This window comes from Glycine soja, chromosome 6 (assembly GCF_004193775.1).
Source record: "Glycine soja cultivar W05 chromosome 6, ASM419377v2, whole genome shotgun sequence".
NCBI classification, from domain to species: Eukaryota; Viridiplantae; Streptophyta; class Magnoliopsida; order Fabales; family Fabaceae; genus Glycine; species Glycine soja.
The window spans coordinates 22,388,736-22,460,824 of NC_041007.1; the positions used below are offsets into that span (position 1 = coordinate 22,388,736).

The following is a 72,089-nucleotide window of genomic DNA, read 5'->3' on the forward strand; positions in this document are numbered from 1 at the left end:
AAAAAATATGGGAAATTAATTTCAAATTTTCACCAATATTTGTTAACAAACACGGTTGGAGTTTTGTTCATCTTCCATGACCTCTTTGATTCCCATGCACCTACTTGCAAAACAAAACACAATGAATTTTAAAGAATGAAAATGCATTAGAGAAAAGAGAGAAGAGGAAACAAAAATGATATTAGAAAATGGAAGGTAAAATTGAAATTGAAACTGAAAGGTAGAATAGAAAACAACCGAGCTAGCCAAACACAAGAAAAAGAAAAAGAAAAAGAAAAAGAAAAAGAAAGCATGAAATGGAGAGAAGGAACAGAACATCTTCTTCAATAGGCTTTCGACGACGTGGCCTCGTAGGTTTGGAGGTGCAGAGCTAGCCATGAAGTCAAATTGGAATTTTAAAGAAAGCCACAGGAAATGGTCACAAAGTCCGGAAATGAGCGGAAGGAAGCGCAGAGTGAAGCTGAAGCCTTCGTAGCTTGAAGAGAAGGATTATTATAATAAAAAAAGCGAGGAAGCGACACGTGTGCAGAGGTGGTGGTTGTTTTATTACTAAAGATTAGATTTAAAAAACCAACAACAAATGTTGGCAGGCCTAAAGCTCAAGTTTTAATTCTTTTATCTTTAAAACGGGCTTGAAGACCTAGCAAATACAATTAAAGAAAATAAATAAATGATCAAATAATACAATTTACTTATCAAAGTACATTTCAGCTTACACATTCGAAAGAAACAAGTAATCATATGAGCCAGAATGGAAATAACATCAGGGGAATCAAATAAATTATAAACAGTAATGCTGTTCCTGCTTAAAATTCTTGTAACACTTCTTTTTACAATAACAGAGAAATATAAAATAAAATGCATTAAGAGAATAAAGAAAAGAAAAAAAAAACAATGTAATGAAAAAATGTCATGAAATTTCTAGTAGAAACAAATACTCAATTTTGCTATCTCTATCTTCCTGACATAATGGTGGTAGCAAACGAGTAGGTAGAAGAAGACTCCACATTGCTTTGTGTTCTTTGATTCGACACAAAGTCCAACCTTGGCATGCTATTACTATCAGTTGCACTTTCTTCATCCACACATAGAAAATCAACAACAACCATTCTGGTATCAGGTGGCATCTCCACCCTTACACGCCCTTCAAGCATATCAACAACTTGAGGCATGCTAGGCCTCAATCGTGGCTTCTCTTGCACACACCACAAAGCAACATAAACCAATGTCCTAACTTGCGTCTCATCAACAACACCCCCACATTCCAACAACCTAGGATCAACAATTTCCATCAATTTCCCTTCCCTCACTTTCTCATTCACAATCTTAGGAAAATACTGCCATTTTCTCTTGGACTTATTGGCCCTTTCATCAATTTCCACCGAGCACACGTTTTTCCTTCCTCCAACAATCTCCAAGAGAACCATCCCATAACTATATATATCAGTCTTGTCCGAAATACCCTTCTCTAAGAGCCACTCAGGAGCCAAGTACCCTCTTGTTCCTCTAATAGCAGACACTTCCTTGTGGCTCTCTTCCTTACCAATTAGCTTTGCTAGACCAAAATCCGAAACAAGTGCTCTAAAATTCTCATCCAAAAGTATATTCTCTGGCTTCACATCAAGGTGCAAGATCCTTGACCTGCAATCATGGTGAAGATAAGCAAGTCCCTTGGCAACATCAATAGCAACATTGTACCTCAAATTCCATGACAAGCACCCTCCACGGCGCCTCTGAGATACCCTTTTGGAAAAAATCCACCAATCCAAAGACCCATTCGAGACATATTCATAAACAAGGTACCTTGGTGCTGTAGGAGCATTGCAATAGCCCAATAGCCTCACAAGGTTCACATGATGCACACTAGCTATGGCTGCAACTTCTGATCTGAACTCCTTCTCCCCTCTTTCCTCTGCATCGATTCGTTTCACAGCGACCGAAGTTCCATCGTTGAGAATTCCTTTGAAGACTGAAGCAGATGCACCTTTTCCTATCAGTGCTTGAAACCCATCAGTGGCTTCCTCAAGCTCCTTGTATCTGAACTTCATAGGAACCCCTGCAACTTTCCTTAAGAAACTGTACTCTATTCGAAGTTCTTGGCTTTCGGATTTAAACTGTGACTCCAATAGCCTCCTTCTGCGGTTGTAACTTATGCTCACAAGTACATAAGCGAAGACTGCAAGAATCACAGCAACACCAGCACCAAAAATCAGGAAAAAGGCCTTTGAGAGCTTCAACGTGACACGAGCAACAACTATGAGAATAATCAGTGTAATCACTGATATAGCAGCGATTATATTCACTCTCCTTTCATCCATCTAAACTTAGCTTTTTGTTGAGATAGAAGAGAAGCTAAATGGTGTCTATGCTCTTCCACCTTTGTAATCTGAAAAACCGAAGAGAGTTGAGTGGTTCAGCGGTTTTGCTTGTGGGTGCAGAAAAAGAAATGCAACTTTCTTTAGCAAAGAAAAGGGCCAAGAGGCGACCATTTCCATCTTCAAAACAGCCAAAAAATTAAAATATTGGTAGGTTTTTACAATATTCTAATTGATTAGAAACAATCAAGATGTTGAATTGAAAGTCATTCATTGCTGTCTCACTTGCTTTAAGGGCAAATAAGTCCCTGACAGTTGTATGTTCGTCCAAAGAACTCTGATGAATCGATACAATTTGGAATTCACTTTGGTCAACTATTGAGTTCCTCTTCCTCGCTATTCCGGAGAGAGGGAAGTACTCACTATTTTTTTTTATCCGTTGGAAGTTAGACCCCTGATGGGAAGTACCTGCTATTGATGTTACACTTGTAATCTGAGATATCTTCCATTCATGGAATATTTTTACTTTATATAACGTGTTTTTCCGTTTTATTCTTTTTAAAATTTTCTTGTATGTACGTGACTTTATTAAAATATTTTTTTTTCTAAAGTTACACCCAGTTCTTTCATTTTATTATTTTAGTCCCTATTAAATTATAAAATTTTAATATAAATTTCTATTATATTAAAAAAACATTTTAATTCTCATTATTTAGAGTATATCTGTATAAGATATTTTTAATAAAGATTAATTATATTTTTAGTTCTTGAATTTTTTTGAGTTTTCATTTTTAGTTTTTGGACAAAAAATTGATTAGTCTCGGTCCCTGATTTTTTATTTTGTCAATATTTATAGTTTTTGTCATCAATTCTCCTCGTTAAGTAATGCTAGTTTTATTATTATTTAATTATATTTACGGCAACTCAATTTATGGGGAAACAAATTTTGTAAGAATTGACGATAAGTACAAAAAATGTTGACGGAATAAAAGATTAATGATTAAGACGGATTAATTTTTTATTCAAAAATTAAAAGTGAAAACTCAAAAAAGTTCAAGGACTAAATCCATAATTAACTCTTTCTAGTAACTATTTGCCATTATTACTTGATAGGAAATTCTTATATCATGAAATAATAATAATAATAATAATAATAATAATAATAATAATAATAATAATAATGATAAAGATACAAAACAAACATAAAATCTCTTAGAAGATTAAAACAAAAAAAATAATATAGTGAATAGAGTTTTAAAAGATATCAAAGCTTATTCAAAAGTTTCAAATTTAAGTCATATATATATATATATATATATATATATATATATATATATATATATATATAATTATGTTAAATTCTTACTAAAAAAATTTTGTCGCACATAATTATCTTATCCAACTTAAACAAAGTTGCCATCCACTTAATCAATTAGTCCTCAATAATCAATACTCTTTCGAGAGCTAAATAACAAATATATTTCTCAATCATCTCAATTCTTCTTCTTTTATATTTATCCATATATTTTATTTCCTTAACTGCCTACCCATTTCAATTTAAAAATAATCTTTTTTTATACCAAAAAATAACTTTATACAAAAATTCAAATTTTCTATTAAAATTCTAAATATAGTTCACATATTTAAAATTATTTATTTATTATGAGTTTTAATTATAATATAATTAATAAATTAAAAATATTTATTTATTATGAGTTATAATTATATAAAAATAGCTGTTATATTGTGTAAAACACATGCAAAATATTATTTTTTATATTAAATATCACTAAATTAAAGAGGTAATATTTTTATTTTAAAATATAAATTTATGGATATAAATTATTAAAATTAAGACCTATCATTATTGATGTGATGTGTCAAAATTCAATTTTTTTTGTTATTCAAAATTAAAATTTTAAAAATCAAATTTAAATTAAGATGGATTAAGATTACAATAATATTAAAACTTTAGTTTATATAAAAATGAGCGAATCAATAATTAAATAACAAAAATTGTAATATTTGATCAAATTGATAACTGAAATTTTAAATCATCAATTAGTTTAGTCCATCAGTTATTAATTGTTGTTATCTAACATTGTTAGAAATATTGAGCTGGCATGTTGATTAAGGGCCTTTGGCCAGCTAAATGTGATTGTGACGAAAATGAGCAAACCATTCGTGGAATAACAATAGTTTTTTTCTCTTCCTTATGTTGTTTTTCTTCCTCCGTCCATTAATTTTGCATTAGTCTTTTGATTTATTCATTTATGAAAAACCACCATAATAATGGCTAAAATCAAGTTATGTAAATTCAAATTATATTGTACGGGTATTTGGTTAGGTCGAATATCCAAATACATCCCCATAATCTTTAAAATATTGAAGCATGACCCATCTTTAAAAATACTTAGCTACTCAGTCAAGTCGAATACTGGAGCACTAATGATATTGGCATGATAAAATGCCCTATTCTTAAAAGTGTTCAACCAAATACCCAAGTACTCATGATCTTGGCATGATAAAATGTCCTACTCTTGAAAGTATTCAAGAGCTTGGTCAAGTTAAAAGTACTCATGCTCAAATATGTGTCACCTTCTAAGGTATTGGAGTATTCGACCAAATAAATACTATAATACTCCTTAGGTGACTTAATCACCATCATTAAAACAAGTATAATAATAAGAATGACTTAAATATCCTTAAACGATGATTAATAATGCATTACTTGAAGTGGTAATGATATATAAGGGTCTAGATGTCCAAGGCCCGCTAAGATATACACAAATAATTACGAGATTATATTAAGGTAAAATATTGTTTATATGCATTTAATACTGATTTATTGTTCTCGTCCAAGATATGACTTGAGTGTCGGAATACCTTTTGTAGGTATCTTACCCTTCGGACTACTAAGTACCGAATAGTGAAAAAACAAGACCTTAAAGCTCAATGGATTCAACACCTTATTTCTTTCATGATTGTATCACTCACTCTTTTCCATGATGGAAAAGTTGAAGTTGGGTCAAAGCTTTAATATTGTTGGAGGCCTTATATTGTTCTTGCAACTTTGGATCATTTGATACTTCTTAGAGTTTATTACTCTTACTATTGAAGCTATCGAGGTAGCTTCCAAGTACTTCTCCATTCCTATTTTGGGTAACTTTTTTCGCTTGAGTCCTACGTAGTCCATTCTAATCCTAAATTTTAATGTTTTATTTTAATCCCTCCTAAATCTAACATATTCATTTTGGGTACTATAAAAACAATTTACTTAATTATAAAAAATTAAAAATAAACAATATGAAAAATTGAGATAAAATTAAAACTGTAGATTTTTTTAAATGTGAGACTAAAATCGTGAACAAAAATTAAGAAGGCAAAAATCTCGTGTATAAAAAATTAAAAGGACTAAAATTATAATTAAAAATTTATTGTTAAGGTTATTAAAAATATCTTTTTATTAATTTTTTTTTCTTTTAAGAAAAAAAATTGCTCATATTTTGGTGTAGAAGTCTGAGTTTTTGAACAAAAAAAATACAAAAATAAATAAATTTTTACCCAAATAATACAACTCAAAAAATATTTACATGAATGATATAAATTACTATTTATGGTGAAAAATCGACTCTTCCAAATCAATTCTTACCTTTTTTTTAAGTTAAGAAATTAGTTTCCCAAAAATCAATTTCTTAACTACCTTTTTTTAGAACACGTTAAGAAATCAATTCCTTAGGAACTAATTTCTTAATGTGTCTTTTTTCTTTTTTCCATAAGATAGTTATGAAATTGGTGCCATTTTCATAATTGTTTTTTTTTATTTTTTAATTTTTTTTATTTGTTTTAATTTCATATTTTATTAATTTATACATTAATTTATAAAAACAAAATTTTATTTTGTATATGTTGTTAGTTAATTAGATACTAATTTTTTCTTTAAAATTCTTGGAAACCTTTCTTTTAAATTAATTTATTTTAAAGAAAACACTTGTAATCCATTTTTATCAAATAATATTTAAAAAAACAATTAATCCTTAAATAAAATTTTTAGAATAGATGACATAATTTGAAACTCAACATAGCTAAAAAAGAAGAAGATGAAATCAAGTTTATCTAGATTGAAGAAGATGAAAAAAGAAAAGAAAACTTAGATAAATAAAGAAATTTTATCTAGTATAGGTGACTTTTTGCACTAGATTGAAGAAGATGAAAAAAAACGATTATTCATGTGTATGATGTTTTATCGATCGGATGATAGTGTAGTCCACTAAATATAAATTGTGGGTTAAATACAAATTTTACTAACAATAAATTAGTTTTAATTTTTTATAGAAATATTAAAATATTTTTTTAAAAAATTGAAATGAAAAGAACATGAAAATCTACTCTAGAAAAATATATTTCAATCATATAATAGTTTTGATTTTTTTCATTTAAAAAATTGTGGATGAAGTGCTATTTTGCATGATTGAAGAAGAAGAAGAAAAAGCTTAGGTAAACACATAATTAAAGTAGAGAATCTTTAAAAAAAAGTAAGCACATAATATCAATAATGAATTGCAAGTTTATTCTAAAAAAATAACAACAAGTAGTTTACGCAATGACCACACAGATTCATCACGCATTAGTGCAATGATCTCAACAGTCGTTCTTGGTTTCCTTGGTTTGTGCAGCAGGACAAATATTTTATCTAGAGAATGCCCAAAAGTTGCATTCAACTCAATTAGACCTTTGTTACTAAATTATGAATAGATGGAAAACATTTTTGCTACGTCATTGTTGCATTTGAGCTCCATACAGTCGCATTCAACACAACCATCACCTACGTAGATTAGTTGACGGTAAAAAAGATCAAGTAAATTTATACAAGCTCTGTTGGCGTCATATTTTTTTCCTTAAGGCATTAAGTGACATGTCCTCACTTATTATGATGACTTTATGATCACTAGGACATTCAAACACTATCCCTTCATATGATGAAATTATGTAACCATCATAATACACAAGAGCGGATACACTCTTCATGTATTAAGCAATATGGTGAATATCATACATAGGTGCTGAGTTGCATCTTACTCCTACTGCTATATATATTAGGTGATCAAGTGTTCTCCCATGACTCATACTAACAGTTGAGATATTATCGATAATATAAACAATTTAGATTGTGTCTTAATTAATTATGATTGGTTTGCACAATTTGAAAAAATAGTATTTAGTCAAATCATCTCCTAAAAAGCATTGTATAGTCACATCATCTTGAAACAAGCAATGTGAGGTCAAATCATCTAAAAAAAATCAATGTTCAGTCAATTTGTCTTAGAAAAATGTAGTGCTCAGTTAATTAAATGCATTGTTCAGTGTTCATTCAATTAACGATGGAAAATTGATAATCATCATAATATGACATAATTAACAAGGACAATTAATGTCATTTGTGTCCACCGGTTTCACATCTAGGAGGTTGCCTATTTCTTACTGTCTATCGACGTACTCGTTCATGTTCTTGTGGTTGAAGTTTTTCATTAGGAACAACAAATTGCTATTCCTGGACGATGTCATTAATGGAAGAACTGTCGATAATAGTTCGGTGAAAGGATGAAAATGAAGGTATGAATATACTTTCCATGTACGCATAAGCAGATTCCGATATTTGAAGATTTGTATGAGGTTGCCCATAAAGTATTCTTCACTAGCATTGAAAAACTGTAGATTGTACCTATATTCTTGATGATGATGATGTTGTGCCATGAATTCATATGATTGAAGATGTAGTTGTAGTTCTTCATCATACATGTGGGCAACAATTGGTGGGCTTTGTGGTGAAGGATGTTGTTCAAGATGTCCTTGAATAAGTTGACTGGTTAACATATATTTGTGTTTTTTCTTCCAAATTGAAATCCATTGTTGATGGTCCTCTACCCAATTTGTGTCACTGTGTCCTCTCATGTCAATATGGTGAAGTTTGTCAAGATTATGCAGTGAATTTGATATGTCTTGACAAAGTACAAATTGGAGGATGACCCTTTCAGTTTACTACCATAATACCACTGAGAAACAAAATAAAGCGACACAAGTAGTCCATATTTTGGAATCCTTGTATGGATGTTTTTGCAGAAATGACTCAAACCTTCTGTAAGTCATCCAATGGAACTGAAAAAATAATTTGCTTTAATAACTTTAAAAATAATGTAATTGACATTTGAATAATTAAAACAAAAACCAAATGGTTCAACCTCTCCGTTGCGCATGTTATCAAATCTTGATCTATAGCCTATAACATCACCGTGTTGGGTTTCAGAAAATCATAGTCCTCTACCACTCCATCTAGGGAAATGTAATATGTTAGTGTCAATTGCATTACCAAAATGGTCTTTGTTTGAGTGAGATATTTTTGTTTACCTAGTTGTAAGTGGATATGACGACTACCGCTTGACCCTTGGTTGAATGAATGATATGCGATAGCATGCCCAAGACTACAACAACACTCTACATTCTCCCATTTGTTTGGATATGGGATAAATTGTCTGACACATTTCTCTATACAAATGTGCTAAACATGTCAAACCCCGGTTGTATCACTATCGGTCAATCCGATCAAGATATCCTAACAGAGGTAGATACATAAGGTGATCTATGTTCCCTGATTTGTCTGGCATCAACATCCCATCAAACAACCCTAAAATGTATACTTGACAACGGGTTGCTAATTGTTGTAGTGTGGGTTCTACTGGGAGAGTTAACATGCTTTCTTTTAACCATTTTAGTTTCAGTGTTAATCCTACTAGTGCATTCTTTGGAGGAACAACACCTATATATTCTATGCATATTTGTTTCCAATCATAATATGTTGGGCCAGTAACTAGTTTTCCATCAACGCATAAACCTAATTGAAGAGCAACATCTTCCAAAGTGATTATGCATTCATCAACAGGAAGATGAAACGTGTGTGATTCAAGTCTTCACCTTTCAACCAAAGCAGTCACTAAAACATTGTCAATTTTAATCTGTCTGAGCTTTGCAACATATGAAAACCTTGCCTGAACCAACAAAGATTAATTATGGGATCTGGAGAAGGCATAACTTGAGCATATGACTAGATTACATCATCTATTACCTACAAAAATCACAATAATAACAACATCAATATTTGTAAATCATAACATAATTAACATTCAATTAAACAAAATGTATTATATACTTCTCCAGATCTATGAAGGTTTTGTTTCCAAAAAAGAGGAGCAGCTGTAGATTCCATGGTTTAGGCTGTGGTACTAATGTCAAGAAGAAGTTAAAGAGGGATATATGAGAACGAGAGAAAATGAGTTTGTGAGTAAGTGTATATAATGACAATACATGCATTGTATTTATAGAAAAATTTAATAGTAACACAATTTATTTAGTGAGATCTTGATTGTTGATTTTGTCGGTGAGGTCTTGGGTGTTCAACGTGCGTTGCTCTAATCGATGATATCTAGGTCGTTGATTTTGTTGGTGGGATCTTGGTCATTCATTTTGAAGTGTATGTGACAAGTCATTAAGCATTATAAATATAGTCTGCATTGAAGTAGTGTGATACATCACCTCAATCAGAAATTTTATTGTTACCCTAAACCCTAAACATGACTTCATCACCAATCACTACGATTGTGTATTACAATGGCACCCTCACAACAACTAACATGGTTTGGCATTTGTAAGCGGTTCACCAAAGATCGTTCAACTTGACAACATAATGTCACTTGATACCTTGAAATAAGTTATTGAAAACAAGATTAGTTTACCAAATGGTAAAGTGGTCAAGGATATACATTTTCGATTGCTTGTATCATTTGTTGGTGATTGTGGCTGGTACAGGGCATGCGTATTGCAAGATGATGATGACATAATTACTATGTTTTCTATATTAAAACAACTCTCTAACCTCACATGCCTTGAGTTATATATTACCACTGCAAACACACTTACACAAATATGTGCACAACCACCATTAATTGTTGGACAAATGTGGCCTCAGTTATCTTAAGAAGGGGTGAATTAATTTCCCACTAACAAACTTTTAACCCCCTTCTAAATGAGATAAGCTCAGAATGCAGAAGAAACATCAATCAATTTAATAATGTTCTTTAAACATGCAAGAAAAAATTAATTGCAACAAAATAAATGAGATAAGGGAAGAGAGAATGCAAACACAATTTTATATTGGTTCGACAAAGTCCGTGCCTACTTCCAATACTCAAGCAACCCACTTGAGATTTTCCATTCTCTTTGTAAAATCCTTTTACAAAGTCTGAACCACACAGGGAAAACCCATCCCTTGTGTTCAGGAATCCTTACAACTTAAGAGACCCTCGGTCCCTTAATCAATCTCTTTGATAAAGAAGAAGAAGAAGAAGAAGAAGAAGAAGAAGAAGAAGAAGAAGAATTCTCTCTTTAAGAGAAGAATATTACAATTGAAGTTCATGGATAAACTCTTAATGAATTTGCAAGTGTTTGCCCAAGAGTTGTTGAGAGAGCATTTGGCAATGAAGTTCTCTTGGAATATCTCTCTCATTGCTTTTTGAAGTCAAACACACACACATATATAAGCCCTAAGTGCCTTTTCAAAATGGTTTGAAGAGATGTGTCTTTTCAAAAAGCTTTTCTGAAGTTTTCTCAATGGTAATCGATTACAGGTTTCTGGTAATCGATTACACAATTATATTTTGAAGGGTTATGACTTTTGAATTTGAATTTCTAGAGTTGCGTTACTGGTAATCGATTACAAACATATGATAATCGATTACATGTTGAAAATTCAAATTCAAAACCCTTTTCAACATCTATTTTTCAAACTTCCCTTTCTGGTAATCGATTACATTGTCTGGTAATCGGTTACCAGAGCCTTGCATGACTTTGAAACCCTTTGTTTTTAGACAAGACTTGATCTTGAAGAAATCTTGAAGCAAAGCTTTGTTTGTTGAAGAAATCTTGTATTAATCTTGTAGCAAATGTAGCAGCCTTGTTTGATTCTTCTTTGGCATCATCAAAATCTATGTTGTTAATAGCGGCCGTCGCGGCGCCCTACCGCGACGAAGACAAGCGAAGCTGGGCGGTTCAGAGTAGCGGCCGTCGCGGCCGCTAAAGCGGTGGAGCGGCACGACGCGGGGAGGTATATGGACAACAATTTCGCGTGCTACAGTGACGCCCAAAAATGCCCTCACTTAATGTGAGAAAGTGAGGCTATTTTTGGTTTTTTTGATTTTGTATTACCTGGCTCAGTTCTCCCTCCCTCCCGATCGTGTTGTTTGGCTCGACAAACCCTTGTCTCCATCGAAGCTGCGACTCCGAAGACCCCGACGACGACTCTGCATCCGGCGAAGTTGCGATCCGACACCTGAGGCCCAGGAGCACACGAGTCTGCGTCCTACGACTGTGTCGCGCCGTCGCCCCCTTGCTTGAGGTGAGGAAGACATGCGATGAAGATTTTTTTGATCTTATGTTGCTGTTGGATCTTGGGTGTCTCTGCGCTGTGATTTTTTTGGTGTGACTCTGATTCTTTTTTATATGAATTTGATTCATTTTTCTGGTAGCTAGTGCCTAGTATATGAATTTGATTCATTTTTCTAGTGTGTGACTGTGATTTTTTTTTTGTTTTTTTGAAAAATTTTATATGAATTATGAATGAAAAATTGCATGCCAATGTGCTAGTTGACACCTAAACAGAAAAAGAAAAATGAGTAATGTAATTTTTTTTGGACTTTTTGGGATTTTTGAGTGCATGAAAGAGAATGTAATTTTTTATTTGGTTGCAGTGCTTTAGTCTCCTTATTGTGCTTTAGACTTTAATCTACTGAAATGTTAAATTCAGAGGGGTCTTCAATGTTCAAGCCTACCAGTGATAGGGTAGATTCCTTTTGGAAATGGAACAGTTTAAAGGATAAAAATAATAGGAAGAGTGTAACCTGTGATTTTTGTCACAAAACGACTACGGGAGGAATTTCTAGAGCAAAAAGACATCAACTTCAAATAAAAGGAGATGTGGGTTTTTGTAAAAAAGTACCGGAGGATGTTAAATTAGAAATGATTGCTGCTTATGAGAAGAAAATAGCTGAAACTGCAGCATACATGGAGGCAATGCAAGAAGAAGACGAGGAAGAGGAAGATGGGATCCTAGAGATTGCAAGACTTAAAAGTGGAAAAAAGCGTCTAACAACATCAAATAAAGCCTCCTTAATTGCTTACAATAAGAGGATCACAAATAAAAAAGGCCCTCTTGATTTTTTGTTCTCCAAAGCACTTGAAGAAAGTATCAAATTAGGAAAAACCATGAGGCAATCAAGTGTAAATGAATCTTATAACAATGCTGCAAGAGACAGGGCAGTTCAGTACATTGCTCATTTCTTTTTTAGGAATGGAATACCATTCAATGTTGCTAAATCAAAAAGTTTCAAGTTGATGATTGAGGCGATTGGAACCTATGGTCCTCATTTAAAGCCTCCAAGCTATCATGAATTGAGAGTTCCACTCCTTAAAAAAGAGTTGGAATACACGAAGGGCTTATTGAGGGGTCGTGAGGAGGAGTGAATCAAATATGGGTGTTCAATTATGTCAGTTGGTTGGACGGATTGGAAGAATAGAACTTTGATTAACTTTTTGGTAAATTGTTCGTTGGGAACACAATTTGTGAGGAGTGTGGATGCTTCTGAATACATGAAGACTGGTCAGAAGATCTTTGAGCTTTTGGATAGCTTTGTTGAGGAGATTGGAGAAAAGAATGTTATTCAAGTGGTGACGGACAATGGAAGTAATTATGTGTTGGCGGGTGAGAATTCAATCATGCTTAATGAAGTTTTTTTTATAGTTATAACTTTTAATTGTTACACTACTCATACAAGTTTATTGATTTTGGTCTTTCTAGGTAAAATTTTACAAGTCACGAGACCAAAAATATTTTGGACTCCATGTGTTGCACATTGTCTTGACTTGATGCTAGAAGATATTGGAAAGATCCCAAAAGTAAAAAGGGTTATACAAAGAGGCATCAAGCTTGTAGGCTACATTTACAACCATACATTGGCTTTGAACACCATGAGGAAATTCACACAAAAAAGCTGAATTGGTGAGACATGGAGTTACAAGATTTGCTACCACTTTCTTAACTTTGCAAAGATTGCATAAGCAAAAGGCCAATCTTAGAAGGATGTTTACTTCAGATGAATGGTTGAAGTCTAAGGCAGCTAAAGAGCCCAAGGGGAAGCAAGCCACATATGTATTCTTACGCCATCATTTTGGAATGATGTTGTTTATGCTTTAAAGGCTATGGGGCCTCTTGTAAGTGTGTTGAGGTTGGTGGATAATGAAAAAAAAACCTGCAATGGGTTTCATTTATGAAGCAATGGATAGGGCCAAAGAATCAATTCAAAGAGCTTTCAATAACAATGAAGGGAAGTATAAGGATATCCTTGCAATCATTGATAAAAGATAGGATTGCCAACTTCACCACCCTTTACATGCAGTGGGTTATTATCTAAATCCGAAGTTCTTTTACACAAATCCAAACATTGACAGTGATAATGAAGTGGTGGATGACCTCTACAAATGTATTGATAAGCTTAGTGAAGATGATGATTTTGTAGTTGAAGTTCACAAACAATTGTTAGTGTATAAAAGGGCTAGAGAGAGGTTTGGTATGACTGCAGCAATGAAAGCAAGGACTGAAATATCTCCTGGTAAGTGGAAAAATCCACTTATAAATTCTAATGATTAATTAATAATCTGTGTAAATGCTAATGCATATGAATTGCATTTTACAGCTGAGTGGTGGAAATTGTATGGAGGAAAAACACCACACTTGCAAACCATTGCCATTAAAGTTTTAAGTTTGACTTGTAGCTCATCAGGATGTGAGCGTAATTGGAGTACCTTTGAGCATGTAAGTAAGTAACATTCATGTTTTTTTAAATTATGAAACTTTAGAAGCTGAAATTGAAACTAAGTAACTAATATTCATGTTTTTTAAATTATTATAGATTCACTCAAAGAAGAGAAGTAGGCTTGAGCACCAAAAGCTTCAAGATTTGGTTTATGTTAAGTATAACCAAGCTCTTCTAGATCGCTTTGAGTGTCATGATGTGATTGACCCTATTGCTTTAAATGATATTAATGATAACAATGAGTGGTTATTGGGAGAATTGGAAGGAGAAGAAGCGGGTAATGATTTGGTTTTTGATGATGATGACTTGAATTGGTTAGATGTTGCTGAGGCAACTGGGGCTGGTGAACCTTTACAAAACACAAGGAGTCAAACACATATAAACAAGGCAGTAGCTGCACTTGCACCTACAAATGAAAAAGGAAAAAAGGTGGTGGAAGTGGAAGAAGAGAATGAAGATGAGGGGGAAGAAGAGTACAATTCTAATGCTAGTGAGAGTGATGGATTTCAACAACACAATGACTTGGATCTTGAAGAGGATGAAGATTCTGATTAGTAATTTAGTATTAAGAAACTTGCATTTGTCTATTTGAATTTTAATGTCTAATTGTCTATTATTATAGTTACTTTAGGCTTTATGTTAGAGGGACTAAGGCTTTAAACCCTTTATTTTCTTGACTTTCTACTAACTTTTGTTTAAGTAACTATGTATTCAATTATTTTTCTGTTTTTGAACTTATATACATACATATTATTAATTATTTAACATATATAAAAAGACATTACAATAGCGGTCATCCCGCTATCCGCTATCCCAATTTTAGGGTTGGCCGCTCCGCTCAGCTACGCCGGTCTTGACAACTATGATCAAAATCATGTATACATACATTCACATCAATTTCTACAAGCTCTTTGGATTTGGAGGGTTTGGATGAATACCTTGATGAAGCAATGATCCTTGAATCAAGTTTGGAAGAAATACCCCCCAATTTATTTGATTTTTATTTTATTATTTAATGATTTGTAGTTGTCATGTGTGTTTTTCATTGCTATATTACTGAGTTGTTGTCATATGTGTTTTAATGCCAAAAGTTTGAAGTATGGAATAAAATCTTGAGGTTATAGTAAATTTTTCTGGTTTTTGACCACTTTGTTAATGCGTTTTAGGGCCAAATCAAGACCCAAAAGTATTCTTAATGGCTTCATTGATATGAAAAATATGAGAGTGAAATATTATTTTAACCAAAATAACTTGTATAAATAACAATCTAATTGTCAAAAGTTGCCCTCATGGATTGAAATCTTCAAGTTTTAGTAATTTTCCTTGTTTTGGTCACTTTGTTGATGTGTTTTAAGGCTGAATTGAGACCCATTATTTATCTTAATGACTTCATTGACATGAAAAATATGGTAATAAAACAATATTTTAAGCAAAATGACCGATACACATAACAGTCTAACTGCCAAAAGTTGCCCAAACAAATTGGAATCTTGGAGTTTTAGTAATTTTTTCTTGTTTTTGGCCACTTCGTTAATGCGTTTTAAGGCCAAATCGAAACCCAAAAGTTGTCTTAATGGATTCATTGATATGAAAAATATGAGAATGAAACATTATTTTAGCCAAAATAACTAATACATGTAACAGTTTAACTGCCAAAAGTTGCCTACATGGATTGAAATCTTTAAGTTTTAGTAATTTTTTCTTATTTTTGGTCACTTCGTTAATGCATTTGAAGGACGAATTGAGACCCAAAATGTTTCTTAATGGCTTCATTAACATGGAAAATATGGGAATAAAACATTATTTTAACCAAAATAGCTGATACACATAACAGTCTAACTGCCAAAAGTTACCCTCATGGATTAAAATAATTTTAGTAATTTTTTCTTCTTTTTGGCCACTTCTTTAATGCGTTTTAGGGATGAATTGAAACCCAAAAATTATCTTAATGGCTTCATTGACATGAAAATATGGGAATGAAACATTATTAATTTGAACCAAAATAACTAATACACATATCAGTCTAACTACCAAAAGTTGCCCTCATGGATTGAAATCTTCAACTTTTAATATTTTTTCTTGTTTTTATTACTTTGTTAATGTGTTTTAGGGCCGAATTGAGGTCCGAAATTTGTCTTAATGACTTCATCGATATGAAAACTATGAGAATGAAACATTATTTTAACCAAAATAATTGATACACATAACAATCTAACTGCCAAAAGTTGCCCTCATGGATTGAAATCTTCAAGTTTTAATAATTTTTTCTTGTTTTTGGCCATTTCATTAATGTGTTTTAGGGTATAATCGAGACCCTAAAGTTGTTTTAATGACTTTATTGACATGAAAACAACAAGAATGAAACATTATTTTAACCAAAATAATGGATACATATAATAGTCTAACGACCAAAATTTGCCCTTAGAGACACTTTTTCTTTACGCCAGTGCGTCAGAAACACTTTTACTTTATGTCATGGCATTAGAGAATCCAATGCTTCAAACCCTAAACCTAACATTAGGTCATAAACCCTGCATTTGGACCTTGAACTCTAACCCTACACCGTAAAGACTAACCCTAATCTAATAGTTGAACATAGGCCTCTAAACCCTAACCTTAACCCTAGCTCTATGTCAGGAAATTCAATGTTTTACGCCAGTGCATCGAAGACACTTTTGTTTTACGTTAGTGCGTTAGGGAATCCAATGCTTCAAACCCTAACCCTTAACTTAACCATAGGTCATAAGCCCTAATTCTTGACCCAGAACCCCAAACCTACATTGTAAAACCTAACACTAATATAATAACTGAACCTACACTCTAATCCCTAAACACTAACCCTAACCCTAACCCTAGGTCCCTAAACAATGACCACTAAACCTAATCTAACCCAAGGTTAGAGACACTTTTTTTTTATGTCAGTGCGTCAGAGATACTTTTGCTTTATGTCAGTGTGTTAGACACACTTTTGCTTTACGTCAGTGCATCAAAGACACTTTTGTTTTACGCTAGGGAATCCAATGCTTCAAACCCTAACTCTAAACCTAACCCTATGTCATAAATCATGAAGCTTGACCCCTATATATAGAAGTCATATTCACCTTCATTACATTCGCACAACACTTTCTTTTTCTATTACTTTCTTCCAACTTTACAACACACAATACACAACATGTCTTCCTCATCTCTTAATTGGTTAGTACACTACAATGGTCAAATAATCAAAAATAGATGAAGGGGATACGTTTCAGCGCCCCCAATCGACATTCTTTCAAACAAACTAAGGCCTTACACTTGAAGCCTTGAAAAGAAAAATCCACCAAAGGATTTGACTTCAATCACTGGACCAAGTATGCAATATTTCATTTTGCATACCCATAACTAGTGGGGCGCGAAATGCTTAAGTTTATAGTAGTGAAACTTATTGATGATGAAGGCATGATTTCTATTGTTCACCAACATAAGGCTCTTGCATGAATTGTATGCAAACATTCAGCTTCATACACTTCCCACCTTAAACCTTCAACCATCATGAAACTCAATATTATTCTTAGTCACATCATTCACAAACATTTGATGCAACCAAGACACTTTTTCTTTAACCTAATCACAACAAAATTTATTTGAACCAAACACATCTTCTTTTACTTAACTTCTTTCCACACCATTTTCACCAATTTGTTAGACTTACAAACATTTGATCTTATTGAGGATCAACCTTACCCACACTAGTGTAGTAGAGCCTAACTCATCAACCCAACCAAATCAACTAAGTTTATAGTAGAGCCTAGTTTACCTAACGAAGAACTCAATCCTTTTAGTGAGGACGAAGATGAAGTTCTACACAATCAACCCCTGGAAGATCACAAGGAAGAAGCTGAGCTTGTTTCTCCAATAACAACCGTAACACCATACTACATGGCACCACATATGCATAATTTTGAAGAATCTAATTTTTAAGATTCTAAATTTTATCAGACGTTGGATTACGAAGAAGTCAAACATTCGATAGGGACTCTCTTCAAAGGGATGCGTTTTCTAACAAAAGAAGAAGTACAACATGATTTGCAACGATATCATGTGAGCAAAGGAGCTAACTACAAAACACAACTATTGAACCCAACAAAGCTAATTGTCATTTGTGATGATGATAGTTGTGCTTGAAGGTGCATGGCAACATACATCCTTTCAAGTAAATAATGGGAAATAAGAAAACTCCGTGAACTGCATAGATATTCAAATCCAACAATCTCACAAGATCATGCGAAGTTTTCTTATCTGCTCATCAATAAAAGCACCTACAAGTTGATAGAAAATGATCCATCAAATTTATCGTCAAACTTGATAGCACACATCAAAAGCATTGAAGGATACACTACCATGTACCAAAAAGCATAATTGGCAAAGCAAAAAGCCATTGAAAATATCTATGACAATTGGGAAAGATCATTCCACAATTTACTGAAATTGTTGCAAGTTATGTAGCAATTTCTTCCTGGTATGGTCGTGGAGAAGGAAACACTACCAATGTCACCACAAAGAGCTCAAACAGTAGAGGGCTTTGTGAAATTCCATCATCTTTTTTTGGAGTTTCAGACCGTATATTGATGGGTTTCAATATTACAATCCCATGGTTCAGGTTGATGGAACAAGGTTGTACGGTAAGTACAAGGAGATCCTTCTTGTGGTAGTTGCACAAGATGACAACAATAAAATCCTTCCAATAGTCTTTGCCATTATAAAAGGTGAAACAACAGAAGCATAACTCTTCTTCCTCAAAAATTTAAAAAGGCATGCCACCCCACAACATGGTCTATGTTTGATTTTAGAGATACACGAGTCAATAAAAAGTGTCTACTCAAGGACGTGATAGTGGGAGGATGACACAAAATTTTGTGCATGTATTTTGCATTCGACACATTGCACAAAATTACATGAGGTGGTTCAAGAATAATGACATAAAAAAATAATTATCAATATGGGTGAGTGTTAAACTTCTTTCTCTTTATATTAAATATTACTTTATTTTATATTATTCACAATATTGAAATTATATGTTTATAACTACTCAACATATGCATGAACATAGCCTATGTTCAATCACAACTACAACAATTTGAGAGAGGAAGCATATGGTGATCAAGCAATTGATTGGCTAAGTGAAATTCCGTGAGACAAGTGGACTCTCCCATGGGATGGTGGTCGACGATGTGACATATGACCACCAATCTTGTTGAGTCGATTAATTTGGTACTCAAGAAAACACGAAATCTTCCAAAAATTCCACATGCCTTGTTCTCATGAGTTCAATCTATGTGACACACAATTCTTAGTCTAGGAGACAGTTAACTCGAGAAAAGTTTGGTCCACTACAAATTTCACGGTCAGGCTGGATGATAGGTGGGGTGACTGTAGTAAATTCCAAAAATTGCACATGCCATGTTCTCATGTTGTTGCTACTTATAAGCATGCTTGCCATGAGTACAAGAACTACATACATTCTATGTATATGTTGGAAAATGTCTCCGACATATACAAATGATTGTTTGGAAAATTGTGCAATGAAGTGTATTGGCCCCTGTGTCATGAATTTGCCTCGACCCAGAGAAGACAAGAAATTCTAAGGGTCGTCTTGCCTCCTCTCATATACACACTAAAATGGATAACCGAGAACCAGGTCAACCAAAGCGATGTTCCATGTGTCGCATCCAAGGTCACTTAAAGAAAAATTGCCCCCACCGTGTAGGCTTAATCCAACAATGTTAAATTTATGTCATACTCTTATTTTAAATTTTTTGTTGTATTGATTCAAATTTAATTATTTTGTTCTATTGTTTGTAATTATATACATATTTTATAATTTAAATATTTTAGTTCAATTCAACTTGTTGGTTAAATATTTTTTTTTTCAATTTCAATTATTTATTTTAATAATCAAATAAAATGAAAATACAAAGGATTTCAACTATAGATGATTCTTTATTTATTAATTATGAATTATTTTTGGTTTATTTAGTCTTTTGACTCTATGTTTCTTTTAATTTTTTTGGGTATCAAAATATTCTATAGTTTTTATGCGAGCAATGTTTATGGATTTTTAGTTACTATTGTGTTTTTGGTAAAACTACTACATAATGAAGATATAAGAAATAAAAATATTTTTATTTTCATATTCATGTTTTTTCAAATAAGCAATTTTAGTCTAATTGAGATATTTCATCAATCACTTTTTTTTAAAAAAAATCAATAATACAAAAAATTTCAACTCTTCTTCAAAATAATAAAACAAGAAATATGCAAAAAAAATTAACAACAACATATATAAAATAATATTATTTTCAGTTTAAATAAAACATAAATATAGATAATTAAAAAATAAAATTAAATAGATAAAAGACATTAAAAAAATACAAAATCAATTTAAAAAAAATAAAAAATTTAAAACTAAAAGAACTCAGTTTTGAAAATAGGGTTTATAAACTGAGTTTTAAAAAATCTGTTTAGAAATCGGTAAAATTTTAAAAAACACTGTTCACCCAGAATCGTTTTTTAATGGAACAGTGTTTTGTATCTTTCATATAAATAATTTTGTACTATTATTTGAATAATTTTTTTATTAAATGGGTAAAAAACTCGTCGAAGTCCAATGAAGCCTAAAGGGCGAGATCTGGACCACCTCGGGATATTGGATCTCCAACCAATCGAATCGTTTAATTTAACCCAAAATACGTTTAGAATACTCAAAGATTTTTTTTTTTAATTATTACTTACTCAAAGACTAGTAAGCGGTATGTGTTTTATTTTTTGTAAATTTTTTTTACGGAATTTTTTAATTTTTGTAATTTATAAAATATAATATTAGTAATTTATAATTTATATGGAAGAAGGGGAAAAGAAAGTTAAAACCAAAGACAACTCGAAGAATACAACACAAAGCTTCGGACCTTTTTTGGTCTCTGGAGTTACACTACAGCCACGGAGGTTTGTGTCTGTAAAACTTGAATCCTCGTCTTTGCAATTTTTGTTTTTGTTTTTTTTGAATCAATCCTTAGTCCTTTTTGTTTTCCTTTTTATTTCAAAATTAGTTTTATAGCTTAGTGTTCTTTTTTTGCTTACGAATTGTGGCTGATGATTTGCATATTGTGGAATGTGGATATATTCATTGATTTCATTTCTAGTCATGATTATCATTAATACCATCTTTATTGAGATTTACAGTCAAATTTTATGTTGTCTCTTTTTTGGGGATGTTCTAGCGTTTTTCTGGGGGTGTTTTTGGGTCTGTGTTTGAACAAAATTGACCTAGTTCTGACATTTTGGTCAAGGTGTAAATACGTAGATACCTGCATTAATATGGTTTCTTTTTGTCTAATACGAGGGATTTATTGTAAAATCCCTTTAACTCTTTTTTTTTTTTTTGATCGGCAAAAATATATATATATATATATATATATATATATATATATATATATATATATATATATATATATATATATATATATAAAATTGAAGTACCAGAGGTACTAAGTACATAGGTTGGAAAGCCATAAAAATGGTTCCTCAGTGAAACTAACCACAGTTTGAATGGGAATCCCTTTAACTCTTGAGACGGTCTTCTTTGAACTAATTTTAAGCACCAAATTGAGGACCAGTTATTTATCTAATGTTGGTTTCTTTATTGAACAAGAGTTCTCCAATGTTGTTTCTTTGCTTTGCAAGTTTTGCAATCCCATTGAAAAGTCAACTTATTAGGTAACTGCATTTCTTGTGTTGCTTGAGTTTCATATCACTGGTTTTGGAAATGAAATCCTGCCTCCTTCCTTCATTTTCAATTATTTTAAATGGAACAGAACTCCTCTAAGCTCCCGTATTTGCAAACATATTCTGGCTTTTTAAAATTGATGTTCATTATTATTTTAGTTTTGACATTCTAGAAAGCTGGATAATGTAAACCTGTCTTGGATTTGGTTCAACATGTTTGTTTCCATATGGGTTTATACTTCTTGCACTTATTTCTTGAGCTCGTGAAGACTTGAAGTACAGCTTCTGCTTCGAATTAAGATACTTAATTATGGAATTCATAAATGTTTTCATAATTGTACCTCTGATGTCTGGTTCTTCATTACTCTGAACTTGCCATCATTATAGGTCTGGTCCACTTAACTGAGTTTTTAGATATTGATTTCAATTTTTTAATGTTTGTATATGGCAGCTCTAGGACTGCTTATTAAGTAGTTTATTTTAGAGGCTAACATGAGCTTCGCTGCACCATCACTTGGTTCTGCTGGTATGTATCTTCTCTGCAGTCAGCACCTCTATCTGGATTATGCATGCTATTTCAGGGTATCATTTATCCAATGCCGAGTTCTTGGGGGCAGTATCTAGTATTTTTTGGGATGGATGAGTGGTGTGAGAATTACCATGGAATTTTAGGGAGGAAAATTCATATCCTATTTCGTTTTCTTTTTGGTATCATTCTCCATTTAATTTATTATGTCCCCCTTTTAGGTGGTAGATCTGCTAGAAGAGCATTTGAGTTTGGGAGAACCTATGTTGTCAGGCCTAAAGGTAAACACCAAGCAACTATAGTCTGGTTGCATGGCCTCGGGGATAATGGCTCCAGGTGACATGACATTTCCTATCGCTCTTTCCCAAATTTATTAACTGAAAATTCATTCATGGTTGGGAGACATGTTTCAATGCACTGCTGATTTTTAGGCATTATTTATGATTGCTTCTTGTCAATTGTTGCCTAAAGATTGTTATGAATTGAAGGAACATGTCATAAGTTTTGGCTCTTTTACTTTTTAACTGCTTTTATTGGTTCAATTGCCTTTTCAATTTTTATCCCCTTTCATTCAATTCAAATTGTCGTAAGTTGTTTCATTGACAACTGCTGTATGTTTAAGTTTTGCGACATGGATAAAAATTACATTCTTTTGGATAAAATACACATCTGTATTCTGTATCCCATCACTTGTTTTTCACTACTAAGAATTATATTTGTTTTATTCTGGGTTTCTGTTAATAAATATGTGGTTTATCTAAGAAATAGGCTTTTTATAGATTTTGTCTTTACATAATTTAGACATTAAAGTTTAAACATGTCTGAGGCTGGCGGGCTGCATAAAGATTTCTCTTATAGTGAAGTGGGTAGAACTTTAGTAGAACACTTTAAATTCAGTTAGAATCTTTTAAATTCCTCTATTCAGTATTAGCTCATGCTCCAAGAAGAGAATATAATGAAGTTCATCCTTGTACAATAATACAACAGCTCAGTAGATGAAGTCAAATACATGAATCATATGATGCCATTGGACTTGGTTTAAAACTAAATTCTTAGGGATATTATTTACCATGAGATTTCTTTTATAATTTTCTCCATTGTCCTTCTTTGTCTTCCTCTATACCATTTTACAAGGCTAAAAATTATGCAATGTACTCTCCACAGTCCACACTGATGCTTTTAGCGACCTTTGTACATATCCAAACCACCTTAACTGATTATTTTGTAATATTTTCCTCAATAGGTAATACATTAATACATCTATGTATACAATTATTTCGTATTTGGCCATTTTCTATGTGGCTACACATTCATCTTAATATTCTCCTATTGTCCCTTTAAAACCTATCATTCACTATCATAAAGCATAGCTGGTCATATAGTAGTATGATAAAACTTCCTTTGGCCTTGGTAGGTACTTTGCAACCACAAATAACCCCGATATCTTTTTGCATTTTAACCACCCAACTTCTATCTTGTGTGTGACATACTGACATATTTGTTAATTTCTCTATCATTTTGTAATATTAATTCCAAATACTTAAACATAGAAACATGTGGGGTGACAACTTCTCCAATCTTTACCTCCAAATCATTTTCCACTTGTTTCTTAATAAAATTGCAATACATATACTTTCTTCTACTCAAGCAAAAAATGCTTTGATTTCAATGTTTGTTTCCAAAACTCAAGTTTAGAGTTAATACTTTTCCCTTGGTTCTTCAATCAAAATTTTATTATCTATGAAAAACATGTATTTAGAAATAATCTTTTATATGTTCTTGAGAAGCACATCCAAGTGATCCAGGACTAGATTAAACAAGGACTCAAGGTTTGTTTGTACCCCAATCCTTTTATACATTAGTCATAATGAGCAATAAATAATAAGAAATGTAACTTCCAAAATACTTTTTTTTATCAGCAAAAGTAATATGTATTATAATAAGATTAGTACAAGTGGTATTGTTATATTTACACTATTGCCATACTATGTCTAGACCTATGCAATCCTAATGTAAGCTGTATTGCAAGAATTAGGCATCCATAGGTCTGGATTTATCTAGATACCCCTTCGCAAACGTAACCTATAGAGCAATCTCCCCCAGAGTACAAAACCCAACCATTATATTGCAAGCCCATGAATGAAAAGGGATGTCAAAAATCCTTTTTCCATATTTTTGAGCCATATCCAGCAGAAAAATATGGCGTCATCCATCAGCTTTTGACCGTTGAGTCTTTCAGTTGAGAAAACAATCCTGTTCCTATGATACCATATGCACCAAGTTAAGGAAGTCAACCATGTTTGCCATCGCTGAACTCTAATACCCTTGAGATATCTGTGAGAATGCTGAAGGAAGTGGTCTCTGGGTGCTTCCGTGGAAACACCAACTATGTTTAACCAAGAAAGCGCTTCCCACCATAGAGGTAAGATTTTAACCGAGGAAGTGTGACACTTTACTTGGAACTTTGAGATTCCATAATTCATTAAACACGTCGTCATTATTTTCACCTGACAAGAGTCTACTGAGCAGCTTGTAGGCGCTGCCCACTTTGTATCTCCTGCTAGAATCCACCCCCCCCCCCAATACCAACTATCTTGTTGATTAGTTTGTACTACCACATCCTCGACGTCCTCCATGAATTTTGCAACTATGTCCATCTCCGCTTCCCTAAATAATCTCCTCCAGTACAACTGCCATTCCCATCCTCCTACTAATGCGACCCCTAACTGCTGGACAAATTGATGTTGTTGTTGAGACATGCTATACATGCATGGATATTCCTCCAGCAACGAAATCCCTCCATCTAGCCATCCATCTTCCCAAAACTTCACCTTTGACCCACATCCGATTTTCCATTTTATCCCACTTCTGAACCAACTCCCCTCCTCAGATGAATTGCAGACAATACTTAAATCCTGCCACCAAATTGAATCTCTACTATTCCTTCTTGATTCATCCAAACTTCTCCAACTTACATATTTGGAGTCCAATACTTTCGCCCATAATTCTTCCTGATGGTGGAAGACGTTCCATCTCCATTTTCCAAGTAAAGCATAGTTGAAATTACTAAATCCCGCACGCCCAATCCACCTTTCTCCTTTGGAAGACAGATTGTCTCCCAGTCTACTCAGGCGACCTTTTGCTGATTTGACTTTCCCTCCCACAGGAACCACTGCTGCAACGTCACTAACCTCTTGGCCAGCTTCTTCGGAACCCTGAAAAAAGAGAAGAAGAAAATAGGAATTGAATTTAGGACTGGCTTTATCAGACTCACCCTTCCCCCAAAAGATATGTATCTTTGATTCCATTTTGATAGTTTTCTCTCACATCTTTGAACTATAGGATCCCATGTCTTACTATGCCTTGGGTTTGCCCAAACCCCAATAGGGATACCCAAATATGAAAAGGGTAAGGACAACAATCCGCAACTTAGATAATTGGCCACACTTTGTATCCAACGATGAGACATTCCAATTGCCCCAAATTTGCTTTTGGCAAAGTTTATCCTCAAACTTGACACTAACTCAAAACTCCTCAGCATGACCTTAATTGCTTTTACATTCTCCAGCGATGTTTTTCCAAAGAAAATCGTGTTATTGGCATACTGTAATAAGTTGATATCCTCATTCCTCCCTACCTTAAACCCTTCAAAGAGATTCTTTTCCTGAGCTTCTCTCATCAATCCAGTTAGACCCTCAGCTACAATGTTGAACAAGAATGGAGCTAGTAGGTCCCCTTGTCTGAGACCTCTCTGAGGAGAAAACTCATTTGTGGGGCTCCCGTTTACCAGTATAGATATTGAGGCTGTCTTCAAGCAACCCTCAATCCACTTAACTCATTTGGTGCAAAACCCCATCCTATTCATCATATATAAAAGAAAATCTCAGCACACAGAGTCATATGCCTATTCATAATCCACTTTGAACACTAGGCAGTTTTTATTGCTTCTCTTTGCTTTATCCACAATTTCATTAGCTATAACCGCGCTGTGCAACAAATGCCTGTCCTCCATGAAAGCAGATTGGCGTTCATCTATTATATAAGGCAACACCTTCTTAAGTCTTCTAGATAGCACTTTTGCCACAATTTTGTAAATACAGCCTATTAATGAGATAGGTCCTGTAATAATTGAGGCCTTGAGGATCGTGGACCTTGGGAATCAACGCCAAAAAAGACGCATTGCTTCCTTTGGGGAAAACTCCGTTGGCATGAAATTCATTAAAAAATTGAAGCACATCTGATTTAACGATATCCCAGAACTCTTTGATAAATTTAAAGTTTAATTAGTTTGGTCTAGGGCTTTTCGCACTACCACAATCCCAGACTGTTGCCCTCACTTTCTCCTCTTCAAATTGAGCCACCAACAGTTCACTATGTTACTGATCAATAGACTTGAATCTGACCCCATCCAGCCTCGGTCTCTCCCATTTTGGTTCCTCAAATTTCCTTTTGAAGAAAAGTCTGGTTTCCTCTTTAATTCTGCTCGGCTCATCTACCCAGCACCCACCAACGTACACTCCTCTAAGCATATTGTAACATTGCTTCCTATTTACTGTCAAGTGAAAATACCTAGAGTTGCAATCCCTTTCCTTAATCCATCTAGATCTTGCCTTTGTCTGGCTATATATTTGATTGAGTTCGCTGCCCGCTACAAATCCTCCTGCAAGCTTTCTCAATTTTTCCTCTTCCTCATTCAGCTGCCTAATATCTCCTTTTTCCAGTTTGTTAAGCTTTGATTCCACTTTTTTCAATTTTTGTTGAGCATCACCAAACTGATTTATGTTCCATTCTTTTAGTCCCCCCCCCCCCAACCAGTTACAGAATTTTTCATCCTGCAGTCCTGCACTACTTTCTTGAATGATTTATCCTCAAGCCAGCAATCAAAAACCCGAAATGGCTTCGGCCTTCAATCAGCACTAAAGGATTGCAACAAGCAATGATCAGAAAATTACGGTCCAAGATTAGCTGAATGCTGTCTAGCCATTTGGAAGACCACTCTGCCGAGACAAGGATCCTATCAATTTTGCTTTTAGTTGTCTCATTTAGTTTGCACCACGTAAATTTTCACCCCACACTAGGCACGCCCTCAACCTCCAAGTCAGCTATCCAGTCATTAAATTCTTTCAAGCTACCCCCCCATCCTTTGACACACTCCAACTCTTTCTGATGGCCTTCTGATGCAATCGAAATCTCCTAAAATACACCAAAGACCCCCATTGTTTGCAGCTCTAAGCTGTCTGACTTGATCCCATAGGATTCTTTTGGAAGCTGTATCACATGGTGAATATATATTGACTATAGTCACTTTTCCACCATCACCAGCCCATGTTCCTTCCAAATATATAAAACCATTGCCCTTCACCGTTTTTGAAAGTTTCATCACTCCAAATACACAGTAATCCCCCAGCATTATTAATTGTTGGCTGCTTTCCCATTTGACTTCAGCTTCTCCCCACAAAGCTTGACATAGAGCCTTGTCTATCATTTCCTTCTTAGTCTCCTGTAGACATAACATATCTACTTGTTCTTTACTCACCAATTTTCTGACTGGAGCCCATTTTAACCCCCTTATATTGTAGGTAACAATCTTCATCAAACACCTACACTGCTTCCCTTCCTCTGAATTAGACCCTTGTGCCTTTCTAGGTTGACCAATTTAGATATAATTGTTCCCTCCTCCTTGCTGATGTTTACTCCCATACTTTTTGCCATTTCCCAATTGCTTGCTGCCTCTTTTACCATCTCACAGCTTCTGGGTGTTGAAACTGAGTTTGCTGATGTTGTGCCCTGCATTACCTTGGAATTTGCTTCCTACATGACAACCTCCTTCAGCCCACTGCCTCCATTCTGTTTAGGAGATGCTGCCTGAGTGTAATTCTTTGGGCTGCTACTTATTTCCTTCGTGCGAGTCTATTTTTTCATTGGGCTTCATTTGCTTTTTACACCCCTTGTTTCTTGTATAAACCTTCCATTTGAGACTGGCCCATTCAGTTTGAGGCCCAAATCATTGAGCTCCTCTTCTGTTTTCCCATCAGATATTTTTATCGTGGGAGCCGACAATGGGTTGTCCTTTTCCCACTCTTGTGTTAAATCCCGTGCCTCCCTATACAGCTCCTTTAATTCAAATTTTGCCTTCAGATGTGGGTGCCTTTCTTCCCCACTCTTGCCCTTTTTGTTATTCTTTTCTCCCTCCTCATCAGAACGGGCAGCACCTGCCTCCTCTACGTGCTCAACCTCTGTTATCTAGCCTTGCTTTCTATTATCCTCCTTGTCCCCATCATACTGATTTCCTTCCAAGATTATTAGTTGGCTTCCACCTAAAGCACCAGTCTCGTCATCTTTTTGTTCAACTCTTTCCTCACTTAACCCGAATTGAGTGGGACCACAATTTGGTGAGACGATCTCCTAGCATCATTATTGACCGTTGTTACAGAGTTTGTGTAATAACCAGCGGGCAATTGCTGCAACCCAAATTTTCTGTCGTGTTCGTCTCCCTCTGCATCTGATGTGGTGTTGATTCTCGGAAGCACGCCTTCAATCTGCTCTTCCTCCGACAAAAGATCCATCCCGACCTTGCTCCCTTTTGAAGATATTTCTTCAGAAGATTCTACATAGCCCCCTCTGTTACAATTGCATCTACGGTAATTGTAACACAACTCTTCTACAATCTTAACCACATAATCGATCCCATTAATGGAGGCGGTTACAGTGTGGTTGATTGTAGGAGGCCATGGTGTTTTGATTAAAACTCATGTCCTATCCAGCCTTTGGAGATCATCTACGTCTTCGTCACATCCACCACCTCCCCAATCCCATCCACGCTCTTTGTGATGTTTTCCACATGCGTGTAACGGAATCCCCCAGCACATCACCTACACCAACCTGAAACCAAGCCTCAAGCTTGGGCTCCATTTCTCCAGAGTATGGAACATAGATAAGCCACTTTCAACTCCTTCTCTACACAACTCTTCTGTTCTTATGTCAGCGAGTCCTATGAGAAGCACCATGTTGCCGCCAATGTACTTTGGTTTAATCTCTTCACCTTCGTCCCACATAAGTTCTTCTTCAAGCCTATCAAATGCCATTAGGTTCCTCAGTCTACCTACCCAAGCTTTGGTTAGCCATGTCTTATCCATTGATATTGTTAGTTGGATAGATGAGTGAGCGGTCATATTTGATGCCTGCACATACTTCGGTGTCCATCGTTTTGTCAGATGCTTACTGCCTGTTGCAACCACATTCACATACGATCTGAAACCTGTTGCTCGTTGGGGATTCTGCTGCTGTAATCCTTTAGTCATTGTCATATGTTCTGCTGTCCCCTTTCCTTTACCTTTGTCTCTCTCTTCCACCTTCTCTATTGCTATCTCCTCCTTTTCTTTGTGTTTCTTGTTGATTGTCTCTGTCGGATTTTGTTTCCTTCCGTGCTTTGGGAGGTTCACGTGTAGCTTCAATCCTCCAAGAACCAGATTATCCAGTTGTCTATCTAGTTTCTTTGCATTATCCACCTGTTTGAATCTCACAAACCCGTATCTACGAGCACTCCTATTTCAATTCCTTGCGATGAATACCTCCCTGACAATGCCCCACTTCTTGAACTCGATCTATAGTTCCTTTTCTCCCATGTCTTCTGGGAACCTTGTGAAGTAGAATGAAAGTATGTCCGGTGCATCCTCCAGTTTTTGCTCCTTCCCTTCCCCCATCTTGTCGCTGTTGCCGTCACACCATGTTGCACGTACCCCTTCCCAGCATAGTTGAGACAGAACCTATCACTCACGCTCCCCCCCCCCCCCCCCCCCCCTCTCTGTTTCTCTCTTTACCTCGCTCTCTCATCTCTCAACTCCCCATAATACTAATTGCCACTATACACGAATCTGACTATTCCACTATCCTAGACATTAATTCCTATCTACTATCCTAGACATTAATTCCAAGGAATGTAAAGTTTAACAGTTTCCAACAACATTCACTACACTCTCCTTCCTTCCAATCCATGTCCACAATAATACCCACTCTGTTCTTTTATCTAGCTTTGTGTACCAAAGTTTAAATCCTGCAGTGTCTAGCTCCCTAGCTTTTTCTCCTGCATTTAGGTTTTCAAAGACACATAATATTAATCCTTCTCCAAATGATGTTGTCCATCATCTCCAAACTCCAAAGATTTTCTGTCAAAGTACCAAAATTTGATAGATCTGATCATGAGACTTCGACAATAAATAGATATCCAATTAATTTGTTCACTTTAGGTATTTAGACTTGTTAACTGTGACTACATAGTGTTTTTGGTATCCAATTATGTATATTGTACTTTGTCAAAAGCAGTTGAATACTTGAATCTCTAATATATACGGTTGTTCAACCTAATCTCCTAAAGCAAGAAATTATGAGATTGATCCTACATGCATGAGCTGTATTTGCCATCTAAAGCTACCAAATCAAGAGAATTCAAGTGGCTTTCTTCTGATTAGTTTTATAATTTTATTATTTATCTTTCAGAAGAAATTATGTTTCAATTTGTTATAAATATATGGTTCTGTTTGGTTTAAGGAAATATTTAATTATTTTATTTTATGTTCACTGATAATTACAAAAATGTTGCTTTGTTTTCATTTTTATTTTTAAAATTTTAAATATTTATACAGGAAATGATAAATAGGAAAAAAAGTGAAAAAAGTGTCATTTTTGTAATTATTAGTGAAAATAAAAAATAAAAACAGAAATGTTTCCTTAAACCAAGCAGGCTCTAAATTTTTCAAAGAATGATTTAAGTGCATCTTGGTAATTGAAATTTTCACATTAGTTTTTTTCAATACATAATAACTTAAGTTGATGCAATTTTTTTTTTTGGTGCATGACTTCCATCTCTGATTTATTCTTTTCCTTCAAATCTCCCTAGTTTATTTGATGATTAAAGACAAAAACTAGTGAGGATGTTAATATTTAAAATGACCAACTTGAGAGTTAAAACTCTAGTTCTTTCTGATCAAAATCGGAGATATACAGAATTACACAGAATACCCAGTAAATGGAATGGAATACGAAATGCATTATTCAAATCAAATGGATACCTACAATTGTCCACTGCCTATAGCTCCTCCGAGGAAGATGATTCTCTGTCACTCCCCAGAAATTGGAAAATCGTTCTTTCTTCTTCACTGTCCTCCTTCCCCCCTGTAACGTAACTACTCCTTCACATGAGTATTATTTTCTTACTCCTAACAGAAGGCTACCTCATCCCATACTAACCTCCTCTAACTAACTCACCCGGTCACCCCTAGCCCCACTTTTCTTTCTCCTTGAATTCACTCTCCATATCCAAGACTTTCTTGTTGCTGACTTAGCACATGCTCATCTTCTAAATTCCGGTCTGCTTTATCTAAAGGTGACCCATAAAAGAGGACATGTATCAAGCAAGGGAATCAGAACTCAGAAGGATTAACAATTACAGTCTCAACTTAACTTGATGTTTTAGAACAGTTTTAATCATGTGGTTAGTTACTTAGTTATAACTCAGGACAGAACCTCATTTTCTGCTTTGCTTATGCAGTTGGTCCCAGCTATTAGAGACCCTTCCTCTTCCAAATGTAAGCACACAGAACTTTGAATGGTTAAAGGACAACATATATGACTCATGCCTAGTTTTGTATTCTTGGAATATGAATGATCATGTCAATAGTAATTTGACTGATCATTGTTGAAATGTATGATGCAGATTAAATGGATATGTCCGACTGCTCCTACTCAGCCAATATCTATATTTGGTGGCTTTCCGTCTACTGCTTGTAAGTTTTATTGGTTTGTTGCACAATAATCACATTACATAGTTGCCACATGGAGTATGGAAATGCATTTGAGGACAAAGCTAATACTATGGGTTTTAATTTTTGTAATAACCATAAATTGATCTTGATAAATTCCTTAACTATAACTTTCATGTGTCTTAGGGTTTGATGTTGGAGATATTTCAGAAGATGCTCCTGATGATCTAGAAGGTTTGGATGCTTCAGCTGCACATGTTGCGAATTTGCTGTCTACAGAACCTGCAGACAGTATGTTTCTCTTGCAACATTTATGTTCCTTGGAGCTTCCTTTAATTTTTATTGAGAAAATTATTCTGCCAATGCCATGATCTGTGACATAAGGCTTATTCTCATGCTAGATTATCATAAAAATTATAACTTAATTGTTGTACTCTAGCCCAATTGTTTCTTATTCATGTCTTTTAATTACTTTAGGAAGAAAATAAAATTACCCTGGCCTGATCTTTGGTTTGTCAAAGTAATCTTAACAATCATGCATAAACTTGCATACTAAAAGATAGAAAAAATAAAGACATAGAAGAACACAAGTACATAATGAATGGTAAATAAAAGGGAAAGAACATTTTACGTTGGTTTAGGATTATTTTGGTGAAATAATTGATTTTTTTCCTGCCTTGTAAAAGAACTTTTTTAAAAAACATGCACTAATTGTAAACTTCTGAACCTTATGCCACCCATATTGATATTATAAAGATGGATGACATTGAGATCTCAGTAAAATTCACTTTTTGAATGTGCTGGAAAAAATATGCAAATTTGTTCTGCATAACTTATTTTGAGATCTACGTTTACAACTTATCATTTAATAATGCATGTAAGTGGTTATTAGCCACATGCCCCAATTAGGAAAGTATTTTTGAAGAAATTTGAATGGCCCTAACTAAGAGCCAAGTTTGCCAGCCTGTTCTAAAGTTGTTGAGAGTTGGTTAGTTGGCTCCCTAACTTCACTAGCAGAGGAAGGATATAAATGAGGAAGAGAATGAATTCAATTAGTTGATCAATTAGTTTTTGGTGGGAGAGACCAAGCTCTTGAATTCTTGGAGACGTCTATTGTGGGCCGTTCTTGCACCACTGCACTTTGTGTCCCATTGAGCTAGAATAGGAGGATTATATTAAATAAATTTCTCTTTCTTTCATTCTGTTAGTCTCTATGTTTTGAAGCAGTATTTATAAGTGGGTATTAGGGCTTGTTTGGGTAAGCTTCTCTAGAAGTACTCTAGGAGAAGGAAATAAGAACAAAAAAAGGAAATGAGCTTCTCATAAGCTAAAATGAGCTCTCCATTAGCTAATTTATAGATGTCCTCTCATCTTAGAGAAGCTATATGAGAGAGCTTCTACAAATTAGGTAATTGTAGCTAATGGAGAGCTCATTTTAGCTTATGAAGAAGCTCATATTCTTTTTCTCCATTAGTAAATTTTGTTGTAGTTAAATGACAAATTTTTATTTTTTTTCCTGGTTGTATAATTCTTTGTCAACCACAGGAAAAAAAATTATTATTATTATTATGTGTTATAATAATTTCTTGTGAAATTTGTATGACAGTTAAGCTTGGTGTTGGAGGGTTCAGTATGGGTGCAGCTACTGCCCTGTACTCTGTGTCCTGCTTTACTGCTGGAAAATATGGGAATGGCAATCCTTATCCAGCCAACCCAAGTGCAGCTGTTGGTTTAAGTGGCTGGCTTCCGTGCTCAAAGTAAGGCTTTCTGAATATTTTAACTTGTCAATTTTAGTCCCCCCTCCTTCCATTTATTATATTATTTAATGATTTTTTTTTTTGTATTTCTGTTCTTGTTTAGGACCTTGAGTAACAAGTTACAAGGGGTAGATGAAGCTACAAGGCGTGCTCAGTCCTTTCCTGTTTTGCTGTGTCATGGAAAAGGTAAATTTATGGAATTAAATATTATTTTTTTGTTTGTGAATGAAATCAGTAGAAAGAAAAGTGTTAAAAGTACAACTAAGAGGGTTGATCAGGAATTCTCAATAATGGAAAGCATTAAAAGAAAACCATGAAACCTAGAAATTCCTAAACACCAGGGCAAAAAACAAAGTGCAGTGAGCCTGCCCAGTCTGCTGCAGATAAGTATGACCCTCAAGGCAGTGATAATTAGGAAAACTCAGATGCCTGAAACAGCACTTTCACAGTTTCACATATCAAATTTGGGGGCAAGGAAAGTAAGAAACATCATACCTATACATACTAGCATTCCTTCAACCAATCACATTTAAGGACAACAAGGGATGTTATATTCTGTACCAAATACTATGTATTGAACCTATAAAAAAATGTACTTAAGTTAAGAAACACAGCCAGTAATATGCAGTAGCTAATTTTCCCTGGTAGAGAGATGAAAGAGAGCGGTAGAGAGAGAAACAGTGAGTGGGCTAGAGTTAGGTACAGAGGGAGGGCCAGTGAGAGTGGTAGAGTGTGGATGAGAGAGGATCCCTAACGTAACTACGCCGGAAACAATGACGGACAACAACACCGTTATACTCGTGCAAACTGGAGGGATAAGCATGATATCTCATCCTTTTACTTCACAAGATTCCTAGAAAACGCAACTGAGAAGGACCTTTGGTATTAGTTCAAAAAATGGGGGGATGTGAGGGAGATCTTCATCTCCAAGCAGAGAAACAAAAGTGGCAGGAGGTACGGTTTCGCAAGGTTTAAGGGGATGACTGATGTGCACAGACTAGAATGGCAGCTGGATAGTATTGTTGTTGGTGGTCTGAAACTGTATGTCAACATTCCGAAATATGGGAGAGAGCTAGCGAGAAATGTAGAACAAGAAGCTGCTGGCAAAGCAAAGGGTTTCAATGCAAGACACGAAACTGGCGCAGGTGGACAAAGACAACCACAGTATACAATAACTCTAGCCTCGTACGCGACGGTGGCGGCGAGAAACACCAGGAACTCAGGGCAAAGGTGGACCCAAGAGACTGTGATTCACAAGCAAGAAGGATCACACTTATCGGTTCAGCTCAATATTTCAATGGATGAGAAGAAATGGTTCAACGATGTGTGGGTGGGGTGATTGAAGAATTTGACGCTGTTTGACAGAGTTGAAGATGAGCTTTCGTGGGAAGTAGGAGTAGAAATAGTGTCGAAGTACATGGGGGATGATTTGGTTCTATTACTAGGCCTCACCGATGCTAGAGCAGAACACATGATCCAGGAAGAAACCACGAATGGATCCTCCCTGTTTCATTCGTTGGAGAAATGGAATCCGACGATGCGAATAGGGTACAGGTTGGTGTGGGTCCAATGCTAGGGTATTCCGTTAATAGCTTGGGACACGACGCAAATCCAGAAGATTGTCGCTACGATAGGGGACATGGTGGAGGTGAAAAACGACGTTGTAGAAGCTCGGAGGGTGGATAGAGTAAGGGTACTCATCAAAACAACGTGGCGGCCCGCAATCCAACACATGGTCAACGCGCACATTGGCGGGGAGATTTACAGAATACACATCGTGGAAGAAAATGGGCCTAGCACGGGAACATGCAACTGTCGATTCAGGAGCGCTTTCAGATCATCAGAGGAAATCGACTCCGACGAAAGTGATATCGGAACTCCGATATCGAAGGTGGATCGCACATCGGAAAATTAATGTGCGCCGGAAAACGAATGCGTGTTGGAAATCGAAGTTGCGTCGCGAAGGAACAACTCCAACCTGAACGCAGGAACCGCAAGCTAGGGGTATTCGCTAATACCCAGTGGTCCAAACGGAAGGGAAAGACCACAGTGTAATAATCTCGGTCCATGGGCACACTGTCCCAATAAGACAGTGAGCAGAGCAGAAAGTTCATGGGGACACGACGGAGAACAGGTGGCATGCTTGGGGTTGGTGGAAGAGGAGAGCACTCGAGAAGAGGAAACATGCAAGAACGGTGAGGGGTAAGCTGTCGGGAAGATCAACAAGTCAGAGAGGGAGCAGTCCTTACATGGAAATGGAAATCACGATTCTGAAAGGAGTCTCAATGTGTTAGGGATACAAATTTTGAATGGCAACGAGTCACGTGACTCACAGGAGGCTGAGGAGAGGATTAAAAACTACTTGGGATTTCCTATTCACACCACCAATGAAGCATTACAAATGTCTGATCCCAGCCCAAGAAATAATAAAAGGGAATGGCAGGTGTATTCGCGAAATAGGAGGTGCCAAAAGCAAATGGGCCAGGCCAGTCCAAATGGTATATGGCCTGCCATAGTTACAAAAGCAATTACAAAGGGTCAACAACAACCCAACGTGGACTTGAATAAAGCTAGAAACGGTCACAACGACAATAATGTCCTCATGGAAGGTCCATCAAAGCAAAATGAAGCTGAAAAGCAAATGGGCCAGGCCAGTTCAAATGATATATGGCCTGCCATAGTTACAAAAGCATTTACAAAGGGTCAACAACAGCACAACGTGGACTTGAATAAAGCTAGAAATGGCCACAGTGGCAGTAATGTCCTCATGGAAGGTCCATCAAAGAAAAATGAAACTGAGAAAGTAACAACAGACAATTATATAGTCAACAATGTCCAACTGGAAGAGGCAGAAGCTCAATGGAACATGGCAAAAGAAATGGGGGCAACATGTGGGTCACAGCAGGGTAAAATTATTGACAAGATAAGGGCAATGGAGGAAAGAGATAGGAAAGAGGCAGAGAGATTGGGAAATAGAGTTGGTACCCCATAAATATAATTACATACAATGTCAGAGGGTTAGGGAGGGGGGTGAAATGGGCAACAATTAGGAGAATGGTCAAGAAAGAGCAAATAGATTTGCTATGCATTCAGGAGACTAAAAAGGAGCAAATTGAGAAGACGACATGTCAAGCATTGTGGGGGGACCCTGAAGTCAAGTGGGAAATGTAACCTGCATTCAACATAGGAGGAGGGCTCCTATGTTTATGGAGTGTGGAAAAGTTCAAATTGGAAAGGAAGGTCATAGGCAATGGATTCATCCTGCTGAAAGGGCTGTGGATTAAAGAAGCACAGAAAGTTCATATAGTTAGTATTTACTCACCATGTGACATCCATAACAAGAGAATCTTATGGGACAATGTCAGGTAGCTGAAAAACCCAAACCATGTAGGCTTATGGTGCATAGTGGGAGATTTCAATAATTTTTTTTTATCAACAAAGATAATTTATATATATATATATATCCGAGTACCAGAGGTACAAAGATTACATAGTTGTGATTGTCCATACAATTGGTTCCAAGTATCAGACTTAATATAGTCTTGATAGGAACCAAAAGCTGGCTACATATATGGGTCTATAACCTACTGATATCCTATGGCTGCTACCCTTGGCTGATAAACAAAACCTTATGTAAGATTACTTGACCATTGGTTAAAATGGATTACAAAATCTTTCTCCAAATTTCTAAGCCATGTCCAAAGTAAGAATGTTGCATCATCCAACAGTTTGTTGTCATTGGAAAAAAGTATCTTGTTCCGCTGCTGCCATATGGTCAATGTCAAAGCCAGCCACCAGCACTTCCACCTGTTAGCCCTTATTCCATCAGCCAAGCCAGTTACATGTTGAAGGAAATGTTGCCTTGGATTTTGCAGGAAAGCACCTAGGATGTTCACCCAAGACAAAGATTCCCACCATATAGGAAGGATTTTGCTGCAATGGAGAAATAAATGGGCTGCATCCTCTTTCATGTTACTGCAGAATGGGCATTGTATATCATTAATCTTAACCTGTCTCCTTCGCAAATTTGTTTTTGTTGGCAATCTATCTCTAATTAACCTCCATGCGAAGACTGAAATTTTGCTTGGAATCTTTAATTTCCATAATTCCTCAAAAGCTCCATCATGATTGTCCTCTATTGTTTCCCCCTCAACATATTATAGGCCCTTTGTGTCGAGTATTGACCACTTGGATCTGCTTTCCAAACCCAATCATCTCTTCTATGTGGGTGGATTGACTTGCCTTCAACATCTCTTTGGAAACTACCAGCCATGGCGATCTCACTGTCAAACAATGGTCTCCTCCATATAAAGTTCCACTCCCACCCTGTGTCCTTGTGAGCTCCCATTTGCTGGATGATCTGATTTTGCTGACAAGAAATGAGATATAGACTGGGATATTTGGCTATTAGTGATGCCTCATCAGCAATCCAACTATCCTCCTAAAAGTTGATCCTATCACCACACCCAACCCTCCATAATATTCCATTTTGAAAAGCATTACCCTGTTGCGGTTGATGGAGAGCCATTTTTAAGTCTCTCCACCATATTGATTCGTTGGTGTCTCTTGATGCTTCATCCAAGCTCCTTCAACCACCATATTTTGACTCCAATACCCTAGCCCATAATTCTCCTTGGTGCTGAAATAAACTCCATTTCCATTTGCCAAGCAGTGCAAGATTGAAAGTCTTAATGTCCTTGAGACCCAATCTCCCTTTTTCTTTTAGGAGACACACTGTCTCCCACTTAATCTAGACAATCTTGTTTTGCTTAGTTCCACCATCCCATAGGAATCTGCGTTGTAAGCTCACCAGCTTGTCCACCACTCTATTAGGGATCCTAAAAAATGAAAAGAAATAAATAGGAATTGATGTTAAGACCGACTGTATAAGGGTCACTCTCCCCCCAAAAGAAATGTGTCTTTGCTTTCACTTTGCTAATTTTCTCTCACACTTGTTAATGATAGGATCCCACAACTAACATCGTCTTGGGTTTGCCCCAATGGGTATGCCCAAGTAAATCAATGGGATGAACAACAAGCTACAGTTCAGGTAGTTTGCAGCATCTTGCTTCCACTGATCCGACATTCCAATTGCTCCAAAACAACTTTTTGCAAAGTTAATTTTGAGGCCTGATACAAGTTCAAAGGTCCTCAGAATGACTTTGATTGCCTTGACATTCTCCATTGGTGCCTCACCAGAACATATTGTGTCATCTGCATATTGTAGAATACTGATTTTCACATTTTGTGAACCCACTGGGAATCTTTTGAATAGATTTTTCTCCTCAGCTTCTCTCATCAATCCATTTAGAGCTTCAACAACAATATTAAACAGAAGAGGCGCTGATGGATCCCCTTGCCTAAGTTCTCTTTGTGGGATGAATCAGCCGAGGGACTTCCATTCACCAATACCGAAATAGATGCAGATCTTAAGCATCCCTCAATCCATTGGATCCATTTGGAACAAAAGCCCATCCTTCTCAGTATGTATATCAAGAATTCCCATGAGACTAAATCATATGCCTTCTCATAGTCCACTTTGAACACCAGACATGATTTGTGACTCCTTTTAGCTTCCTCAACCACCTCATTTGCTATGATCACACTATGCAATAGATGTGTGCCCCCTATGAATGTAGATTGTCTTTCATCTATTATGAGTGACATCACCTTTTTCAGTCTTTTAGCAGCTTGGTCACAATCTTTTACATACAGCCTATTAGTGAAATAGGTCTGTAGTCATTCAGGAGTTGAGGATCAATCACCTTAGGAATTAGAGCTATAAAAGATGCATTACAACCCCTTGGAAAAATTCCATTAACATAGAATTCATCTAGAAATCTTTTCAAGAAGAACAGTCGGACTGCTTCTTTCACTCTTTCTGGTTCGTCAATCCAGGATCCATCAATCATCATTCCTTTCAGAGAGTTATTTCTGCGATTTGCATTCATCATCAAATGGAAGTACTGTGAGTTGCAATCGCCTTCTTTAATCCATCTTGATCTCGCCTTCTGCCTTAGTAGAGACTCATGTGATTGAGCAACTTTCCACAGTGCTTCCTGTAGTTGCTTCCTGATCAACACTTCTTGGGAAAATAGTTGTCTATCACTTGTGTCCTCTTCCAGCTTGTTTAAATCAGCCTCAATCTTCTTGACCTTCTTAGAAGTATCTCCAAAGTGTTCCCTATTCCAAACCTTTAGCCTTTCTTTAAGTAGTTTTATTTTTTCTTTAAGCACATAACCTCCCCATCCCCATTGCTGATTGGAGGCCCAGCAATCCTGAACGATTGTCTTGAATGAGCTGTCCAGGATCCTGAAAGGTTTGGGATCCCAGTCTATATACTTAGACCTGAGCAGAATTGGGCAATGATTGGAGAAGTTCCTATCCAAGGTGTATTGGGTACTTTCAGGCCATTTAGCAAGCCATTCAGGAGATACTAAGAATCTGTCCAACTTGCTCCTAGCAGATCCATTTGGTCTGAACCATATGAATTTTCTCCCCACCCATGGCATGCCATATACCTCCATCTCTTTAATCCATTCGTTGAATTCCTTGATGTTGCTTTCCCCCACCCCCCCCTCTGACAAGCATCCAATCTTTCTGATGGATTTCTAATGTTATTATTGAAATCACCCAGTATGCACCACAATCCCCCAGGGTTTAAATTTTTCAGCTGCTTGACATTATCCCATAAGGTTCTCTTATTCTGAGTATCACATGGAGAGTAAATGCTGATAATTTGAACTTGCTGTGCCTCCTTAAGCCACTGCCCTACCAACAATATGAAACCACTGCCAATGACTTTCCTTTCTAATTTGAAAGTTTTTTCACTCCATATACACAAAATCCCTCCTGCTGTGTTAGATGCAGGTTGCACTTCCCAACTTACTTCAAGATCTCCCCACAATGCTTGACACATCGATTTCTCAATTATCTCCTTCTTTGTCTCCTGAATACAGATCATATCTATATGCTCTTTCTTGACCATTCTCCTAATTGCTACCCATTTCACCCCTCTCCCTAACTCTCTGATATTGTATGAAAATAATATTCATGGGGTATTGCTTCTATTTCCCAATCTCTCTGCCTCTTTCCTGTCTCTTTCCTCCATTGCCCTTATTTTGTCAATAATTTTCCCCTGCTCTGACCCACATGTTGCTCCCAGTTCTTTTACCATATTCGATAGAGTTGTTGCCTCTTGCAGTTGATTTTTGCCTGAATTTGCATCCTTAACTCCATTCTGTGCTGATGTTCCTTCCATGTGAACGCTTGTATCACTGTGGCCCTTTCCATCTTTGTCGTTGTCCACGTTGTGCTGCTGTTGCGAGCTCCATATATTTAACTTTGTAGCTGTGCCAGGATATTCGTTATTTGCAAAGCCCAACTTCATTTGCTTTTGGTACCTCCTGTTTCGCGAATATACCTGTCATGCACGAATGGGTTCGTCCTTATTAATTTGTGGGCTGAGACCATAGTGTTCTGTTGCTTCAACGGGGGTGTGGATAGAAAAGCCCAAACCTTTTTTAAAACCCCCCTTAGCCACCTGTGCGTCACGTGGCTCTTTCCCAAACGAAATATGTTCCCCGACACGTCACAGCTCCTTCCACCTTCATAATTTCCATTTTCGTGGCAAAGCTTCTCCCCCTTTGTGGATTTGGTGTTCCCGACGTACTGCTCCCCACCATCTTTGCATGTTTCGTCATCTGTGTAGGTATAGCTGTCACCATCCAATGACGCGCCACCTGTTCTTCATCGATGTCCACTGTGGTATCTACTCTGCTCCCTTTCTGACTAGATTCCTGTACCCACGAGCTATTATGTTTACCCTATGATCTTTCTTTTCCGTTTAGACCACTGGGTAATGTCGCGATCCCTTGGGCTTCGTTCCCGGCATTGAGATTGGAGGTGGTCCTTCGCGGCTTGTCGTGGTTTTCCAGCACCTCTATGTCTTGCAAGTCATATCCTCTCCGGTACTGAAGTTCCAATATCACTTTCGTCTGACTCGATTTCCTCCAATGACCCCAGAGCACTCCTACGTCAGCAATGGCATGTTTCGGTGCTGTATCCACATTCCTTCACTACGTGTACTCTATATACCTCCCCACCTATGTGTATGTTCACCGTGTGTTGGATTGCTGGCCTCCACGGTGTTTTGATGAGTACCCTTGCCTTGTCCACCCTCCGAACTTCCTTGACGTCGTTGTCCACCTCTACCATATCCCCAATGGCAGCCACGATCTTCTGGATTTGTGTCGTATCCCAGGCTAGTAGCGGAATACCCCAGCACTGGACCCAAGTCAGCCTGTATCCTGTACGCAACCTCGGATTCCATTTCTCCAGCGAGTGAAGCACGAAAGCTCTTCCCTCGATTTCTTCCTGGATCATTTGTTCTGCTGTGGCATCAGTAAGGCCAAGTAGCAGAACCAAATCATCCCCATATACTTCGGCGTTATGTCTGCTTCAATGTCCCATAGTAGGTCATCTTCAACTCTATCAAACATCACCAGGTTTGTCAAGCGCCCTACCCAAGCATCATTGAACCACTTTTTCTCGTCCAGTGGTATATCAAGATGTACCGTTGAGAGCGAGCCTTCGCGATTGAGGCTCGTTGTGTGGTGTCTTCCTTTGTCCTGAATTCCACTTGTTCCTCGCCACCATCGCCGCATACGAGACTGGATTCATTCTCGGATGTGGTTGCCTCCGTTGAGTTGCTTCATTTTCATGTTTCTCATCAGTCCCCATTGGTTTGTCTTCTGGTGCTACCTTTCTCGCCATCTCTCTCCCAAATTTTGGGATGTTGATGTACAACTTTGAACCACCAATGACGATCTTGTCTAGTTGTCTTTCTAAACTGTGCGCGTCATTCACCCCTTTAAATCTAGCAAAACCATACCTCCTACTGTTGTTGTTTCTTTGTTTGGAGATGAAAATCTCCCTCATATCACCCCACCTTTTGAAGTGGTACCACAGGTCCTTCTCGATTATGTCCTCGGGAAATTGCGTGAAGTAGAAAGATGATATGTCAGTATGATCCCTCCAGTTTGCTCGATTATAGCATTGTTGCTGTCCATTCCTGTTCCTGACGTAGGTCCGTCTGGGATCCTCTCTCAAACTCACTCTGTCCCTCTCAATAGCCTTTCTTCTGTTCCTAACTCTCTCCCACCCACTGTTTCTCTCTCTACTCATTCTCTCTGGGAGATTTTAATAATATCATAAATCCTTCCTAAAGAATGGGTGCTTGCTAGAGGGGGGTGGAGGACAACGGCATCAAGGAGTTCAATGAATGAATTGTGGATTTGGAGGTAGAAGAGGCGCCATGGGTGGGGAGAGAATTTACTTGGTTCAGACCGAATGGATCTGCGAAGAGCAAGCTGGACAAGATTCTGGTCTCCCCTGAGTGGCTGATCAAATGGCCTAGTAGTACACAATTCACTTTGGATGGGAATTTCTCGAATCATTGTCCCATTCTGCTCAGATCTAAACACATTGACTGGGGACCTAAACCTTTCAGGATCCTTGATTGCTGGTTTCAAGACAAGTCATTCAAGTAAGTGGTTCAGGACTATTGGGCATCCAATCAGCAAAAGGGATGAGGAGGTTTTGTGCTTAAAAGAAAAGATAAAACGACTCAAGGAGATGTTGAAGGTTTGGAACATGGAACACTTTGGAGATACATCAAAGAAGTTACGGAAAATTGAGGTTGATCTAAACAAACTAAAAGAAGATACAATTGATAGACAATTATTTCCCTAAGAAATGCTGACCCGAAAAAAACTACAGGAAGACCTATGGCTAGCTGCCCAATCACACGAGTCCTTACTGAGACCAAAGGCGAGGGCAAGATGGATCAAAGAAGGCGACTGCAACTCATGATACTTCCAAATGTTGATGAATGCAAATCACAAAAAGAATTCTCTGAAAGGACTGATGATTGATGGATCCTGGATTGATGAACCGGGAAGAGTGAAAGAGACAGTTCGGCTGTTCTTCTAGCAAAGATTCCAAGAATCTGAGCAATGTAGACCATAACTGGATGGGATTAGTTTCCAGACTATTGGACAGCGACAAAATGAAATTCTACTGGGACGCCTCCATGAGGAAGAAATAAAGAAGGCTGTAGGGGATTGTGGGAATGACAAATGTCCTGGTCTAGATGGACTGAATTTTAAGTTTATTAAGGAATTCTGGCAAGTAGTCAAACCTGATGTTATCCGGTTCTTGGACGAATTTTATGTCAATGGAATTTTTCCTAAGGGCTGCAATGCATCTTTTATAGCCTTAATCCCTAAGGTAGCTGATCCACAAAACCTCAATGAATTCAAACCTATTTCGCTAATAGGGTGTATGTACAAGATTGTGGCTAAGCTGTTAGCTAACAGATTGAAGAAGGTGCTGCCATCCATAATAGATGAAAGGCAATCTGCTTTTATACAGGGTAGACATCTGCTGCATAGTGTGACTATAGCCAATGAGGTGGTTGACGAAGCTAAAAGGAGTCAAAAGCCATGCATGGTGTTCAAAGTAGACTACGAAAAGACATATGATTCAGTCTCATGGGATTTCTTGATATACATGTTGAGGAGGATAGGTTTCTGCTCCAAGTGGATCCAGTGAATTGAGGGATGCCTAAGATCAGCCTCTATTTCAGTATTGGTCAATGGAAGCCCCTCGGATGAGTTCATCCCACAAAGAGGACTCAGATAGGGGGATCCACTAGCGCCTCTTTTGTTTAACATTGTTGCTGAAGCTTTAAATGGATTGATGAGACAGGCAGTGGACAAGAATCTATTCAGAGGATTCTCAGTGGGTACAAACAATGTGAAAATCAGCATTTTACAATATGCTGACGACACAATATTTTTTGGTGAGACATCAATGAAAAATGTCAAGGCAATCAAAGCCATTTTGAGGACCTTTGAGCTTGTCTCAGGCTTCAAAATTAATTTTGCAAAAAGCTGTTTTGAGGCAATTGGAATGTCGGATCAATGACAGAGGGATGCTGCAAATTACATGAACTATAGCTTGTTGCACATACCATTCATCTACTTGGGTATACCAATTGGGGCAAATCCAAGGCGTTGTGAGTTGTGAGATCCTATCATTCACAATTGTGAGAGAAAGTTAGCAAAATGGAAGCAAAGACACATCTCTTTTGGGGGGAGAGTGACCCTTATATCTATTTCTTTTCATTTTTCAGGGTTCCTAACAGAGTGGTGGACAAGTTGGTGAGTATACAACGTCAATTCTTATGGGGTGGTGGAGTTGACCAAAAGAAGATTGCGTTGATTAAGTGGGATTCAGTATGTCTCCCAAAGGAAAAAGGGGGCTTAGGCCTCAAAGACATCAGGACCTTCAACCTAGCATTGCTTGGCAGATGGAGATGGAACTTATTTCAACATCAAGGAGAATTATGGGCCAGGGTATTGGAGTCAAAATATGGTGGCTGGAGGAGCATGGAGGCAATGACAAGAGGCTGCAATGAATTTTTATGGTGGCAGGACCTAAAACTGGTTCTTCATCAATCGCAGCAAGGAAATGCCTTTCAAAATGGAATAGTGTGGAAGGTAGGGTGTGGAGATAGGATCAGATTTTGGGAGGACAGCTGGATTGCTGATGAGGCTCCACTAATAGCAAAATACCACAGGTTGTATCTCATCTCCAGTCAGCAAAATCAGCTTATCCAGCAAATGGGAACTTACACGGACACAGGATGGGAGTGGAATTTCATATGGAGGAGACCATTGTTTGACAGTGAGATCTACATGGCTGCTAATTTCCGAAGAGACATTGTTGGCAATCTAGTCTAGCCACATATAAGAGACGATTGGGTGTGGAAAGCAGACCCAACTGGCCAATACTCAGCACAAAGTGCTTACAACTTGCTGATGGGGGAATCCATGAATGAGAACCAGGACGGAGTGTTTGAGGAATTATGGAAACTAAAGATTCCAAACAAAATATCCTTCTTTGGTTGAAGGTTAGTTGAAGGTTAATCAGAGATTAACTACCAACAAATAAATCTGCGAAGGAGACATGTACAGATGAATGATGTGTTATGTCCATTCTGCAGGAACAACGACCAAGATGCAACCCATCTATTCTTCCAATGAAGTAAAACCCTCCCTCTATGGTGGGAATCTTTGTCCTGGGTAAACATTGTAGGGGCTTTCCCACAAAACCCGAGGCAACACTTCCTTCAACATGTCCATGGGCAGGATGTTAGAATATTGAGTAACAGATGGAAGTGCTGATAGATGGCTCTGACATGGACTATTTGGTAGCACAGGAACAAGATAGTTTTCTCCAATGAAACCTTCAATGGAAACAAATTGATGGATGATGCAATATTCTTACTTTGGACATGGCTCAAAAATATGGAGAAAGATTTTGTAATCCATTTTAATCAATGGACAAGTAACCTTAGAGAAGGCTTTGTAATCAGGAGAGGGCAATAAATATAGGATCTCAGTAGCCTATAGACTAATATGTAACTAGCTTTTGATTTTTATCTAAACTGCTTCAAGTCTGATTTGGAACCAATTGACTGGACATTTCCTAATATGTAATTTAGTACCTTTGGTACTTTCATATATATATATATATAAAACTTCGTACCCCATTGCCCAGAGGCTCTTCGCTATGCGAAGGTATGGGGGAGGGATATTGTACGCAGTCTTACCCTTTCATATATATATATATATATATATATATATCTTTGCTGAAAAAAAAAAAAAGAAACAGCCAGTGATTTTTGATGATGTCAAAATGGTTGTTCCAAAGGGAAGTAACCGTCTTGTAGAGTAAATAAAGCTTATTGAGAGCTGTTTGGATACAAGGTTAAAAGTGCTTTTGAGAGCTTCTTTACTAAAAGAGCTCTATATTTCCAGTAGAAAAGCTCTCAAAAGCACTTGTGACTCGTATCCAAACAGGTCCTAATAGATTTTAGTGCAAGAACACTCTATATCACACACACTCACAATATAATGTTTTAGAGAAGAAAAGGAAAAAGCAATCAAATTGATATTGTACTCTATGCACTCTATATTTTACAAGTATACACATAATAACTTTTATAAACTTGACCCAAGTCCAACTAACACCAACTGTCACACTAACAGTTTGGGCTCTAACAAACCTATAGGCTCATTAACTAATATAACAGAAACTGACTTGACCACTAACTAACAATAGCAATTTGAATTACTTACAACACACCCCTTAATTCATATTTGTTTAAGGATAGAACACCCAATTTGTCTCAAGCTGTGAAACCTATTAGCCTTTAATGGCTTGGTGAATATATCTGCGATCTGATCTTCAGTGCTGCAATATTCCAGCTCCAAGTTTCCCTTGTTTACTTGATCCCTCAAGAAATGAAATCGAATCTAAATGTGCTTACTTCTTCCATGAGCAACTGGATGCTTTGCCAAATGAATTACGGATTTGTTGTCAGTCCTCATCTTCAAAGGTATAGCTACTTTCAGTTTCATTTCTTTCAATAGAGTTTCCAACCATGCAACTTGGCATGCTCCAAATGATGCAGCTATATATTCAACTTCAAAAGAGGATAAAACAACTACATCTTGCTTCTTTGAACTCCATGAGATTGATCCATTTCCACACATGAAAACATATTCACCCGTACTCTTTCGATCATTTTTATCTCCACACCAATTAGAATCTGTATAGCCAACAATCTCCACACTTCTACATTGGAAATCATTTGGAAATAACAAGCCAAAGTCAAGTGTTCCTTTTATATATCTCAATATCCGTTTTCCAACTACTTGATGAGATGCTCTTGGCTTCTCCATAAACCTGCTTATCAAGCCAACTGCATAAGCCAAATCTGGTTTGGTAGTACACAAATATCTTAATGATCCAACCAGTTGCCTATACTGAGTTGAGTTCACAAGATCTTCATCTCCTTCTTTAACCAGTCTTGTACCAGTTTCAACAGGAGTTAATGTTGGATTACAATCTAACATGTTGAATCTTTTCAGAATATCTGTTGCATATTTTTTCTGGTGCATGAAAACTCCTTTACTTGTTGGAATGAATTCTGTTCCCAAAAAATAGGTAAGCTCCGCTAAATCAGATATTTCAAATTCACCCATATACACCCTTTGAATTCATTGATCTCTCCTTCATTGCTTCTTGTTATTAACAGGTCATCAACATACAAGCACACAATCAATAGATCAGTAGGTTGTGATGCTCGAGTATAGACTCTATATTCACTTGTATACTTTAGAAAGCCTTGTTGCATTAGAAAGAAATCAATTCTCTTATTCCATGTTCTTGGAGCTTGCTTAAACCCATACGAGGCTTTCTTAAGTCTATAAACCTTCTCATCTTCTCCATTTACTTCATAAACAGGTGGCTGGTTGGCATAGACCTCTTCATCCAATGGCCCATTCAGGAAGGAAAATTTGACATCTAATTGGTGGAAAGACCACCCTTTGAAGCTAGCAATTGATGTCACTGGCCTAATTGTTTCTAACCTGACCACTGGTGCAAATACTTCCTGAAAGTCCACTCCCTCCTTTTGTAGAAACCCCTTTGCTACTAACCTTGCCTTGTACTTGGCAATAGTTCCATCAGACATCTTTTTAATCTTGTAAACCCATTTTACTGCAATAGTACTTTATGTTGAGGCAATGGAACTTGTTGCCAAGTGTGATTCCTCTCAATTGAATTTAGCTCTTCTTTCCTAGCATTCAACCACTTCTCATCTTTAATTGTCTCCTCAATGGTCATAGGTTCTGCATCTATGAACAAAGCTAGATGGACCATACTCCTTCTTCTATCACAAGGTTGTCAGGCAGTATCTCACAATCATTCAACCTCCGAGGTTGTTGCCTATTTCTTTGAGGTCTTCTAGGTTGAATGGTTTCTGATAATTCTGGTTCAGTAATCTGGTCCTCAAGTAATCTCATTTCCACACAAGCTTCGGGACTGCACTCATCCCTATTCCACCACTTTGACTCATCTACTATCACATATATGCTTATTACTATTTTCTTGCCTTTTGGATCATATAGTTTGTAGGCTCCAGTAGGATGATACCCAATGAAGATCATTGGATCACTTCTATCATCCAGTTTCTTCCCCACTTGTTCTGGAACATGCTTATAGCTTAAGGAGCCAAAGATCTTGAGATGAGAAACATTTGGTTTTCTTCTTGACCAAGCTTTGTCTGGAGTTATCTCTTGCAACCTTCTTGTAGGAATTCTAGTCAGAATAAAGCAAGTTATTGACACAGCTTCTCCCCAAAAATACTTAGGCAATTTCCTGCCTTTTAACATGCTTCTCACCATGTTCATGATAGTTCTGTTCCTTCTTTCAGCCACCCCATTGTGTTGGGGTGTATAAGGAGTAGGTACTTCATGAAGCATCCCTTCATCACAATTATTTTTGAAAGTCATGTGAAGTATATTCAGCTCCACATCTGTCCTTATCACCTTAATTACCTTTCCACTTTGTTTTTCACACATCAATTTAGACTTCTTAAAAACAAACAACACTTCACTCTTTCTTTTTAATAGATAAATCTACATCATCCTTGTATGTTCATCAATGAAGGATACGAAGTACCTGTTACCTCCAAGAGACTGGATCTCAAAGGGTCCACACACATCTTATTTGATAGTGAGAGTGAGAGAGACATTTTAGAGAGAAAAACTGATATCATTTCATTCTAAAAAGTTAGTTACAAAGAGGTATATATAGACCTCTAAACCTCTGAACTAAGCAAACAGAAACAACCATAAGGAGGGAGATTCTGTTAATAGAATCTAACAGCCTAACACTAGTGGGGTGCTGTTAGCAAAAACTAACAGCCATTAGAAACTGTTTTCACAGTTATACAAACATATACTCTAATACCTACCCCTCAAACTCAAGGGGAAGAGTTTTCAAAGGAAAAACTCTTCACATTGAGTTTTCCCCTGAGAACTTCAAATCTTGCTGAAGAAAGAGGCTTAATCAGCACATTTGCCCACTGATCTAGAGCTGGGATATGCAAAATTGAAAGCTGCTTGGCCAAAACTTTTTCTCTAACGAAGAAGACATCAATTTCCATATGATTCGTATGATTGTGGAACATAGTATTGTGAGCAATGGATACAGCACTCTGGTTGTCACCATAAAGAACAAGAGTAGTGAAGGGAACTTGCAATTCTGTTAGTAGAGCATGAATCCATGTCAACTCAGTAGAAGTTTGAGCCAAACTACAATACTCAACTTCAGTGCTGGACCTGGCTGTGACTTTCTGTTTGCGAGACCACCAAGATATTAAGTTCGGGCCAAGAAAGATGGCGGCCCCTGAGGTGGAACGCCTATCATCCACGTCAGATGCCTAATCAGCACTATAAAACGCACAAAGAGCCAAGGGCTTTGTAATAGAAGCAGGCTGAAGAAGTAACCCATGAAACAAAGTACCTTTGAGATACCTTAAGATCCTTTTAACCACTTTCCAATGAGAGTCTAGAGGTGTAGCCATAAATTGACAAACTTTATTGACTACAAAGCTGATTTCAGGTCTAGTTAGAGTAGCATATTGTAGGGCACCTGCCATTGATCTGTATAGAGTTTGATCATGAAATACATCAACACCATGCCTAGATAGCTTGCAATTAGACACCATAGGGGAGGAAATAGAATGAGCTTCAGCCATGTGAGTTTTGTGGAGTAAATCACAAATATATTTGCTCTGAGTCATCAGTATAGAGTTATTATAGGTACTTGATCTCTAGGCCCAAAAAATAATCCAAATGACCAAGTTGCTTAAGAGAGAAGGCAGTGTGCAGTTTGGTGGTGAGTTGCTGAATAAGAGAAGTAGAGCTACCTGTGATGATGATATCATCCACATGGACTAATAGATAGACAATATGCACCTGATTCCTGTAGGTGAGCAGAGAAGAGCCACATTTGCTTCCCACAAAACCAAACTGAAGTAGAGTAGATTTCAGCCTATCAAACCATTGCCTTGGGGTTGTTTCAAGCCATAGAGGGTCTTGTTAAACTTGCAAACTAGGGACCTATCTTCAACCTCAAAGCCAGGAGGGTGTGTCATAAATACTGACTCCTCAAGAAACCTATTTAGAAAAGCATTGTTCACATCAAGCTAAAATAACTCTCACCCATGTGTAAGAGTAAGAGTGAGAACAATACAAATGGTGACAGACTTGACCACAGGAGAAAATGTCTCATGAAAGTCAAAACCATGAACTTGGTGAAAACCCTTAGCTACCAACCTTGCTTTGAACTTGTTGATGGAACCATCATCATTTTCCTTTACTCTGAAAACCCACTTACACCCACTAGCCTGTCTATTAGAAGGTAGGGGAACTAAGTCCCAAGTTCTGTTTTTCAGCAGAGCATCATACTCTTGTTGCATGGCAGCAAACCAATCTGAATTTTTCAGGGCTTGTGTAACTGTTTTGGGTTCAGAATGAGCAAGAAATAAGGAAGGATGCAGTCTAGGATTGTGAATTCCAGACTTGGACCTTGTTTGCATAGGATGAGTGTTAACAGGGATGTAAGTAGGTGCTGGAACAGACTCAGAAAAAGGTTCACTAAGGGTGGTGGACATTGATGTTTGAGGGTGTACAGAAGTAGACTCAGAGGAAGAGGGTTGATGAGAGATAGGAAGGGAGACTGTAGGAGGGTTGACTAGAATAGGAGAAAAGTCAGGGGGAATACAAGGTGTAGAAGGGGAATGGGAAGGAGACAGTTGAAAAGATTGAGGTGTAGGAACCACAAATGGTGGAGACAGGTTAGGATTAAGACAAGTAGGAATCAAGATTCTTTATTGAATTAGAGGAGGAGGGAAATAAGTTAGAGTAAGGAAACCTCAATTCATTAAACAAGACATTTTTGGAAATGTAAATTCTGCCAGTTGAAGACAGACATTTATAGCATTTGTGAGAGGAGGAATATCCCAAAAACAGACACTCTTGGGAACGAAAGTTAAGTTTTTGTGTATGATAAGGCCTCAACAAAGGAAAGCAGGCACAACCAAATGTTTTAAGAAATTGAAAATCAGAGTCATCGAAAAAAGTAACAAAAGGAATAGCAAAGTTGAGGGAAGCAGTGGGAAATCTATTAATTAAATAAACAGCAATAGTAAAAGCATAGTCCCAAAACTATAAGTAAAGATGCATGATGTAACAAATGGCCAAGTCAACTATATGTCTATGTTTTCTTTCAACCACACCATTTTGATGATGAGTGTGGAGACAGATGAGTCTGTGAGAAATGCCATGGGAGGTTAGGAGAGAAGAAATAGGTCTGTATTCAACCCCCCCCCCTCCCCCCCCAAATCAGATTGTACACTTTTGATTTTAGTGTTAAGTTGCAGTTCAACCATTGGTTTAAAAGCTTGAAAAACAGATAGAGTTTCAGCTTTAGATTTAATAGGAAATATCCAAGTGTATTTGGAAAAAACGTCAATAAAGGACACATAGTATTTAAAACCAACATATGAAGTCAAATGAGGGTCCCCACAAATCTCTGAAGATAAGCTCCAAAGGAGAGTATACAGAAGTAGAATTTTGAGATGTCAATCTGTGAGACTTTCCCATACAGCTGGAGCAGCAAAAGTCTGAAATTTTTTTATTAGATGAAGGAATATTACAATGATTGAAGACTAGCTTCATGACATAACTATTAGGATGACCTAACCTAGCATGCCAAAGACTAACATTGCTAGGAGATGAAATTACAGAATTGGAAGCTACATTAGAATTTTTATTGGCAGCAGGAGCTGTATTAGACAAGCAATTATCTGAAGTTGAAGTAGACAACAACAGGGAAGAATTGTCTTGCAGCTTGAGATTACAAAAAGAGTAAAGACCATCAGTACCAACAACTCCCTGAAGGACTTTATTGGTCTCCTAAGATTTAGCAAGACATAAGTGAGGGTGAAATTCAAAGAAAACAGAGTTATCTTTAGCAAACTGACTCACTCAACAAATTTTTTGATATCGAAGGAACATGCAATAATTTGTGAAGTTTAAAGGTGATGTGAGAGTCATTAGGGGACACAAATGAAGAGGAACCAGCACCAGAGATACTTAAACCTTTACCATTTCCTATGAAAATCTGATCAGTCCACCAAAGTGAGTGAACTGCCTGATATTCTGTGATTCACCAGTCACATGGAAGCTAACAGCAGAGTCTGGAATCCAGGTGGAGCTAGCATGACCATTTCCATGAGAGGAGGAATTGGTAAGCATAGCACTGGGTTGATTTGATGCTGGAACGACAGGCTTGGAATTGGGATTAATCCAAGTATTGGAGGTTCTGGCAAAACTAGAGGAGTAAGGAATTGGTTGAAGTGTGGCTAGATCAAAGAAAGTCAATGATTCATGAAGTTGAAAACTCATATCAGACTGGAAGCGACAAACATTTGCAGTGTGGCCATATTTAAGGCAAATTTGACACTGAAAATTGGCAAATCGGCCACCACCTCAACCTCTTCCGGAGCCACCATCACTATGTCTAGCACCACGATCAGGAAAACTGCCACGACTACCACTGCCACGTCCATACGCTCCCCTAGAGCCACCAAAATCACTGGACTTGTATGAATTGGAGTGTGAATAGCCTTGAGTGTAATTCAAGGACGGAGAACTTAGTGCCTGAGTTTCTTTATTGTAGCGAACAAGGCGAGTTTCATGGTCGTAAAAGCAAGGCCTCAATCTCGGCGATGGACGGAGTACGCTTCTTGCTCTCAATAACTGAGATCACAGGCACCTAATCGAAAGAGAGTCCTTCAAGTAGAGCGTCAACATATTCTTCATGGCGAATCGGAACTCCAACACCAGCGAGCTCATCAACATAACCTTTGATCTTACGCAGATATTCATCAATGGATTTACCTTTAAGCGAAACTGTGTGCATCGCAGTTCACAGTTGGCATGCACGAGACTTCAGTGAATCTTTTCCGAAACTTGGTAGGAATGGTTCGATCCAAGGACAGTCGATAGAACTGACTTCGAGAGAGTGGATTGGAGCCAAACAAGGAGCATTTGGTCTTGAACTTCCCATGCTGCATACTTAGGATTCACACGATCAACTATGCGAGCATCTTTCGTGAGATAGCGAGGCGGAACAACTGGATTTACAACAAATCATTGCAGTTTATGTGATTTGATAACCGGTTCGACATGCTGTCACCAATGGAGATAGTTTGAATCATCGAGCTTCTCGGCGATGGAATTTGGAAAGGATTGAGAGATGAAACTCGGAGATGCAGAAGCCATGGGTTGAGATGAAAGGATCTGGAACTTGAGAAGGTAAGAACACTACGAAAAATTGGCTCTAGATACCATATTTGATAGAGTGAGAGAGAGTGAGAGAGAAATTTTTAGAGAGAAAAACTGATATCATTTCATTCTAAAAAGTTAGTTATAATGTTAGTTACAAAGAGGTATATATAGACCTCTGAACCTCTGAAGTAAGCACACAGAAATAACCATAAAGAGGGAGATTCTGTTAATAGAATCTAACAGTCTAACACCAGTGGGGTGCCCTTAAAAACTGTTTTCACAGTTATACAAACATATACTCTAATACATCTGAATATATCACTTCTAATTTGTCCCTTGATCTGAGAGGGACTTTGGATTTGAATGTATTTATGGTCTTCTTGCTCACACAACTGTCTTCACATATCTGTTGTGGTTCCATTATTTGTGGAAGACCTTGTACCATTTTCTTGCTTTGTAGTAGGTTCAAACTTCTGAAATTCAGGTGTCCAAATCTGTAATGCCACAACCAGTGCACTTCATTCAAGGTGGCAGCAATGCACTCTTTCTCAAGTACTTGAAAGTCCTATTCTTTGACAAAGGAACTTCAGGATCAGCTTTCTATTAACATCATTCACCCTCATTGCGTTCTGCTCTAGACTCATAGAATATCCCTTTTCTGCTAATTGCCCAAGACTCAACAGATTGTTCTTCAATTTTCTAACATAAAGAACATTTGTAATGCAAGTCTTCACTTCATCCTTCCTTTTAACCATCACTTTGCCAACTCCTTCAACAGTAACTACTGAATTGTCATCAAACTTCACCTTGCTTTTCACCTTTTATTGACATCAATGAACCATTCCTTTCTTCCTGGCATGCGATTTGAACAGCCTGTGTCCAGATACCAATGATCAGAAGGATCACCTTCAGATTTTGTTGTTACCATCAGCAAGACATGTTCTGAATCAGAATCATCATCATATGCAAGTTGTGTCTCATCTTCTTTATCTTGCACTTGTTTGTTTCTACGCTCATCAGCAAAATGTCCTCACTTCTGACAATTGTAACACTGAATTCCCTTGTTGAATTTCTTCTTGCAATACTTGTCATGACTTCCATTCTTGTTGTTTTTACTTTCATTGTGATTCTGATCTGTTGCACTCCTTTGTTCTGCACCGGTGTTCTGCCACTTGTTGCTCATCCATTTTCCTTTCCCCTTCTTGTTCTTGCTACTACCTCCATCGTTCTTTCTGGAAGTTTGTGCCTTTAAGGCTTGCTCAATATTGGATCTTTCATTCATTCTCATTTCTTGTTCTTCAAGAGAACCTTGCAGTTCTTTCACTTGTATTTCACCAATAGTTTTTATCTGGTTTGTAATGGTCAACAACTTTGTGAAGTACTCAACAACACTTTCAGCCTCATTCATTTGCAGTAGCTCATACTGCCTCCTTAATGTTTGCAACTTCACCTTCTTCAATTTATCAGCACCACCATGTGCTTTCTCAAGAATGTCCCATGCCTCCTTTGCTGTATTGGTTGAGACAATCTTCTCAAAATTATCTATATCTACACATTGATGAATGATGAACAAGGCTTTGTCATCTCTCTTCTCCGCATCGCGATGGGCTGTTCTTTGTGCATCAGATGATTTTTTCTCCAATTCTTGGAGCCCATCTCTCACTATTTCAGTGACTTCTTGAAATCGAAAGATAAGTCTCATCTAGGCACACCACCTATCATAGTTCTTGTTGGTTAGAACAGATTGGGAGATTGTAAGATTTCCACTTGCAGAAGCCATATTTTCCCAGAACTCTCACTCCAAGAATTCGAACAAAGCTCATGATACCACTGTTAGTGCAAGAACACTCTATCTCACAATACAATGTTTTAGAGAAGAAGAACAGAGAATAAAAGGAAAAAACAATCAAATTGATATTGCACTCTATATTTTACAAGTATCCAACTAACACCAACTGTCACACTAACAGTTTGGACTCTAACAAACCTATAGGCCCACTAACTAACAGAAACTGATTTGACCACTAACTAACAATAACAATCTGAATTACTTACAACAAGAGTAACTGATCCTATGTGTCTGACTTAGATGTACACGTAGTGTACATTGAGAGAAGAACCATGCAAGTTTTATGACATTTACCAATTGAGATGTAGCCAGTTGTATGAGGGATATACATAAAATATGATCTTGGCTTCTAGCAGAGTTGGCACTTTGGTTTTGCTTTATTTTTTACTGAAACAACAACATTTGGACTAAATTATTCTAATAACAATCTTTTCTAAGCACAACTTAAGATTATTATATTTTAAACAAACACTTCTACTCCACTTCTCTAGAAGCTTCAAGGTGTTAAAACCTAAATCATTCAAGGGCTGAGAAGTAGGTGACCTAAGTTGGTGATTTGCTATTTCTTTGATGTTCTAAATGCATTCCTTTATTTGATTAAGGTATACCCAGATGGACGACCCTTATTTATTATTTAAACTATATGTTTCGTTGATAATTACCATTGTTTAATGTTTAAATCTGTTCATCTAGATTGTATACAGATTTCCATACATTTAGTAGCAAATAATCCACAGTTTTGTTGTATAATGTGCTAATTGCTCGATTTAAGCTCATTTTCGCCAACATTATGGCTATTGGTAATTTAACTTTGAATTGTGGACTGAATAACATTTGCATTTATATACTTTCAGTTGACGATGTTGTTCCTTATAAGTTTGGTGAGAAATCATCAAAGTGCTTAAGTTCAACTGGATTTCAGGATGTAACTTTTAAAGCTTATAACGGGTAATAACCGAAAATACCTTTTCATGTTTTGATCTAGTTTTTAAAAAGTCCTCCTTATCCCGTATATTTTAAGAGGAAAAAGATTATACACTAGAGTATAAAAAGTTTTACATTGTCATTCAATCACAACCCACAATATATGATAAGTTTGTTGACTTTTATGATAATTATTTTAAAAGTCATATTAACAGTAAAGTGTGATTGAGCGACAGTGTAAAAGTATTTTACAGTGCCAATGCATGACCATTACTCTCATTTAAATTCTATTTGGACTTTTCCTTTGAATCTACACATAAACAGGCTTGGACACTACACCATTCCAGAAGAGATGGATGAGGTTTGTGCTTGGCTAACATCAAAATTGGGCCTTGAGGGGAACATTGCTTAGTTAGCAAGCAAAATGTGAAAAATAATTCTTTTCGTTTTTGGTCCATTGTAATTTTATGTTATTGCAGATTTGCTTAGATTTCTGTTGATGATATGCATAATATATCCGCTACGCATTTTGTAAACACTCGAGTTTGAGGGCATCTTCATGACAAAGTACTGTTATTGAAACAAAACACGGTGGTTCTTAAAGCATGGTGATGGAATATGCTGCTAATATATTATGCTGGAGAGAATTCTACCATGCTAGTTGGGTTTTCATTTTGTTAAATGATCTTATTTAGTGTTGGATATAGCTTGGAGCGCTGATCTTCTTTGAGTGAGCTTCTCAAGTGAAACTAATTACCATGGTTGTACATGGTTTCATTTTGTATAATTGCCATTGTTTTTGAAACCGAATTTGACTGACTGGTTGGTGAGACTGGGAAGAACTGATCCGTTGGGTTGACTAGTCTGTTAACACAAAAACGGATTCTTTTTAGAATCGGTAAAAATCATTCAAGAACTAGTCAAATCGGTCTAGAATGAGCGAAAACTGGATTGAACTACTATTTTCTTTAAAATGTTTTTTTTTTAGTTAAAAATATTTGGTAGATAAATAAAACGCATCTAATAAGGATTACGCATGAATAATTATTTTATTAATTTTTTATCTTATAAATACAATATAGTCATTTATATTAATTTATAATTTTTATCTTTTTTTTTATAAAATTTTGCATAATATTAATTTCTCATTTTTAAAATTTTTTTTAGATGTAAACTTGTTATTGCTAATGAATATTATTGTATTTTTGTTGAAGTTAAAATATGTTTTTCATTCTAATAGGAAAATTTTGAATTTTGTTCCGGTAAAAAAATTTATTTTTTGTCCTCAAAATTTAAACCTGCCAATTTTAGTCTGGTTTGGTTATATCCAAACCTATGTTCTGCAAATTATAGCGGGTCTTTTTTTTTTTTTTTTTTTTGCAATTTGTGGCAATATTTCGAAAAAAAATAAATAGTTTGTTTTTTCACAAAATCAGATTCACCAGTTTTAAACCTAGAACTGGTTTTTAATTCAAAACTTAATTTAAAAATGATTCAAAGGCAATTTTAATTAAAAATTAGTTTCAAACTGGTTTAGAATAGGAATTGGTTTTAAAATCAGATTAAAATCAAAACTGGTTTTTTTAAATTGGATTATTAATAATTTGCTCATAACTAAATTAGTTTTGTTTAATGATATAAAAAAACTAGTTTGGTTAAAAATTATCTTCTACTTCTGAGAAGAAAAGCTAACTAGCTAATAGTTAATAATAGTTAACTATAAACTTATATATATATATATATATATATATATATATATATATATATTTAATAAGCATAGAATTATTACTATGTGCATTTCCTTTGCCATTGTTAGTGATTACTATGTGCATCAGAGTGATCCCGCCCCCTTTAAAACGGATCCAATCGGTTAAATGTAACTTTTATTTCATTATATTTTAGAGTTGTTTCGTATCAGTACATTAAATTTTAAAATTTTATTTTTGATAGTTTTTTATTCAGTTAACTTTTAAATTTTAAAATAATTAATTTAAAATAATGCCAGTTTAAAATTATTATTATCTTTTTTTATTATTTCAAAAATTATAAACCACTGAAAAAAATTAAGGATAAATAGTCATTTTCTTTCCTGAATGTATAGAGTGCTAACAAATTCGCCATTGAAAGATAAAAATTCAAATTTTAGTCCTCGAAAGTGAAAGAAAGTGCGACAAATCTATTCATCTAACTTCAGTCCGTTACCGTTAATGAAAGAGCTTGTGGCATAGAGGGACGAAAATTTCACAAAAATGATTGTCAACATGAATGTTGAATAGATTGAACCAAAATATTAGTAAGTTACCATTGAACCGAAATGACAATATTTTTTTGGACCAAAATATTAGTATGTTTTCATTGGATCAAAATGTCAGTAAGTTACCATTGACTAGAATGTCAATCATTTTTCATTGGATCAAAATGTCAGTAACTTTTTTTGGACCAAAATATCATTACGTTTCCATTGGACTAATTTGTCCCAATTTTTGTTTCATTTAAGGGTAAAATATAATTTAGTTTTCATCTTGCCCCTCCTTTTTTATCGTTGCAAGTATAAAATTATGATAAACACTTAAAAAAAATAGGAAAACAGACATAAGTTAGAACAAACATAATATTGATTAATAAGCATAATTACTTTAATAAATATTGTAACTCAAATGCAACCACAACAACGCCATCAACATATTTTTTTAAATTTGATTAGTTATTTTTATTGGTGCTTACAAGTTATTTATGTTAGATGTTACATATTAGTAGGATGAGATTAACTGCTCTCAATCTGATCCACAAGTTGAACAACCTCCAATTAAATTTGAAAGCACTCCAACTCCTAAAAGAAACCAAAAGAAAATATCTAGAAGAAGAGAGAAACTCTTGGGAAAATCAATTGTATAAAACTGAGAAAGATCAAAACTGAAATATAGAGAGAGATCTTAGTCCTATTTATAAGGTGCAGCATAACTTAGCAAAGGCTAAGTTAGTTACACAGTTCTAACAGAAAGGAGACCTATGAGCTGTTTAACAACTGTTACAAATCTTAACAGAACATATCAACTAACAAAGAATAAAAGAGAGTTTTTTATTCTCATACTCCTAATATTCCCCCCCCCCCCCCCCCTCAAACTCAAGGTGGTTGATTGGCACAATCAACTACATTGAGTTTGTCACGTAAACTTAGGAACCTATTGGTTGAGAGAGGGTTGGTCATGATATTTGCAACCTGCTCCTGAGAAGGAATATGAGAGACAACAAGATCCTTGCTGAGAACTTTTTCTCTAACGAAGAAAATGTCAAGTTCCATGTGCTTAGTACGAGCATGAAAAACATGATTGTGAGCTAAAGCTACTGAACTCTGATTGTCACAGAAAATTAGAGGAGTATTAAAAGGAATGTGAAGCTCCTTGAGAAGAGATTCAAGCCAGAGAATTTCTGAAGTAACTTGAGCTAGACTTCGATATTTTGCCTCAGTTGTTGATTTAGCAACCAAATCTTGCTTTTTAGCCCACCATGTGACCAAATTAGGCCCAAGAAAAATGCAAGCTCCTGAAGTGGATCTACGATCATCCTGATCTGCAGCCTAATCAGCATCACAGAACCCAAAAATCTTGATAGAAGGAGTGGTCTTGGCAGGTTTGATTAGCAAACCATGTGTTATAGTTCCTTTAAGGTACCTAAGTAATGCTCTTCCATGGGTTTGGACATGTATTGGCAGACTTTGTTTACTGAGAAGCTAATTTCTGGTCGTGTGATTGTTGCATACTGCAAAGCACCAACCACAGATCTGTACAGCGTAGGGTTCTCAAAGCATGTAGTTTCTTGCTTTGACGATTTGAGATTACTAACCATAGGGGTGGAAATTCCTTTAGCTTCTTCCATATTTACTCTTTCAAGCAAATCTGAGATGTATTTGGTTTGAGAAAGCATGACAGAACCTGTGGAATTATACTTGACTTCAATCCCAAGGAAGTAGTCCAACTTGCCAAGATGTTTAAGAGAGAAAATAGAGTTTAGCTGTGAAATAAGTTGCTGAATTAGAACACTGTTATTTCCAGTGAGGATAATGTCATCCACATAAACAAGCGCATAAGTTGTGTTTCCACATAAGGAAGAGACAAATAAGGAAGGGTCACACTTGCTAGCCTTGAACCTAAGAGAGATGAGAGTGGCTGAAAGCTTTTCAAACCATGCACGAGGTGCTTGCTTCAGCCCATAGAGAGCCTTGTTCAGTTTACAAACAAGGTTACTGTCATGTTCAAAACCTGGGGGCTGCTGCATATGGACAGTTTCTTCAAGCTTGCCATTTAAAAAGGCATTGTTAATATCAATTTGCTGAAGATCCCAATGAAAGGAAGTGGATAAAGTTAGAATAGTTCTGATTGTTATAGGTTTCACAACTGGGGAAAATGTTTCTTTGAAATCAAAACCAGGCTGTTGATGGAAGCCTTTTGCTACAAGACGTGCCTTGTACTTACTGACGGACCCATCTGAATTATGCTTGACTCTAAAAACCCACTTGCAACCAATTGGTTTCCTATTAGGAGGTTTAGGAACCAATTCCCATGTATTGTTTTGAGTAGTGCAACCATTTTTTCATCCATAGCATCTTTCCACTTAGGATCTTTAAGTGTTGTTTTGACAGTTTTAGGAACAACATGAGTTAGAAGCAAGGTTGGTTGGAGTCTAGGCTTGACAATTCCATTTTTTGATCTAGTTGTCATAGGATGAATGTTAGGAGGTATGACTGGATTGGTAGAGGAAACTGGTGCAGTATTTTTGGAATTAGACTGATTGGTTGATGAAGGATTTTGACTAGATAAGGGAAGAAAGAAATTTTTTGTGGATGAGGAGGAAGCAGTAGGTATAGGAGGATTGGAAGGTGGTAAGATAAAGGATTGTGTATTAGTGAAGGGTACAGGAATGCAATTGCTGCTAGTGTTGGGAGATTTAGGAGAGAAGAGACTAGGAAATGGGAAGTGAGTTTCATTGAATATCACATCTTTAGAGATGTATATTTTTCCTTGTTTGCTCAAACACTTGTAGCCCTTGTGATTTTCATAATAACCCAAAAATAGACATTCTTTAAACCTTGGCTATAACTTTGATTGATTATATGGTCTTAGACATGGAAAGCAAGCACAACCAAAAACTCTAAGTGCCTTGTAATTAGGAACTCTTTTAAAAAGAGTGTAGTAAGGGGTTTCAAAATTAAGTGATGATGATGGACGAAGATTAATGAGATAGGTGGCAGTGAGGAAGGCATTCAGCAAGATTCAACGTTAGAGGCTCCTGTAGAGCAGTTTGCTTGTGTTGCTCAAGACGCCCTTCATGTGTAAGAATCATGGTTTCGATATCAAGAACAGAGACATCAGCATCACGAGTAAGAAATGTCGTGACTGTAGAGATGAGTGCTTCATATTCAGGAGGAAGACCAATAAGAATAGCGTCTGTTTGTTCACGATTGGAGATTGCATCACCAGTTGCTGTTAGAGTATCGCACAATTGCTGAATTCATTGCAGATACTCACTGCAAGATTTATTGCCTTTCTTGATGGTTTGCAGTTCCAAGCGTAATTGCGTGGTTCTTGCACGCGTAAGACCATGAAAATGGAAGCGAATGGTGTTCCAAACTTGTAACGAATGACAGAAAGTCACAACACGACTGAGAATTGAATCAGAAAGCGTAGAAAGAAGCCAAGACATGATTAGAGCATCTTGACGATCCCAATTCGTAAATTTTGGATTGATTGTCCCTACTGCACGATCTTCTTCGGAGAGGTACTTGAGAGGAACAATAGGATTGACAACATATTTTTCTAATTGATGAGCTCGAAGGACAACATTAACTATTTAACTTGCTGGTGCCAATTCATGTAATTTTTCTCATCAAGCTTGCAAGCTATTGTTTGGGAAAAAGTTGTAGAAGGTGATGCCATTTTCTCACAGGGGAAAGAAAAAGGCTCTATGATACCATATTAAAAGAAAGAAACCAAAAGAAAATATCTAGAAGAAGAAAGAAACTCTTAGGAAAATCAATTGTATAAAACTGAGAAAGATCAAAACTGAAATACAGAGAGAGATCTTAGTCCTATTTATAAGGTTCAATATAACTTAGCAAATGCTAAGTTAGTTACACAGTTCTAACAGAAAGGAGACCTATGAGCTGTTTAACAACTGTTACAAATCTTAACAAAACATATCAACTAACAAAGAATAAAAGAGAGCCTTTTATTCTCATACTCCTAATAATAATTAGTCACTATTTATAATTGTTGTAGGAAACAAGCTTCATAACTTTACCACTGTCAATTGTGTTTAGACCACCTCCACTTAGGCTTTCAGCACCAATTGGAATTATATTCCTAGATGTACTATCTCATAGGATAAACCAACTGAATTACATAAGCTTCATACCCACACCGGACTGTCCCACCGCCCATATTCGAAGAAGTGAAATATGGGATATGTTTGTCTTTTGTTTATAGTAGATTCTGACTAATTATTATAATTTGGATAAATTTGTAATGATTGATACACTATTACAATGTTTACTTTTGTACATTAGTAGAATGTTTATTTTGAAAATTTTCTATTGTGACAGCATTAGGTAGTGACAAAATTTAATTGGATCATACTTTTTGTGAGGATTAACTTAATGGTTGTACATTTTTGTTTGAGTATCATATTTTGGATAAAGTACTGTTATATTAGAAATTTCATAGCAACAAAAAATTATGCTTATTAATCAATATTATGTTTATTATTATGTTTGTTCTAACTTATGTTAGCTTCCCTATTTTTTTGAAGTTTTTATTGTAATATTATGCTTGCAACGATAAAAAAGGAGGAAGATGAAGATTAAATTATATTTTACCCTTAAATGAAACAAAATTTGGGGTCTAAAAACTAGTTCAATGGAAACGTGCTGACATTTTGGTCCAATGAAAAATTATTGACATTTTGGTCCAATGAAAAATTATTGACATTTTGGTCCAATGGTAACTTATTGACATAATGGTCCAATGGAAACATACTGACATTTTTGTCCAAAAAAATTACCGACATTTTGGTCTAATAGAAAATTACTGACATTTTGGTCCAATGGTAACTTACTGACATTTTGGTCTAGTCTATTCAGGAGCCATGTTGACAATCATTTTTGTGATATTTTCTTCCATTTGTGTCACGTAGGCTTTTTCATTAACGGTAACGAACAAAAGTTAACAAATGAATGGATTTATAGCACATTTTTCACTTTTGGGGACTAAAATTTGAATTTCTATATTTTGAGGATAAATTTGTCAGTGCTCTACACATTCAGTAATGAAAATGACTATTTACCCAAAAATTAACGATGAACCTTGCAATCCAAAACCCAAATCTGCAAGCATCAAGTTATGATACAACCCTTAATTTTCACAACAAAGAATCATCACAACCCCAAATCAACCAAAAGCCCCAAACCCACCAAGGGAAATACTAGATCCAAAGAACCCAACAACAAAATAATTCATAACTCTCCCATCACAGAGCCAAAGATGGTGGTTGCAGAGGCATTCAATGAGGCTGGCATTGGAACCCATAGACAAGGAAGATGACAACGCTAGAGACGAAGGTGCAAAGGAGTTTCATGATGTGAATGATGATATTTTCAACCCGCGGGATTAGGGAGTGGAGGTGTAGAAAAATGATGCAGCAGTGACCTAGGGCTTTAACGTCACCAATCTTGTTGAAGATGAAGAGGATAATAACTAGTCGAAGTGGTCGATTTCGGAGCCATCGAGTTTCTAGTAAGATGATTTCGGAGCCATCGAGTTTCTAGTAAGATTTAACCTGAGGGATTTCTCTGGTAAAATTGTTGTAACAGAGGTTGGTACTAACAATGACTGGGAAGGTTATGAGGGAGAACGAGATGTTGCCGATGAAGCAATTGTGAGAGAGGTTGAGGGTGATTGAAAGGGGATTGGAGAGAGATTGAGGTGAACAAGGCGTTTAAGAGAGGAAAATTATATTTCTTTAGTGGTTTATCATTTTTAAAATAAAAATAATGATAGATACGATTTTTAGCGGCCACTATTTTAAATTAATTATTTCAAAATTTAAAAATTAATGGAATCTTAATGTTATTAACAGAAAATTGAAAAAATGATCAAAATAAAACTTTCAAAATCATAAAAGATCAAATGAAACTTTTAAAACTTTGTATCAAAATAGAATAACACTAAAGCATAATGAACCAAAGTGATAGGATGGGCTTAGAGAGACCAAAATAAGTAGTTTAAATACTAGATGACTTAGGTATTATCCTTTTTATATTATTCACTTTTATTTTATATTTTCTAAAGTTAAACAAGAACACTTGTATGTTATTACATGTATCTACTTGCCTCCATAAGACTCTCAATAGTGGCTTTCGCAACCACACTAGATAGCTTCCCCTATTTCGCTAAACATTTACCATCCTCCACCATCAACTTCCTAAACCCCTAGATTTCCCCCGTACCCACACTTCCTCTATTAAAAACCCCATCATTCTCCTTCCCCACATCTCACCAACACCTACACCCTTTTTTTATCCTTAAACACAATAATCCCCCACCCTCAATATCAAGCATCACCACCTACAACCCAATTCCAACCATTGTCCCTTCATCTTCAACCATTAACCATTGCAATTCAACCACCACCACAAGCATTTTCCCCTCCCCAAAACCCTAAAACCATGGAGGATACCCTCCAAACCCTTGGAGCAAAACTTGATGCCTTTAAAACCAAACTCCACACCATTGCAAAACAACCAGCGGCAAAGAAGCCAACTACAACACCGGCTTTGATGAAGCAACAGTCACCATCAACCCAAGAAATCTCGACGGAGGTTCATCGTTGAGATCTCTCTCTCTTTTTTGCGGAGTTGTCATCCTCCTCCTTTGCAACGTTGTTTCCGCAGACAATCATAGACTCGTTCGTGTCGCCATCACCGCCCTTCAAACGCCCATCTGCATTGTTACCGTTTTGCCCCACAAGGCTGTACACAATGTTGTCAAGGTCAGTTTTGTCGAGTTCCTAATCTTCCTAGAGGTCGCTTTTTCCCTCCTCGCCCACTTTGTGTTCATGCCACCCCCCCCCCCCCCCCCCCCCCCGAAGATCAATGTCGTTCTTGTTTGCTTAAGAAACCCCACCAAGGCTTGTATCACGTTCTTTGGCATTGCCAAAGTTGTAATCACATTTGATAGCATGATTCCATGTTTTCGTAGTCTTAAGCTACTCTTCATTGTCATCTTCCTCTGCGGGCCCATCAATGGTAAGACCCAATCCGTGTCTTTCCATATTTTTGTGGAAGTGGCATATTTTCCTTTGCTTTCCTTGTGCTCGAACACACTCTCGCCAAGCCCATGGAAGAAAACACCATGGTCCTAGTCGCAGTCATCGCTATCGTCGCATTGTTTCTATTTTCACATATTTATTTTGTCCCATTCACCTTCGATTTTGGAGTGGCTCCATAAAGTTGACGCATGCCCTTGTAGCCACATTCGGCCTTCCAATTCTCCAAATCGATACCTTCAATCTCCATCATCCATAAATTTCTCCAAAAAATTGCAACCATTATATTCAGACACATATCCCTCGTCCCTTTCATTACCCCATAATTTTCAAAACTAGTAAACCACAACTGCACCACTTCTCACGCCTCTCAACCTTTGGAAAACCACCTTTTACCTTTTGAATTTGCAATGCCGCGTATTGCTTCCTTACTGCCCTCGACTATTGTTTCTTAGATTCTTCCCCATGAATGTTCACACAAAGACCCCATACCCTTTTTCTGTTGTTGATCCCACTAATGTAATAGTCACCCACTCATTGTCTTATTTCTCGTTGCAAACCTGTGGATCATACCCACCCCAAACACCTACTTTTATTGTTGGGCCTTTTTTATAATCTTTCATTCTAGTTCATTTTTTTCGCATACACCAACAACCTATCTCACTATACTCCAATCAACTCATCAACATTGTCACCTATTACCTCCATTATGTAAAGTTTGTCTAAGTTATGGAACTTAGGTATAATTTTGAAGTTGGAAGTAGAACATGGGTTTTCCACACCTTCCTAAATTTTTCTTCATGCCCTGGAATGAGAATTAACTGAATGCCTTTGTTCGACTTCATCGTCCCCTCTATTGGTGTTGGCAATGTTTTGTGCTTCTTCAATATTAGCAAAGGCATCTTGGTCTGTGAAGATGTTATGTTGAGAAGAGGCCGCCATTAACAGAGATAGGGATGATTGTGAAGGATATTGCTCAAGAGAAGAAAGAATAAAGGTGTGTGAGTTAGGGATTGCAAAGAAGTAGTGGAAGTATAGCTGAGACGGTTGGCTTGTATATATGGTTTCAGAGGTAAAATAAAATTCAATTTTGAATAAATTAAACATATTTTAAACCAATTATGTGATGTTAATAAGACACATTAATAATGTTGAACCTTGTGGCCTCAATAATCTTAAGAGGGATAGGCTTAGAATGCAGAAGAAGCAACAACAATCAATTTAATAATGTTCTATAAACATGCAAGGCAAAATTGATTGCATTAACATAAATGAGATAAGGGAAGAGAGAATGCAAACACAGTTTTATACTGGTTAGGCCACAACCCGTGCCTACGTCCAGTACTCAAGCAACCCACTTGAGATTTCCACTATCTTTGTAAAATCCATTACAAAGTCTGAACCACACAGGGACAACCCATCCCTTGTGTTCAAGAATCCTTTACAACAAGAGACTCACAGTCTCTTAACCAATCTCATTGAATAAGAAGAATGGAAGAAGAATTCTCTCTTCAAGAGAAGAATATTACAATGAAGATCATGTAAGAATCCTTATAGAATTTGTAAGTGTTTGATCAAGGATTTCTTGAGAGAGCATTTGACAATGAAGTTCTTTTGGAATCTCTCTCATTGTCTTTTGAGAGGATAAGACATTTTTGCCAAGCAAAACTCTCTGCATAAAATTCGTGCCCAAGTCACCTATTTATAGGCCTTTGATGGCCATTCACAAATCTAATGAAAAGATGTGACTATTGGCGATATTCCTTGAAAATCCTCTCTGGTAATCGATTACAGAATTAGTGTAATCGATTACACAGTTGTTTTTCTTGAACAGTTGTGACCCTTCATTTAAAATTTGAATTCCCAACGTTCAGAGTCTCTGGTAATCGATTACATATGATGTGTAATCGATTACACACTTTCAAACCATTGGTAATCGATTACATGTGCCTTGAATGACTTGAAACCTTTCATTGTGAGGCAAGGCTTGATCTTGAAGAAATCTTGAATCAAGGCTTTGTTTGTTGAAACAATCTTGTATTAATCTTGAAGCAAAATGAGCCTTGTTTAATTCTTCTTTTGACATCATCAAAATCATGTATACATACATTCACAAATAAGATAGGAGGTTATAGGCATAAAAAAGGCAATCATGCCTGCTTTGGTTAGCGTGAAAATCAAAATCATGATTAGATTATGTGCTCTAGAACATTTAATGAGATACAATGCTTTAATTAGAAAAGATATGATCATAATCTCAACATAAATGTTACTAAAATACTATATTCTCGAAGGATAGTACTCGAACACACTATTTTTGGGGGGCATTTATTACCTCTGTTATGTACAATTTGTCTAAGTTATGGAACTTAGGTAAAGTTTTGATGAGCTTGTCCCAAGAGAAACATAAGAATGCATTCAAAAGAGACCAACGTATGAACTAGTATTTGAAAAGTTGAATGTGCCATTGAAGAAATTTATTTCGATCGAAAATGAATGTTTAAATGACTTCATTAAGGAACATAGGATTGGAAAGCACTCCGAAGTAGTATCTTTTCGATAATCAAAATATCAATTGAAGCAGTTACAGAGAAGTTGCACGAAAACGTCGAGTAACATTAGATCTATGTATTTAGAAATATCATTATACATGTGTCGAAATCATAGAATTTGACCGTTAGTATTAGAAGTTTATAAATAAGACCTTTGACTGCCAATTTTTGGTGGATTGAATCATTATCACTTAACTCTTCAAACACCGACAATGCCTCACATCAAAATTGGCTACTGGTTCAAAAGGTCATCGGGTATGTATTCAATTACCATCTTTTATGAATTTATGTCTCTTTACTTTACTACATCTTTCTAAACCCTTTACATTTTTTAATCTTCATTTCTTCTTGAAACCTTTACTTTTTCCAATCTCTATTTCTGGCTACTATAGAATTTACTATCGAAGTACAATAATTATCGAAATTAACCTTTTATTCTAAAACACTATTATAAAACTTACTTACAAATCATCTTATAGACCATTATACATTATTACTATAATTAAAAAAGGATATCTTTATCAAACTTACTATTATTATATGTATTAAGTACTAGACAATTTTCTCATAAGTTGAAAAGTATGAACTTACTTGTTTGATTAAAAAGAACTTACAATCCATAATGGATTCTATGTCTCATCTTTAAACATTTATTTGTTAACAGAATCATTTAGTGAAAATTAATTAGTTTATTACGAAATACATTCCTTTTGATGGATAAGTACAATTTTCACGGTTAACAAATTGGCATGCCCGATGGGACAAGTTTGCCACAAAAAAAAAACTTGATCTAAAGAAAAAATCTTAATGAGAATTGTATGTTATTAAGAAGTGGTAGAATGACAATAAATAGTCAAAAAAATCATAGTAATAACAACAATAACAATAATAATAATAATGTTGTGAACACTTATACTAATAATAGTGATAACAATGATCAAAATCAAATAGATGTACCTTCTGGGGTAAGTAATGAAATGGTTATAGGTATTAGTCATGCAAACAACCCTGTGTGTGTGTGTGTGTGTGTGTGTGTGTGTGTGTGTGTGTGTGTGTGTAAGTGGAGAAGACATGATGCATTGACAAGTCCAGACAACTATTGTCGAGACTTCTTTGCCACAAAATAATGTAGTGTCAACTACAAACACCCCACCATTTTCTACTTCAAGACCATGGGGTATGCCACCATTGTCTAACAAAATGAATATGCCACAATTGAGTCTACCTATGCCTCAAAGTCAAAACACAATACCACATATTGTAGTTAGTAGACGAACCAGCATGCTTCTAGAACTTGGGGGCAACAGTCACTCTTATGATGTTGACCAGTTAAGAAATGTGAGAGTTCCTAGCAAAGATAAGATAATAAGAGATAGTAGCATGATCTCCACGAGTGTTTCTAACGAAACATTGGTAGTTTTTAGACAACAAATAGACCACAGTAATCATGAGATGTTCAATACTTTGACAAATCACATGGCCTTGATTTTAAATCCTATGTTGAGACTGACCAATGAAAGTTATCAATAGATGAATGATATCATAACTCGAATAGGAAATGCTTTGGTCATTCCTAGAAACCAACCTGGGAATAAACATATAATTCAGGAAATACCAGTGCAAGAAAGACCTAATAATAATAATAATAATAATCCTACAAATGAAGTTAATGTCCCAGCATGATTAGTGAATGATAAAGAACAATCAAACCATGTCATGGTGAATAGAAACTAGAATGCAGATAAAGTTCTAGTTAACATTCGGCGAATCAAATACTCCGAGGACAAAATGGACCAAACAGAGATTTAGGCCTTGAAGTAATTTAAAATCCTCAGATTAATCATATGATTGAACAAGCCTTGAATAGGCATGGCTTTGAAACAGGAAATGCACAATCACTTTATTTCATTTCTGCTTTCCCTGACTATATTTTACAATTTAAGTTGTTAAGGGGTTATAACATGCCAAATTTTTGAAATTTGCAGGTGAATTTGAAGAGTCTACCATAGAACATGTAGCCTATTTTCAAATAGAATGTGGTGATTTAGCCACTGGCGAATTTCTCAAAATGAAATATTTTCCTAATTCTCTGACAAAAAATGTGTTTACTTGGTTCACCATATTACCACCAAATTAGATATATACTTGGGCACAACTCAAGAGTATTCCATGAACATTTCTTTAAAGGAGAGACTAAGGTTAGTCTCATAGATTTGGCCACTACTAAATGTTCCAATAGTGAAACAATTGAAGATTATTTAAATATGTTTCGACATATGAAGTCTCAATGTTTTACTCAAATTCCTGAACATGAATTAGCTAGAATAGTTGCAGCAAGCTTCAATTTTTCTATTCAAAAGAAATTGATAAATCAACAAGTTAGAGATATGACATAAATAACAGATAGAGTAAGAATAATCAAGAAAATAAAATATAAGAAAGGAATGAAATAGTTGATAAAAAATAGAAGGGAGAAAATAACATATGTGGAAGCATATAGAGATGATGATAATTCTATAAATTATCAAGATTTAGATGTTAATCAAGAAGAAGACGAAATATGAGTGGCAGAATTACGACCAAGACCTCTTTATACTTGTCAAATGTTAAAATTGGAGGAAAAATAGAAATTTCATAACTCGAAATATAGCTTCGATGTTACTAGACAGATAAAATATTTGATGTATTGTTGAAAGATAAACAAAATGCCCTTAGTGATTATCATAAAATTCCTTCTTTTGAACAAAGGAAAGGGAAAAGATATTGTAAATTATGTAATGTTTTTGGACATTGGACTAATACTTGTTTACGTTTCAGAGATATGGTTTAGAAAGAAATTGATGAAGGATGATTGAAATTCGAAAAGAAACCAATGAAGGTGGATATTGATTCTGAAATTCTGATACTGGGGACAGATGTCGTACCGGATGTCACGACATCACGCTTCAGAACATGCAGATCGTATGTGTCCGTATGAACAGATTTAAACAAGTAAATAACACAAGAGAATTGTTAACCCAGTTCGGTGCAACCTCACCTACCTCTGGGGGCTACCAAGCCAGGGAGGAAATCCACTAAAATAGTGTTAGTTCAAGGTCTAACAGCCACTGTTTACAACCTTCTCACCTAACCACT

At 36.2% G+C, this 72,089-nt stretch overlaps 3 protein-coding genes across 4 annotated transcripts; 2 read left to right on the top strand and 1 right to left on the bottom strand.

The window, feature by feature from the left end:
* Nucleotides 1-671: 671 nt before the first annotated feature.
* LOC114416706 (probable receptor-like protein kinase At5g20050) lies at nt 672-2,682 on the bottom strand. Its single transcript, XM_028381681.1, has one exon. It carries the CDS (start codon nt 2,316-2,318, stop codon nt 954-956), a length of 1,365 nt encoding a protein of 454 aa, XP_028237482.1. The 5' UTR covers nt 2,319-2,682; the 3' UTR covers nt 672-953.
* A 10,992-nt stretch (nt 2,683-13,674) lies between these two features.
* Nucleotides 13,675-18,998, top strand: LOC114416010. Its single transcript, XM_028380890.1, has 5 exons — nt 13,675-13,748; nt 13,869-14,029; nt 14,114-14,232; nt 14,330-14,662; nt 18,873-18,998. The coding sequence occupies exons 1-5, from the start codon at nt 13,675-13,677 to the stop codon at nt 18,996-18,998; spliced, it is 813 nt and encodes a 270-aa protein (XP_028236691.1).
* A 1,889-nt stretch (nt 18,999-20,887) lies between these two features.
* LOC114416707 (acyl-protein thioesterase 2-like) lies at nt 20,888-57,894 on the top strand. Of its 2 annotated transcripts, none has more exons than XM_028381682.1 (11): nt 20,888-21,021; nt 21,121-21,214; nt 22,446-22,520; nt 22,742-22,856; nt 32,068-32,104; nt 32,233-32,302; nt 32,465-32,569; nt 33,885-34,035; nt 34,139-34,221; nt 57,015-57,108; nt 57,409-57,894. In XM_028381682.1, the coding sequence occupies exons 3-11, from the start codon at nt 22,487-22,489 to the stop codon at nt 57,494-57,496; spliced, it is 777 nt and encodes a 258-aa protein (XP_028237483.1). In that variant the 5' UTR covers nt 20,888-21,021; nt 21,121-21,214; nt 22,446-22,486; the 3' UTR covers nt 57,497-57,894. The 2 variants fall into 2 exon arrangements, with proteins under 2 accessions (XP_028237483.1, XP_028237484.1); XM_028381683.1 differs by having other exon boundaries at nt 20,897-21,021; nt 21,118-21,214.
* Nucleotides 57,895-72,089: the final 14,195 nt, after the last annotated feature.

Bases quoted from the DNA above. Each gene is read 5' to 3' on its own strand.
- LOC114416706 (XM_028381681.1), bottom strand. From the start codon at position 2,318: ATGGATGAAAGGAGAGTGAATATAATCGCTGCTATATCAGTGATTACA.
- LOC114416010 (XM_028380890.1), top strand. From the start codon at position 13,675: ATGGGTTTCATTTATGAAGCAATGGATAGGGCCAAAGAATCAATTCAA. The intron at 13,749-13,868 runs GTATAAGGATAT...AAACATTGACAG, and splicing joins TTCAATAACAATGAAGGGAA to TGATAATGAAGTGGTGGATG. The intron at 14,663-18,872 runs GTGGTGGAAGTG...CCCATGGTTCAG, and splicing joins CAAATGAAAAAGGAAAAAAG to GTTGATGGAACAAGGTTGTA.
- LOC114416707 (XM_028381682.1), top strand. From the start codon at position 22,487: ATGAGCTTCGCTGCACCATCACTTGGTTCTGCTG. The intron at 32,303-32,464 runs GTAAGTTTTATT...CATGTGTCTTAG, and splicing joins TGGCTTTCCGTCTACTGCTT to GGTTTGATGTTGGAGATATT. The intron at 34,036-34,138 runs GTAAGGCTTTCT...GTTCTTGTTTAG, and splicing joins GGCTGGCTTCCGTGCTCAAA to GACCTTGAGTAACAAGTTAC.